The sequence below is a fragment of the Thunnus thynnus genome, chromosome 19 (genome assembly GCF_963924715.1).
Source record: "Thunnus thynnus chromosome 19, fThuThy2.1, whole genome shotgun sequence".
In the NCBI taxonomy this organism is placed as follows: domain Eukaryota; kingdom Metazoa; phylum Chordata; class Actinopteri; order Scombriformes; family Scombridae; genus Thunnus; species Thunnus thynnus.
Genome location: NC_089535.1, coordinates 29,138,140 through 29,201,386, shown reverse-complemented (window position 1 = coordinate 29,201,386; position 63,247 = coordinate 29,138,140). Strand labels below are relative to the sequence as shown.

The window sequence follows — 63,247 nt, the reverse complement described above, 5'->3', positions numbered from 1 at the left end:
ACCTTGCGTAATGTTCCCTAAAAGTTCTCTTTTAGAGAAAGGTGACAAACGCCCCAAATTTTTACAGATCATTGGGGACGTTCCTAAAACGTCCTTTTTGGTTGTGAAAGTGCTGTAGTTCAAAGTTCCCTATATGACTTTCGGGCGAAGTTCCATTTCAGTTATTTTATGGTCACAGTGCAACATTACAAAGAGGACATTTGGGGCATAAACATAAATTCCCATATGGTCACCTGTTGCTCGTATGAGAACATTTTGATGACAACTTCATCAGTTCGCATATGGGTCTAAATTGGTCATATAATAACGTCCCCCATATGACTTTAGGCGGATATTTTGGTTATTTTATATTCACACTGCAATATTACAAAGAGGACATTTGGGACATTCCGTTCAAGACTGCAGTTGACAGTAGGGGAGACCAGGGACAGTTGTAACACTTTTTGCAATTTTCCCTATAAATCAAAAACCAATTAAACCAGAATAGTCCATTTGCTATATTATATACCTCATACATATATACATTCATACACTCATGTTATTGTGACTGTTCATTTCTCTTTTTTAAAATAATGACTACCTTTTTTAGGTAGCAGCCAATAAAATACTTATTAAGTAGGACTCTTACATTTTATTTTATCTGTTAATAACAATAAGGCTGGGCAGAAGTGGAGGCCCCACCAGAGAAGAAAGCAGAGCTGCAGGAGACAAACGAGGGAAGTGAATAGAATGTGTTTGTGATCTAGTTTCCTGTAGTACTGGTGCTGTAGTGCACTGTTTTTGTCAAGAGGCCTCACTGGAGTAAATCCTATGAGACTGGATTGAACACAACAGGAGGATGGACCAGCCCTGGACTGGCTGCAGGCGGTGGTGGTTTTATGTAGCCTACCTTGAAGCTATGTGCTTCTCCTCCGAGCTCCTGAATATGAGTTTTTTACTGTCATCACACTGTAACTGTAATACTGTTTGGTTGATCTAACTCTTAATTCAACAAATCATCTGAGCTCAATTGGGTCATGTACAGTATTTGTATTTGCGTTAGTGACAAGAGGTCTTTATTAATCAAGAGTGTCCCAGCTCTGATGAACCTCCACACTCTTGAGGTCCTGATGGACTACTTGCAAATAACGCAAGCCTGGGTATTGAGAAGAACCCTTAGTGTACATACTCGTGCAAGCCATGCTCTTGTCTTTGCAGGAGTGGACATTGCTCCCCAGTGCTGTAGTGGGTGAAATGGGCAAATCTAACAAGCACACAGGAGAACGAAAGTTCCTTGTTAAAACTTTACTGTGGCTGTGTCAAGTATTTTTTTTTATATAGCCCAATATCACAAATAACAAATTTACCTCAGGTGGCTTTATGATCTCTACATTATAAAACATCCTCTATGCTTAGATTCTTGTCTAAGTCTTGTCCAAGTCCTCCACTCCCCAAGAGGTGATCTTACCCCCACACTATCCAGCTGCAGCATGAACATGTAGAGTGGCCTGACTGAGTTCTCCTACTTTTCTTTTTAACTGCCTTAAACAACAAGCTCTCTGATATGCATTGCACTCTATTTGAGCTCAAGCAAGTACACACACATTTTCTTCAGTAAAAGCTATTGTTCCATCCCAGCCAGTGCACTTGCTATAAAAACCCAATGTGTTCACGTCCCCTTTGAGATTTTGTCCTGATGTAAAAAAAAAAAAAAAAAAAAAAGTAATTAATTTCCACATGAAAACCACTAATACTATTATTTTTTTATTGAAGTTTGTTATAAAAATGCATGATGGCCTAATTTGTTCCGTTGCCTGCTTCCTGCTGCTGCCTCAACTGTTCATCAAAAGTGCTGTGGAGTCCAGTTGTAATGTTTTTGTAGCTCCTCAGTTTTACAGAAGGTGGAGCTATAGCACAAGCTCTTAGAACTTACTACATTCATGGCAGTTAGTTTCGCAATGCATTCATATTCACACTAAAGGAATTTGAAACATTCATTTATCTAAATGTTGAACGTCAACACATGCCTCTGAGGCTAGTGTTTCTCAACATACAAGATTCTTAGAGCACTGTGGGTTTCAGTCCTGGTTCTGTCTGTGTTGAGTTTACATGTTCTCTTCTCTCCGAGTTCATATATGTTCCCATGCGTGTTTCCTCTCCCCCACCAACACTTGTCTACCACCAGGAAGTCACTCTGAAGCAAGGAAGAGAAGGCCAGAATGTAGACGAGAAGACAGAGCAGAATGAAGTTGATTACTTGGGTATATTACAGATCCATATCTATAATATCTTCATCCAAAAGCTTCAGTGTAAATGCTAATCAGAGATGTCTTAAATGCAAAAATTGTACTCAAATGTAAAGGTGAGAGTTACATACTCTCAATGTAGACTGAGAGTTACTGTTGAGCCCTAAGGACTGAGACTACCTGCCACCTCCACAGCTTCATTCTACAGGCTGTAACTCTTATAAATAAAGACCCCTCCAGTATGACATCATCAAGCATAGCAGACACATTGAGACTGAGACCAACCCACACAGTAATAAGAAACAAAAAACAAACAAACAAACTGCCTTGAACCCCACTATTTCCTGTATTGTGCACATTACGTACACTGTACATATTTGCACATTATGTACACTTGATCAGAATCACTGAATGGCAAAACATCTTAACATTTCTGGGGTCGTCTCACCAAATTTGCGACATGCATGCTGCAATTTGAACAACAAAATACATTGTTGGTCCATGTACTCCAGTATAAAGTGTTTTTCTGATCTGATGCCCCTATCAGCAGAATAACATCACTGTGTGTGCCTTCTAAAACTGCTGAAAAATAAATTTGCTTTATCATTTGACAACCCTGTGGTTAGGGTCCAGTTAGGTTAGGACACAAAAACCACTTGGTCAGGTTCAGGGAGACATCACCCCTTCAGACATGTCTTAAGACATATACTATACTATACAATACAAGACAAATAATCTGCTTGGAGTAATCATTTGTGTCAGATATGTTGTTTCACAAAGAGTTAAATTACCTTGTTTAAAATAATATCAACTCATATATGAAAATATTTTTAATTGAAAAGTTTTCCTGCTGGACACAAGATGTTTCCTACTTCACTGTAAAGTCCATTCTCGGAGTTTGTGCATTGGAGGCTTCAAGTTTCCACATCACACTTGTGTAGGTTTCATACTGGACCACAATTGGGTCCAAACTAGTTGTGATGTCACAACTAGTGTGATGTACACACCTTACACTCAGATTTAAGGTAAAGTAAAAATGAGTAAAAAAAAACATTTTTGAGTGGGGAGGGGACCATCGTTGTTTTCTTGGAAGGACAGTCTCGATTTGAATCATGAAATAGTTTTCTCTCCTAATAACTTAAAATTATTTCTCATCAAAACAAATGCAACACTTACAGCCCATGTACAGGCATGCAAGAGTCCTGTAGGACTTGCAAATATATCTGCAATGTGCAAACAGCAAATAACACTCTGTGTGTCTGTTTAATTCCAGTTCTTCTTTATGGTTATTGAGGCTGTTCAGTTTTCTCCTCCATTCCACCAGAGCCCTCAGCCTTTTCTCCCTTTTATGGAAGACTGGACTGTGTTGGAGAAGGCTGATTTGAGTTGTGTTTTTAAAAGACTATCTGGCATGATATTATTTAAGTTGCCTTTATTAGGTAGTCTGTCTTTGTTTTCATTATTCATTCATCACATAGTTTATATTCAGTCATTAAGAGGATTATTTTGGTTTTCTGTTTATTACAGAAGAGAGGTTGTAGCGTTGCTTGTGTATTTGAGTTGTATTCATGTGTATTCTGTCGTGGTTCTATCCAGGTTGGTTTATTATGAAGAATTTTGTGTTTTCTTGGCTTTGTGTTTTTTGCTGTGTTCCTGTGCTTGCTTTGCCCACCTACACACCTGCCCTGTATCAGCCTCGTCAGCCCTGTCATCCTCCCTGTGTTCCTCCAGCCAAATGGCTCCCTGTCTGTTCTCCTGTTTCATCACCTCACTCCCCTCTCCTGATCTTCTCTGCCCATCTCTCTACCTGCACCTCATCTCTTCATTTGTTCAGTTTTTGGGTCCTGGGTTTCTGTTCAGTCTTTGTAGGATTTTTGTTCGGTTTAGTTGTGTTCTGTGTAGCTTGGCCTGCCTACACTTCTGTGTCCTGCTCCTATGTTGTTTCATAAATATATTCCTCTATTGCCCCAAAGGATTACATGGCAGCTTGTTTCACAGCTGCCGGCTGCAGTGTTCTCGCTGTCGCTGGACCAATTTCAAAAATTGGTCCAGTCCAATCACTTAGACACAAAAGTTCATGATTGAGTGATATACAGTATATACTGTATATCACTCAATCATGAACATGTTATGTGGTGGTAGGCTATAACAAAACAATGGACAGATGATGACATTGTGCCACACCTCATTTAATTGACGCTGCTTTAAAATGACGGCTCCAAAGCAAGGATGTCTTATTTTATTAAATGCCTGTTGCCTGAACTCCTCTGTCCTCACAGGAAAGGAATCAAGGATGAACAAACTGACAAATAAGACGAGGGGAGTGTAAACTGAGCTTCAGGGTGGCTGTATAAAGAAGTAAAAGTGAACAAACTAGTGAGCCAGTCCTTCTTGTATGACTGCTTTTCTTTGTGTCTCAGAGGAACAAAGCCATGACTCACTTCAGTGCTCAGCAGTTCAGCAGCTAACTGACACACATTAGGTCCACTGGTCCAGTTTATCATTCCCTCAGTGCTGGTTCTAATACTTGTTCATGGATTTAAACTAGAGATACATGTGAATCATCATTCATCATTAAAATGGGCAAGGATTTTGTTTAGGTCACAGGAATTCCATAGACTTGGTAAACCACAGTAATTCAGATGCAGTGATTTCCCAATGGCCATTTCTTTGTTTTCAAAGAATTCAAACCTGAATGGTAGGTAACGTACTCCAGTCTTTGACAAGGCTATTTAGTAAATACAAAGTGTCACTTTGTGACAAGTAAGTGGAGCCTTGTGGGCTGTTTGGAATGTTAATGTGAAGGATCATAATGAGGAACTGCTCAGTATGAGGGAATAGTTAAGGATGTATTTTGGATCTAATCATCCTAGAATGACCGCTCTGGTTGGGCCTATGTGAGTGAACTCAGATTTTGCATACTAGTCAGTGTCTGTGCACACATGATGGAGACAGATGCATGAAAACAAATTAAATTGAGTCAACAAACCTGAACAGCCATAATTAATGCAATGTGACTGTCATGTGACAGTTGTTTGAGTTTCGCCACACAATCACCCTGTCTGCTCATCCTGTGTAAAAATTCTCATCAACTGGACAGATTTCCATGACATTTTGTATGGACATTTATGGGTCCTAAAGGCTCTTTTTCCCAGTGACACTAGTGACCCCCTGACCTCCCCTTTAGTACCATTGTCAGGTCAAAAATTCCATTTGGCCAACATGTCTATTTTGAAAATTAAAGCCATTTTTGCTGAAGATATTCACGGTCCCCATGTCTTTGGTAACCCCAATTCGTACACAAGTAATCGCACAATGCCATGATATCTACTGAACATATTCAGACTCACCACAGTAAGAATCCTTGCAAGGATCAGGCTTGATATGTTTCTTATTGTTGACAAGTCCCATGAAAAGACCAAAACCAACAATGTTTTCAGTCATTTCTTAAATCACTCATAGTGATAATAATAATCTCAGTTTGGTCTTGGAGACTTCACTTTCATAACAGAAAACCTGTGTTACAAATCAGGCATGGAGTTTAAAAGTCATAGGTAGGCAGAGAGGATCTAACAAAACATCCTAAGGAGCTGTATTATGGGAAATGTAGGATCCATATTTTTAAAGCTTGACTCATAACAGAGATTAAAAATCAGGATATCTTTGCCTCTGTTGTTCATTTTGACCATTCTTTTTAAAATTTGTCTCTTGTGAGTTGCCTAATTTTTTGGCAGACAAAGACCAAATCACTGGACTGACCCTTTAAACACAAGTTATTGAAATGTTGCATTATTTATTTATTTGTTTTTATATTATTTTCCAGGTGTGTCACTCTAAAACTGACTATATTCTCATGTGGAGTGATGCACTTTGCCAGAGCCAGCTTTTCTCTCACTGCCCTGCAGAGCTAGGCACGCTGTTGATAAGACTGACTGTTGACAGTGCCGTTGACCTGATGGATGTGGTAAATTGCAACAGTTTAATCTTGTGAGAAATTCATCATGTGAATAAAATAAATGTCAGATTTTCAACTGATATGAATAAAAAGGAAGCAGACCATGTGGACTCACCCTGGATGTTTTATTTACTGTAAAGTCGGTGACACCACAAACAAGCAAAATAACTTTATTATGTGGATTATGTCTTGTTTGCATACTTGATTTGTTCTGTCAAACTTTTGTCTCCCTGTTATATGATATTTCCCTTTGTGTGATGTTTTCTCTCTCTTTTTTTAAAAACTCAAAAGAAAAGCTGTCTTGACCTGAATATATGTATCTCACTGTTTCAATATATTGCAGAGAAGGACAGGGACATCATTTTAACCAGTGTTTTGGCATTTTTTAGCTCTTTCGCTGCAAATCACATGAACTTGACATCTCTGCTGACCATTTTCAGACATGATGTTTTTTTGATGAATTACTTATTTCAAGCCAGTCAAGTCTTTTATACATTGAATGAATGGTAACCCGGAAGGTGTGAAAACATTAAAAAATGTGTAACACTGAAGCATACATTGGTGAATAAATACATGGGTATATAATCCAGTATTTGTAATTTGTAGTATAGGTTACAACATTCATAACACTGTTTTGAACATCCTGATTATTTGAATATCTTTTGCATTATTTGCTACATCTTTCAGCTTAAAATAACCAAATTGAACCTATTTGTTCTCTTTTTGTAGTGAATAGTAAAAAAATCACAAAGAACCACTGGTGTGTGTTTCTCTTTAAATGTGTGAATTAACATCTTCAGCAGTGGGGAATTCACTTTTAAAAAATACACTCTCATTACTTTTAGTAAGACAGAACAAAAGAGGACAGAACAGGTCCCTTGGTCTATATCAAATCATGAGATTTGCTTGTAATTGTGAGTCTGAGTTTCTCCTGGCTCTTGCTGCTTTCCAGACACGGAAGGTAAGTTAGAAACTTTCTACTATATGTGCTTTTTGGAGTATTTTTTCTTTCTTTAACAAAGTAGTGTTTACAAGTAGTATATATAAGGTTTAAAAAATGCTTTATACTAGTGTCACATCTATTGCAAAGTGCAAATGCTGCTTTCTATAAACTGAACCAATGAACTGGACGTCCATGGTGCAATTCACAGTGACAGGCTGGTCAGAGCAGAGGAGATTATTTTGTATAATTTACTTAGTAGCCTAAATTTCAATATTTATAACTTTATCCTTCATCTGCCTTTTGATGTCATCCATCATATCAAACAGTGTTTTCCTTAGAACATAAAGACTGCACCTTTTACTCTGTTGCTACTTACTCTCTTCTGAACTTTTGCTCAGTAAAAGTTTGACAGCAGAGGGCCTCTCCTCACTGCTAACTGCCAGAACACACTAACTCTGTTATCTGAGTTTTAAACAGACGAGAAGAGCGCCTCAGCACGCCCGCCCACTCATCTCCACAGCAACAGTCACATGATTTCACTTCCAGAGACCCAATGTCAAATTTCCCCAAGAAAACAAGTCTTAAAGGAAATCATCTTCCCTTCAAAATAAAATGCTTATGTTGTGTAACTTCTGTCTCAGGATGAGGAAAAAGTAATGTATTTTGCATGCCTGCCCGTCCTGGATGATGGGGTGTTCAAAAATATATATTTAAATTAAAAAAATAAATTATTAAATGTTTTTGTACAGCGTACGCCACATCCTCCTGTCAAATTATCCTTTATTTTGAAGGCGGCGTTTCCCATGTTCTGCTCTTATGCTGTGTGGCTTAACTTCAGTTGGCTTACATCACACTGACAGTCCCTGTTTCTCACCTGAAACATGTAACCGTGAGTGTAGTGAACAGTGCGCTCACCTCTGAGTCTCCACAGTCTCCTCGGTGACCTCTCGCTGTCTCTAGCCGCAGACATGGCTGCCTCTCTGGGCTGGCTCTCAGCTCTGTTCGCAGGTGTTTTCTCTGCTCATGTGTTGCAGAAACTCTGTTTTCCATACTTTTGGAATGACCTCGTCTTTCTGCTGAATATAATCAGGTACGGCGCGAAGCTGGAGCTGTTCAAGCTGAGATCCAGAGTGTGTACAGTGCTGGACAGGTTCATCCAGCAGGCGCAACGTATACCCGGCAAGCCGTTTGTTATCTACGATGGAAACATCCACACCTACGGGGACATCGAGAAGCGCAGCAACAGACTCGCAAATGTTTTCCTCGACAGACTCAAACTGAGGAAAGGAGACTGCGTTGCCTTGCTCATGAACAATGAGCCCGACTTCCTGTGCGTGTGGTTCGGGTTGGCAAAGGTCGGCTGTTCGGTTGCTTTTCTCAACACAAACATAAAGTCCAGGTCTCTGCTACACTGCTTCAACTGCTGCGGAGCCAAAGCTCTAATTGTCGGCGCAGGTAAAGCTCTCACCTTCCTGTTATCACTGTGCTGAATCCCCACTTCTCCTGTGCACCACTGTGTCTTATGTATTACAAAGGAGGTGAACAAACCACCTACTGTACTTCAACCTGCATGAAAGGGTCAGTTCACCTTAACTGAAAAACAAAACAAAAAAAGGTGGTGAATAGAATTTTGTTGGCGCCGCTCAACACATGTCAACACGGTGTGTTTCCAGAAATAATGTCCCACTCACTCTTAATAATCCATGTCATTTAATAATAATGATTCGTTTTGTGGTTTGGGTTAACTGACCCCTTAAGCAATTTTTTTATATAAACATTGAGTCAAATGGCGTCATGTAATAGGAAGGGGTCACTCAGAATACCAAACACATAGAAAAATAATATAGAAATTTGCAGGGATGTGCAGCTCTTTTTTAAAGCATTGTTTTGGTTTCCAGCCCTCACATTGACTGTAGTGTTGAGTCTTACGGCTCTCATCAGTGTTGCTACACTCAGATATTTTTCTCAGGAGTTGGTGGAGACCAAAACAGAGCTAAAAGGAGCATGAATGCTGGATTTACGTTTGGTAGGTAAACACAAACATGCTGGATGTGTTAGGAGGCAACATACTCTGTTAACGATTATACATGTATAAGCTAATAGAATGTCAGATAGAGCTGCACGTAGCTGTTATTTTGCTCAAAGGTCAATCTGGTTGCAAATTTTTATGATAATAATTGCTAATCCAAGAAAGTGTCAGGAAATAGCAAAGCAATTTTCCAGAATCCAATGAGATGTCTTCACATTGCTTGTTTTGTCAAACCTACAGCCTCAAACCCAAAGTTTTAAAGTCATGTGTGTAAATACAGTACCAGTCAACGGTTTGAACACACCTTCCCATTCCCTTCAATGAGAAAGTGTGTCCAAACTTTTGACTGGTACTGTATAAATAATGTAAATGACAATAAAACAGAGAAAAGCAGCAAACCCTCACAATGGAGAAACTAGAAGCAGTATTTTTTCTTGATAAGCAACTAAAATTATTCATTAATAATCAAAATGATTGTTAATTAGTTTTGTGTTGTTCTGTTATTGTGTCAGTACTAATGCAGGGCTGTGTTTGTTTTGGAATCAGTCAAATATTACTAAAGAGGCACCTTTACATACAGCACAATTGAAGTACTGTCACTTATCCCAGTTGTGTATTTTTTACATATAAATATATATATTTTACACATGCTTAACATTAGATAGAAATGTAGTTAACATGTAGATAACATGTAGTTTAGATACAGCACACACTTGTGATAATGTCCAATAGAGAACCACAATCTCCAAATGTCCTGCCAGGTTGGAGTTCAGTGAGGGATGTGAATGGCTGCTCAATGTGGGCATACACTCTGAAATATGCCGTTATATCTAAAACTGATCTGATTGATGCCATGGTCTGGAGGAAAAATCAAAGGTGTAGGTCACATAAGGACCCTCTAAGCTGGGAGCACCCTGATGAAACGTCATTTAACGTGCAATATTTGCTGTTCCATTTAAATGATAAAACAATATGACATTCTGGAAGAATCCTGTTTCTACAGTTAATAGGATTCACCATGCTGGAGCCATGTGACAGGATGACAGATCATTACTCAACTAAACAAGCATGATGTTGGTCAGGAACACTGTCCTCACTACAACCCCAGTGCAACAGAAGAAGGAGTCATGGAATAGCTGGGACAGCCAGACACTGATAAGAGAAGCTGTGGTGCCATATATAGACACTGTTCCTATAGGATAGGCTTACACAATATTGTACTTGCTGTTGACATGATTCTCCTGTGTCTGAGAGTATAGTGGATCCTGCAAGAAATGGAGAGTCATGTCACTGTGGGAACATTCTCGTACACTCTCCACGCTCTTGTGTCATTTAAGACTATTGGTAGAGCTGAGGTATCCGAGGAAAATCAGATTCTAGAGCTTATGGTTCAGGGTTTATTGAAGTAAATCTAGAGCAGTGGTTCCCAAACATACACCTTCCTTCTTTTCAGCTAAAAATTACACCACACATGTGTTTATAAGAATTTATTTTAACAAACTCGAAAAAATACAACAAACAAAAAAAAACTTGACAAAAATACAAAGAACACTGATGTAAAATATATAACATACAGCAGGTTTTTCCCTGGATCTTTTTGAGATAAAGGTGGCAAAGGTTTTAGAAGGTGCATGGTGCAACATACACAGTTTGTGTGCACACATTTATTAGTCGTGCGCTCAAGTTAAAAAAAAATCATGATTTGACAGACAAAAGTGTCCAGAGGGATTTAAATTTTATACCAAGATGGAACAAAAAGATAAAAAAATAAAGATTGTGACAAATGATGTTTATTTTGTAGGCCTGGGACAATATGCTTATATCCTGATTTGATATTATCATAATACTTGGGTGCCAATTTGATTCAGAATCGATTCTCAATTCAAAACCAATTCTCCATTGAATGAATAGAAAAGGGGGGGGGGCTCTATTTTCAGTCTCTTGCTCCAGTTTATTTGTGTGCCAAACCATTCACTGGTGTCTGTAGCCCATTAAAATACAATATGAAACATAACTGGCAGAGGTAAATATAGAGAGGTAAGGTAAATGTTAAAACATTAACTGCATTAATTAATGGATCAATTAATTTGTAAGCATCTTACAGTCTCCTAGATGTATGAGAATAACAAAATGAGGGGGAGGTGCTCCGCTGTGTTATCAACATCATGTCTCCAGCAGTGGAGAGCAGATTCTCTGCTGCACTGTTAGCTCTGGGGAAAAACATCATAGTCCAACACACTGAGCAGGTGCAGGGTTTCTGAGGTGAAACAGACTGTTCAGGGTTATATTCTTCACCTCAGAGTTGGTTTAAGTTGTTTAATGCTGCATTGTGTGTTGGTCAGCTGGTCTCCTTTGTTACTGCTGGACTTTGCTGCTCTGCTAACATTAGTCTCTGAGTGACGGCGTAGAATGTTCACAATATATCACATTCATCTCACAAGGGTAATTATTTAGTATTTAAATAAAAACATTCTTGCAACCGCTGCCTTTTGTGAAGATGAACTCCAGCGTATGTGTGCTGTAGACTGTCCGGGTGCTGCACTGCTCTTGCAGTTGAGTTCTGCCTTTTTTGTTCCGTCAACGTCACACAACGAAATTTCAACAAAGGCGGTGGCCAGTAATACAAAGGCAGCATGAGTTACATGGGCAGGGAAAACTTTGTTATTTACCTAACCCCAGTTCTCTGAGTAATATGAGTGAAATGTCTCACTATTGGATGCACGCCTCGCTACAGCATTAATCTCATTATGCCAATCCTGATTGGCTGGTGAACATGTTTGTCTACAGCAGGTAGTGCCACCTACCTGAAATAGCTTATGCAGTGGACACTGCCTCATTCAAGATAAGCACCTCTTCTCACTCGCCCCAGCAAGAGGGGTTGTCTGGTGAGACATCTCACTCATATTACTCAGAGAAGCGAGAAAGTTTTCTTTCATAATATTCGTTTCAGTGTCTCACTATGGGATGTGGTAGCTCCCGTATTGCACGGGGCACTCTCACCCAGTGGGAGAGGCGCTGCTTTGTGACAGGTGGGTTTTGTGCTTTGTTTCCCCACATGAGGATTAGCCCGGGAGATAAACAGCCTATCGTCCTCCTGAAACCCCTCGTCTTATCCATATAAGTGCACACACTGGACATCATGTGTGACCACTGCTCTCTAGGCCACAAGGTCAATTGGAGAACATGAACCAACCACCTTAGGCACAAAGACTGGGTTGGGCTTCAGAGTCATCCTTACATCAGCTGGGGCAATCTGGGCATACGAGGGATGCACCGAAAGTGTATGGATGTTGAAAAAGCACGAGGCACGCCCTGTAAACCTTAACTCTTTCTGCCGAGAGGCGAGCTGTGAAACACACCGAGTCCAGAGATAATCCCAGAAAGATTATGCTCTGTGCTGGAGACATCATACTCTTTTCCGTGTTCATAACGAAACCCAAGTCGGATAGGTGTCTTATGAGAATACGCATATGCGCCCTGGCCTCCTGCTCTGATTGCGCTAACAGCAACCAATTGTCCAGATACGTGACCGAGTGGATACCCTGTTGTTTCAGAGGGGCTATTGCCACTTCTATGCACTGTACGAACACCCTCAGGTTTAGAGACAGGCGGAAGGGGAGTGGACAGTACTCGTAACAGACTCCCTGGAAAGCGAATCTTAGATACTTTCTGTGAGGAGGATATATTGGAATGTAGATTGATGGAGGTGAACTAGATGCAGCAGGGATGCATGCGTGAGCATCCTGAATTTGTATTTCCTGAGATATTTGTTCAGAGCCCATAGATCCAGGATAGGGCGAATACCCCCGGGAGACAGTGGGTGTTGCCACTGCACTGTTATTGATATTTCGTTCATTATCTTTGATTTGGCTTTTTTTTATTTGCCATGCCCTCAGCACTTGGCCTGGATGTGTCAGCGGGACACTTTTTAGATGTTAGACAGGGAGACTCATTGTAGCAGTGAGGGAAAATTGAATCCTAATCACGCATTTTCTTGCTTTAGAGCTAATATTATTATTATTATTATTGTGTTATTATGTATTGTTAAATTATTGTCTGTCAGATACGTATCCTAATAGGGTGGAAAGAGTGGAAGAACTCTTACAACAACAGCAGGGTTGCCCTGCTTCATTTTTCAATGCCAATTATCCTCATCATCCTACTGCATTATAATTCCTTCAGGACTTTACTAGTAGTCCTTCCTTGGGGAGCTTTTAGTTTTGTTTTTCCTAACCGGTGATGGAGTAGGATTCATAGATGTGTCATAGCAGTTATAAGTTATAATTATCCCTGAGAGACGGTCCAGCAGTGCTAACATGATTCAGAATAATGATCAACAAAGCAGTGCTGTGTTCTCTCTTTTTATGACTGTGGTGAGCTGATAGGATTTTGTTTACTTTGTGCTGCATTAGAGTGCTCTTCCATGTATCGTTTGAATCAAGGCACTCACATTTAGACAATATTGTACTTATGTTACAATATACATAAGGAGTTGAGTTTTATTGTGAAATACTCGACTTCAGTCATTTGCCATGGAGGTTCATGATATCAATTGGCACAGTGTATAATTTCAGTCATTGAGAAAGATATTTGCATACACTGATTACAATTCCATTCTTAAAATATTCCATGCAGAGTCACCATGAAACACCAGCACTAGTTGCACAATCCTTTAAAAAGTACGTTTTATGGTATTATACCATTTATCATAATATATTGTTAGCTTCCTATTTGCCCTGATGTATTTACACCACATATGTAGGACACAACACATTTTATTTCAGCACAATCTTCAATCACTATCATGAAATGTAACTTGAATCTTGGTCTCTGTCTTCCAGATCTAGTGGAATGTCTCGATGGCATCCTACCCAGCCTGCTGGAGGACAACATTCAGGTGTGGGCTATGAAGAGCCAGAGTGAGCACACACAGGTTAACACTCTGTTGGATAACATAGACGCTGCCTCTGATCAGCCTGTACCAGCAGTGTTACGTGCCACCACCTCCCTCAAATCCCCCACCCTCTACATCTTCACCTCTGGAACAACTGGTGAGTCTGCACACTACAGCTCAGAAAGGACAGTTCATACTAATGACATCATGTGTAGTCTGTTCTTGTAACAACCCTTTCTCAAATGGGATGTTTCGTGTACAGTATGACAGAAGATCATGAAGAAGAGCACCTGAATTGTATAAAGTGAACTAGTACTGTGTCTGGTGGCAATAGTGTTGCTGTGATGTAGGAACAAACATTTTACATTTCACTCTTGCTTTGATTAGTATGGAGCTCCCTGAAGTCAGACACACTTTACATCAAAGAACTGAGCATTTAGCAAATGGCTGTACAGGAAGATTAGGCACAGCTGATGCTCATCAGTGGATGCAAGTGTTTGAATTACCATTATGCTTCATGTGTTGTTTGCACAAAGTATGGAGCACATTCATACAAATTATTATCTTTTCCACACAAGTTATACTCTTTTTAATACAAGATATGACTTTTGTTATTATCTTATCTCATCTAACCTTTTGGGGTTTTGGGGCTTTATAACAAAGAAATAATGAATAATTGTTGGGGTAAATTCTACTGCAGTACACCAAAAATTATAATACAAGAGATGATATCTAACGTGACTCCGAGCTTTAGATGACTTGCGTCATATCTTTGTCTCCTGTATTAAAGAGTATAAGTTCTCAAGCACAATGTGACCGCGCAGAGCAATATATACAAAGTTAGTAACCCAAAATAAAATTGATCATTTTGATCATCGACCTTGGACTTTCAGTCTGGTCCTGAATGTCAGTGAGAGGGCTTCTTCCTTCCCTTTCCACTAGGCCATGTTCCCCACCATTTGCAGGTTTTGTGTTAAATCATTCATTTTCATTTCAGTTAAACTGTTTTGCAGTCAGGATGCAGGTATAAGGCATTATTGGGTTTATTTGTTGATTTTCCTTCAGTTTTAAGTTGTTTTGTTGTGATTTGTTTTTTGCCATTGTTTCATTTGCATTGTAGTCTTTTCTTGCATGGACTCCTGTCTGGAGTATTTGAATTCATCATTTTCTTCAAAGTCTTCCAGTGCCAGAAAACATCCATTGCCCTTTATGTGAGGTGTTGGCTAGGCAATGACAAATAATCAGTCACCATCTGTGTAGATTATTTCTATAATTCAAGATATGTTTTGTATCGGGAATGCTATGGTCTGTTATAAAGCCTCCTATGTGTGTTATGGGTGTGTTGGTAACAGGGTAAACAGACCAGATCAGATGTTCCCCGAGGCCTCCTTCAGCTTCCCGTGGGGACACCTCCTGGTGTAATCCCTCCAGTGTACCTTCTCACACCATAACTGTGTTTGTCTTAATGCCAAGACTGAACTGTGAGCTCTTGCTCTGGTTGTACATGGTTGACAAATGTATTATATACAATGTCAAAACATAACACACGCGGGGATAGGCTTCATGAATAGGCTGTCAGGCCTACAATATTAGTGAAAGTAGCTTGTATTTTAACGAAAGTGTAATTCAGGACATCACATAGCCTGCAAACATGAGTCCTACATTTAACATTAAAGGAATATTTAAACATTCTGGGAAATATTTCAACAGCATCAGTAATCTCATGTCTGCTCACTGAGCACAGAGCTGGAGTCATAATAAGTTAAGTAAGTACTTGATTCCTGTTTTCATAAAAGTATTTTACAGGCTTTCACACAAGTTTTGGTCCTTTTTGGTGTTGAACTTTTAATGTTTTAGTTAGTTTTGGTTACAAAATGGAGCTTGGATTCATTTACCATAGGTAGGGTAGGTAGGGTATAATGAGTGACACTGTTGACTTGCATTATGGGAAGTGTAGGATCCAGTGGCATACTATAGGATAAAAATTAGGATATTTCTTCCTTTGCTGCTTCAATTTGAACCATTTTCAAGTCTGTCTCTTGTGAGTTCCCCAACTTCATGGAAGTGATGTACTAAATCGCTGAAATACCCCTTTAATGTAAAAAGCCCCAGTTCAACACAGTGTAGACTGAACTGTGATCGAGAATTTGCTGGCATTTATTTTTTTAGAAATCCCTCTGAATTTGCTGTGAAATCAGGCTCTTCAGAAAGACACTAAAAGCTTGTTCCTACTGGAAGTCATTCATCTGTCAGAACAGAAATGCTTTGACTTCAGCTAATACGGCTGTCTTCACCATCTCCATCACATGCACATCATGATGACCTGAAGAGAGGCTTTAATATAGAGGGAGAGCTTTTAACACAGAGGACAAACCAGAGAATCAGAGAGATGTCAGGACTGAAAGCATGAAGACTGACTTCCTGTGCATGTACAACACCCTTCTCTTTCATTACTGGAGACAGAAGCCACAAAACTATTATGATATTGGTGCAATGACAATGGAAATGTTTGCAGTGTTGCATGACATTGTATTGCAATGTCAGGGAGGTAGCACATGGCCGGTTAAATCTAACGTTAGCCAGGTTAACATTATAGTCAACTGGCAGGCAGTGCAGTTGAATTGGTCAAAAAGTATCAAATTTTTTTTTTATAACATCATGTGTTTAATTTTCACAGGGCTCCCTAAGGCTGCAGTGATAACTCACCTCCAAAGCTTGAAGGCAGCAGGAGGATTCTGGGCATTTGGGGGGACTGCAGATGATGTGATATACATCCCTCTGCCGCTCTACCACAGCGCAGCTTCACTGATTGGTATCGGAGGAACCATTGAGCTGGGTGGGTAGACCTTAAATGTTCCTACATTTTGTATTAACTATATGTTATAACCATCTCTACTGTCTTGTCAGATGAAATCAACACATTTCAGACATGACGCTCATGTCAAGATTTTAACCCCCTACTGCAATAACATGCATTTTAGTTTGACTCTTGTTCATGTAATGCTCTGGAACAAATCTGAGCAAGCTTGACACAGACTGTCCCTGAGCTCAAAAACCCTCCGGCAGAGCCTGAGATAAACAACATTTCCAGAAACGTTCAACATCACAAACAACTGAATGCTAATACAGCAGGTGGCTGGGGAGGTGGGGGGAGTTACATTCTGAAGCAGGCAGCAGTGCAGCAGCAAGGACAGAACTCAGCATTGTTGTAGGCAGACTGAATAAGTGCAAAATGTTTATATACAGTAGACTGCCTATTGTGAGAGGTAGGTCATGGACATACATGGTTTGGAGGATGTATGGAACATGTTATTATAAACTGACTTCCTTGCCTGCTTGAATGACCATGAGGCTCCATGTAGCTTAAAGGAGCTAGATGTATCATTGTTGCCACATTAGTTTTGAGAGTTAAGATTGTTGTACATGTATGCAGCATTTCAGGTGTATGGGAACTTTGCCGGAAAGAGGGAGACCAGGGCACCCTCCTGGTGCCAGGCCTGGGAGGGGAGCTTGCTAGTGAGCGTCTGGTGTTCAGGCCTTGACCCATGGGACCTGGTCAGGCACAGCCAAGCTGGTAGTTCCAAGTCTGGAAAGTGAAGCCAATGCTGAAGTGCCTTAAACTTGCATTCTCTCTAATAGTCAGCAGGGGGTGATTCCACTGGCTCCAAAAAGAAATGTGTTTGTATAGAGTAGAGTCATTTTCCCATAGAAAATGACTCTACTCCTCACTTGACTTATTACCTCAGTAAACATTTTCCTAATGAGTTTATTGTCTCAATCACTAGTTTCAAGACCTCTTCAATACAGTATGATGTTCATTTTGTAAATTATGGACTGATTTAATTTAAATTTGAAGATAAAGCAGCATATGCTTTAGGGCATGACTATGTTGTGATTGACAAGTTGCTACCATGGTGACAATGTTGGTTCGGTAACGTAAACATGGTGTAACCCCAGATTCAGGGTACAGGCGTAGCCGTTGCTATTTCAGTGTGTTTTCAGTTCATGAAAGTTAATTTTAACCATTCGCTTGCCTAAGAAAGGCAAAGACCCTCAGTCAGATGTTCAGTTTTTTCCAGTAAGTACATTTTTGTTTAAATGGTTTTAAGCCTGTTTTTCACTAGTGAAAATTTGCATCAGCAACCAACCTAGCAGCAAGCGTTAGGGTCAGCTCCGCTGTCTCATCCAAATATGGTCACTTCTCATCACCTCTGACTCCAAAAATCCAAGATAGCGATGGTCAAAATGCCAAACTGAAAGCTTCAAAACCAAGTCCACAAACCAATGGGTGACGTCACAGTGGCTACGTCCATTATTTTTATACAGTCTATGGGCACAGCCCAAAGAAATAACATGGAGTCGCTACCCTGTGTGCCCACCACCTACAGGGATAAAGACTAGGGTGGGGTGCATTGCCAAACGGTCAGCAGGCAGGGTTGGGGACCTGGATGTGCTGATCCCAGGCATTGTAAACATGGAACATCACCTCTCTGGTAGGGAAGGAGCTGGAGCTAGTGTGGGAGGTGGAGCGGTACCAACCACATATAGTTGGGCTCGCCTCTACACACAGCACCAGTTCTGGAACCAAACTCCTGAAGACGGGCTGGACTTTCTCGTTTTCTGTAGTTGCCCAGGGTGAGAGGTGCCAGGAAGGTGTAGGGATACTCACTGGTCCTCGGATGAGCACAGTGGTGTTTGAGTTCTCCCTGTGGAACGAGAGGATCGCCTCCTTGTGACTACATATGGCTGGGAGGAAGACTCTGTTGTTTGTGCATATGTACTGAACAGCAGTTTGGAGTATCTGGCCTTCTTGGAGTCTCTGGGTGGGGCCCTGGAGGGGGCGCTGCCCAGCAAGTCCGTAGTTCTGCTGGGGGACTTCAGTGCTCATGTAGGCAATGATGGAGAAACCTGAAGGGGGGCGAGCGGGAGGAACAGCCTGCCTGATCTGAACCTGAGTGGTGCATTGTTACTGGACCTCTGTGCTAGCCATGGATTGGCCATAACGAACACCATGTTTGAGCATAAAGTTGTTCATAAGTGTACCTGGTACGAAAACATCTTAGGCCAAAGATCGATGATCAACTTGGTAGTTGCGTCATCAGATCTGGTCACATGTTTTGGACATTCAGGTAAAGAGAGGAGCAGAGCTGTCAGTTGAGCATCATCTGGTGGTAAGTTAGATCAGGTGGCGTGGGAGGCTGCTGGACAGACCTGGGAGACCCAAATGAGTAGTGAGGTGGACTGGGAATGTATGGCCTTTCCCGTGAGGTCTTCATCTTCCACCTACGGAGGAATTTCTCCTGCATCCCAGGGGGGGTTGGGGACATCCGAGTGGGCCATGTTTAGGACCTCAGTTGTGAAGGTGGCTACTTAGAGTTGCTGCCAGAAGATCATCGGTGTCTGTCGGGGCGGCAACCTGAGAACCTGCTGGTGGACACCAGCAGTATAGGAGGCCATCAAGCTGAAGAAGGAGGCCTTTCAGGTCTGACTGCCCCAGGGATCTCTTGAAGCAGCAGCTGGGTACTGAAGGGCCAAAGGGGGAGCTCAGGTGATTGCTGAAGCAAAAACCCAGGTATGAGAGGAGTTCATGGAGCCATTGGGGAAAGACTTTCAGTTAGCCTCAAAAAGTTATGGCAAACCATCAGGTGACTCAGGAAGGGGAAGCAGGGCTTAGCCCAGCCTGTTTTCAGCAGGGATGGAGAGCTTTTCTTGTCAGGCAGGGGAAAGAACACTTTGAGAGATACTGTGAACACACAGTATCTCTCCAAGGAACAATGTGGATTCCCTCCTGGCTGTAGACCAGTGTCAGATCAAGTTCGACTCATTCTCAGTGGGTGTTGGGCTCTGCCTGGGTTGTCCCTTGTCACTTATTCTGTTTGTGATTTTCATGGACAGAATCTCAAGGCGGAGCCTGGGGGAGGAGAGCATCTGGTTTGTAATAAATGAACCTCAGGATTGCTTCTCTGCTTTTTGCAGATGATGTGATTCTATTGGTTTCAATACACCGTGACCTCCAGCAGACACTGGGTTGGTTTGCAGCCAAATGTGAAGGAGTCCTCCAAAGTCCTCCAAATCTGAGGCCATGGTGCTCTGCCAGAAAACGGTGGACTGCTCTCTCTGGGCTAGGAGTGAGTTGCTGCCCCAAGTGAAGGAATTCAAGTATCTTGGGGTCTTGTTCATGAGTTAGAGTAAGATGGAGCATGAGGCAGACAGGCGGATCGGTGCAGCATCAGCAGTAATGCGGGCACTGAAGAAGGAGCTGAGCCAGAAAGCAAAGCTTTCAATTTACCAGTTGATTTACGTCCCAACCTTCACCTATAGTCATGAGCTTTGGGTAGTGAAAGGGTAGAGATAGGATGAAGGGCTCGGACGTCCGGGGGGAGCTCAGAGTAGAGCCACTGCTTCCAAACCAGCTGAGTTGGTTTGGGCATGTGGTTAGGATGCCTCCTGGATGCCTCCCTGGAGGTGTTTCAGGCATGTCCAACTGGTAGAAGACCCTGGGGCAGACTCAGAACATGCTGTAGGGACTACATATCTAATATGTAATAAATAAAATAATTATTATAATTATAATTATAATTATAATTAAACATAATTAAATAAAACAGAGAGAAGTCTGAAATGAGAGAATTTGCAACCTGAGAGTGTGCTTGGCCAGTAATCTTGATGATTAATTGATTAAAAAATTGTTATTGAAAATGATTACTGGCGATCAACTAATTAATTGACATTTCAGCCCCAACTTAAATTTTAATTTACATAATGTAAACCTACATAAAACTTGATAAAGCACATTGGAATAAGAAGCACTGCAGCAAGAGAGTTCAATTAGGGCCTAAAACCAACATTTAAAAAAACATTAAAAGATCTGCAATAGCAGTTACAAATAATTCAGGCTTTTTCAGGCTACTAAAACTTTTTTTTACATTGTAACATACCATAAAAATAGGCCTAATCAAAAGAACAGGGCAATACAACAGCAGCATTGCTGTGAATGATAAAGAAGAAAAGTTGTTTTCTAGCTGGTTTTAACTCATCTCAGTGCTTCATTGTTTACAAAGTTTTCTCTGGATTTTGATTTAAAGTAGTAGAGAGCATCAGTTGAGGTAGAGTCAGAAATGCTCAGAACTTTGCAGGTGTTGATGAACTGATGATGTTGATGGAAAAAAGAAGGCTTCATGTAATTGTTCACATATAGTATAGTACAGTGGCTATAGAGAAAGTCAAGGCAAGAAAGGTTTTCTCATCCTTTTCTCTTAGGCAGAATATTTAAGACAAGACTGAGCTCAGATGGTATCCTTAGAATAGAAAAATAAAAGTGTGGGGGGGAAACACAGAAGTTACCGAGCAAAGGAGGTGAGCAGAAATTTAGACTTTCCAAATAGACAAATATGTTTTGCCCATTTAACTTCAAAGGATCTACATAGAATTTGTACATAAAAGAAGTTGGTTTAGGATTGACATTAATATGATGATATGAAAGCCTTTGTCCTCACTACATGAATGTAGCCCACCCACACGCCTTTATCCATTATAAGCTTTGAATCCCATGTTAGATACAGAGGAGCAGTTCTCTTGGTAAACTGGCTTTCAGGGCTGCAGACAATGTCTACTGCACATACTGTAACTGCCAAAATATGTGACCCCTTTGAGGACCCACTGTTTCACTTCAACTAGCAGCTTAATTAGAGGCTTCAAAGCAGGAATAGGACGCTGGACACTATTATGGAGAATTTCATTATTGTTTTAGGTCACTGTTGCTTGCCCCCCTCATGGAAAAGTCCACTGTATGAACCTTCATATTTGAGTTTAGATAACATAATAGTGCAGAAGAAACTGCTTGTTCATCAGTTAGCAAAACAGCTGATTGATTGGTTGAAAACATAAGTAACTGTTGTCATTAATTTGTATGTAAGCTGTTTAAGTATATAAATGTATCTTCTGAACTACAGGTCAAGCTTAAAAGTAATGTTGCACATCTACATAAAATGGTTTTGTAATATCAGCTATATTGTTGAATCCTTGGTTTCTGTATTTGTTCCAACTGTTGGTTGAGAGTTCAGTGTCCTTCACTTGTAGAGATCAATGTCCCGACAGGTTGTCCTGAGAAGCCCTGGAGAGGCCGTTGTCCTGACAGTTTTATATGTTGAAATGTACTAAACTTTGTACACATTTATCACATCCAGACTTCAGACATCCTATTTGATAAGAAAGGGCAAGCACAAATTTAGACCAGCAGATGTAGACATGTCACCAGCAAAAGGCAAGAAATGTGATAGCTGCTGTAGATTTAACACATTTCATTTTTCTTGATAATGGGCGGCACATATTTAACTGGAACTGCAGATCTGAAACTGGAACTGTGGTTCTGCTGAGATTCTGAATAGTTTGATGTTTGACATTATCTGGTTTGCTAAGATGAGACACAGATACTGTACATGGTGTAGTACTTGACCCACCCCAGCCAGAACAACCGACAGTTTTGGAATTAAAAGATAGGTTCTGTTGACATACATACACTGTGTCCTTGTTATTTGCAATGGATTTGCGTAGTAGGCCAAAGAGCACGTCACACTTGATTGAGTTTTTGAAAGACATCAATGAGGCACCATGTGTTCTGTTTGAGGTATCTCTGTTTGCACTGTGAGTGCATCGATTAACAGTTCTACCTGTTTGTGAAGTGACTGCATCTGTTCAGAGAGGTCAGCAAATGGGTTGTGTCTCAGGTGTTGTCATTACAGCTAAACCACGCATTTGGTGTTATTTTCCCTGATTTCCCACATTTTGGATTCCATCTGGAAAAACATTGTATGTTTGATGTTGTTTCTGAGGATATTCTTGGCAAGAGTATACCATATAGTTGATGTAACAATACCTCTTTTGCTCACCTTTAATTGAAAGCATGAAGTTCAGGACACTTCTGAACTGGACTTCCTAGGCAATTGGGAATCCTGCCATGCTCTGCCTCACCTAACAGGCCTGGCCAATCAAACGCTGTAGTTCATAGGTGGATGAGAGTGGAGTCAAGTTCTGCCAATGCTAGTGAAGGAGGTGCAGCCTGAGAGGAACATGTTTACACCAGGTTGTGGTCTTCGAGTCCTCCTTTGGTGCAGTTGTACATTTTACAGCCCTTTATCACAACCAATGGTTACAGCCTTCTGCAGTTGGTGGAAATGTGTCACTGTGCATCAGTGTCTTTGCCTTTGTTTGTAGAACAAGAGATTCATGATGATAGACAGAATCTGCACACATGCAATGTGTGCAGATTCTGGTTCCTAAGATGTTTTCTGACCACATGGGAAGGCAAAACTGTTCCAAATGGCCACACTCAAAGCCAGTGGTCATAGAAAGGGTGAGCGGTCTCTCCTGGAAGACAACCTACTGTCTCACCTCCACACACCTGGCCAAAGGCTGTGTTAAGTGGCCTTGATTTTTGAATTGTCAGTTTTCAGACAGAAATTGTCAGAACCAATATAGATGTTGTTCAACCACTTCGGTTGGAATATACAGACACCTTAGGGCATGAGTATGCTGGTGAACAGCACCTGACCTTGACAGCTATATCAGAACTGCTTCATTTGTGTTTTGAAATAGACAATCCAACAGTCACACCTACCTTACGCAGTGATTGGCCAGGTGTGTGGAGATGGGAAAGAAGGCAGGATTTGAACTCTATCTCTCAAGCTCCTTTTTCACTACTTCTGTCACCTCTGTGACTGACATTACTGGCTGACATTATCCCCTCTTGGCACAGTCCATTATGTCTCTGCGACAGCAGTGTGGTCATTGGTAAAGGATATAAACACTTTTGCCTTTAGACAAGTTTGGACAAAACTTCATATGAACTAGTTTGCTTGAAACATACTGAGAAAAATTAAATGTGCCTTGGTACTTTTGTCTTTTTTGCAAATTTGCATGGTGTCTTGAGTGTTCAAAACCAAATTAAAAAATCAGCTAAAAGCTACTTAGCATTATTAATTTCTAGTTGACATTGTGGGTGTATGTGATGTGCTATTGTGTGTCGCTATGTATTTTGTATTATGTGTCCTGTGTGTTTTTTGCTTTGTACTGTTATATGTTTTAATTGTGACCTGCCGAAGGGACTGCAGATGAAAATTAGCTAACTCTGGTGCAGTACATCAAATGATAACATTTATGTTTAACACTGTACATGGTCCCAATAAATACATCAAATGCAAAATCTCACAAGAACAAGAGATTTAAACAGAACATGTACATGCTTAATGACAAGATTCTCAATAGTACCACCAAACTACATTGAATACATCTCCTCTGTCATCAAAATATTTGACATTTACATCCTATATGGAAATTAAATTCTAGTCTATAGATATGATAATAACCCATTATTGAAAAGAGGGAGAACATGATAATTGTATTCTTGAATGGTGAATTGAATGACATTGTCTTGTGTTCCATCACAGGTGCAACCTGCGTCCTGAAGAAGAAATTCTCAGCCTCACAATTCTGGAATGACTGTCGAAAACACAATGTGACTGTTTTCCAGTATATTGGAGAACTCTGCAGATACCTCTGCAACCAGCCCAAGGTAATCCTTAGTATTAATAACTTAAAAAATAATATTATACCTATGAATGTACTGGAAAAAGTACGTATTTACATATATTTCCAGAACATCTTGGTATAAATTATCCATCAAATAATATTCAGATTGTTGTTATGCCCTTTAGAATACTTTCTAGGAGTTAGTTTGCTATGAAACAAATAAAGTCACTTTAGTTATATACACACATTCCCACAACAGGCCTTGTCTCTCCTACTGCAATCAGTGCCTCCCTGATTTTCCAGAATTATTTCTTTGTGTGATTGTTAAATGTGGATTTGAAGTGAAAGTCTGGAAAGAGGCACTCAGTCTTGAGACTGATACACCAAAACCATTCTTAAAATATCCTCAATATGTTCTTCCATTCTATTCTGCCTATTCTACTCTGATTCATTTGCTCAATTCCATTGCTTGTTGTTAATATCTCAACATCTACATTTAACTTGTTATCTACACACCAGACTATAAAACAGATCCATATAATCAACATGCATGTCCACTTAATGATAGACAGAGCGAGCAAGTTAGAGTAGAGCACAGGAATAAAACATCAATGCCCTTTACAGTAGGCAGAACTTTTTCCTCTGTAGGGTCCTTCTACAGTTACTGCTACTTGTGAATCATTTCAGTAACATCATGCACAACTGTGGCCGAAAGACAAGCACAGTCTTTGTTTTAGTGTTTGCGTCCTGCTGTGGTGGACACATAGACACGCACGCACACACAGTATGAGGGCAGAGCATGTTCTTATTGAGGCTGGACTCAAAGTCCTCTTTGTCCACTTGTTTTGTCATTTCACTGTGTGGGTGAAAGGCTGGCCGTGGCACTGTCCTCACTACTGATTGGCAGTGTCTGGGAAATTAAAGATATGCGCACAGACAGCTCATAAGCAAATGTTCACAATATGTGCACACAAGAATGAATATTATCACTAATTGTATGCTATCAATATGTACCGAAAAAAGGTTTGCTCACAGGTGGTTTTAGTCTTGATTTTAGTCATCGGATGTCTGGATCTTAAGTTATCAGTGAGCAAATGTTCGCAGCAGCTCAGCTCGCAGCCACTCTGGACGTCCTCTGTCCGCCGAACAGTGTGGGAGAAACAGTTTGAATCACCAAGTCTGTTTGTTTTGGAGAGGAGGAGACTTCTGCGGATAATTCGGCTCTTCCTGAATGATGAACATTGAAGGAATATTAACTGGGAGAAGGTGACTGCAATGATGGCAATGATGGTTGTTTAACAATGAAGACAACATCTCCCATGATCCCACACTACTTCACAATGTCATCAAACTTTTGTTTTTTGTTTTGATTGAGAGACCACTAGCTGCAGAAAATTACATTTTGTGCGTGTAAGATTTTACTATATGAAACCCAGTTTCTGATGCTATTTTTGGCATTTGTTCTGCAACAGCCATTCACTGAATTTGCATTCTGTAATTACTTCTGTGTATAGTAGTTGTCATTGTCACTGGTGGAGTCTACCTTTCCTCCATAGGATCCAAACTGTGTACCCAAAAATTGAGTTCACACAATGCCAACAATCAATGAAGACTTCACTGTTAATGTGACATCAAAACAGTCATATGTTACCAAAGACGGAAGACTAACCCACTTACCCATTTAGTTCATATGGTCCAAATTCTTGTTCTCCATACATTTTTCTTAAAGTGAACAATAGTTCAACATTCAGCATTTGAAATGATTCCCTTAGAGAATTCCACAGTTTGACTGAAATACACATCTGCTTCAATGTGCATACCTCATCAGCTGATCCCAACACAAACAACCTCTGCAAATGTCCAGTCAACAATCTATTTTTTGGCTCTATACATAACTATAACAGAGTTTTTAATTCCACTGAATCTTTCAGTTTCATCACCCTTGACCTGGTAAACAGTCTGTTGCTATGCTCTATTGAATCCACCTTATTTATAATCCTTATGGCTCTTTTCTGTAGTGTATATAATGGTTTTATTTGTAATTACATAATTGTTTTGGTGGTCTTGCCATCAGCTCCTAGAAATGTCATCAATTGTTATTTGCATCCATTATTTTTGGAAATTTTTTGCAAAATCTGCAAAATTTGCGATGCACTGGGAACGGCCTTTGAAGTATGATTGACAGGTCAATAGTCTAACTGGCTTGTTTTCGAACTCTATTGATCAATTGTTGTTGTGTTGAGGTGATATCAGCTGCATTGATATACATTTTGTTTCTTGTTTTGTTGAATGTGGTGAAGCTGCTCTTGTATTTTCTATTCAGGGTGTTAAAAACTCATCTGGTTCAAACATCTGTCTCTTACCTTCACCACTGTATGCCGTGTGGTTCAATTTTTGCCATAGCATCCTCAGCCAGGTGGATTTGTGGTTTTGTGGAGTATTGAGGTTGTTCCACAGCTTTCTTGATTTTCTTTCTATCTAATAGAAATGCCCCTGCCACCCTGACTCCAGAACAAGTCAGAATAATGAACACTAGGATGACTTTTAGCTTCTATTTGATGTTTTGTGTAACTTCAGGGGTGGCTGTGGCTCAAGCAGGTCATCCACCAAATAGAAGGTCAGTGGTTTGATCCACGACTCCTCCTGTCCGCATGTGGAATCAATCTTGGGCATGATACTGAACCCCAAATTGCTCCCAATGGCTGCGCCATCAGTGTGTATGAGTGTATATGTGAATGGGCGAATGTTGGCATGTGTTGTAAAGTGCTTTGTGTGGTCGGTACACTCGAAAAGCGCTATATAAATGCAGTCCATTTACCATCTTCACAGTCAACCACATGTATGTCATTATATGTAAAAAAAATAAAGTAATCACTTCTCCTACAACTTTAAGTGAAGTCCCCAGAGCCTAGCTGTAACCAAATATAAAACTATTTCACCCAGGTCAAAAGGGCAGTCTTCCTAACTTCTCAGTCCCACCACTTTTTCATCTCCATATTGAATCAATTTAGCCTTAATTGCAAGACCCAATTAATGGACATACCAAAGCCTCATTTGCATAGCAGTGGTTGTTTTTGCATTGAAACATATAAGATTGAATTGTCAATGAAGAATAGATGGTTTGTAGGACCATTTTTTCTTTTTTTGCTGTTTATTTCAAGCACATCATATTCAGTAGTGTGTGTGTGTGTGTGTGTGTGTGTACTGGGTACTCTTCATGTTGTGGGGACATAAATCTGTTTACACAGTCACATGTGGGAACTCGCCTCCCTTTTGGGGACAAAAAGCAAGTCCCTATAGCTTAAATCATTACATCTTAGGGTGAAGACTTGGTTATGGTTTGGGTAAACCTCAAGGAAATTAATGTAAGTCAATGTAATGTCCTCTGACGCACACAGGGGTGTGTGTGTGTGTGCGTGTGTGTGGTCAAAAGCAACTTTTGTTTACATTGATTCTCTCTTTCATTCTATGAATGTGTTTAAACCAATTAATGGTATTCCTTTGTTTGTGACACATGTCCACACACACACACACACACACACACACACACGCCCACACACACACTACGTATATTTCCTGAGGACTGTAATTTGAAAACTCCTTGCATAACTGACATTTTTCTATATGTATACTCCAGTGTTGACTTAATAATAATATGATTAAGTATTTACATGGAGCACATTTTTGAATGATAACCATTTACATCTGATTGAGAAATTATCAGTTGTCACCTGTCAGATCTTCTCTGCTGATGTCATCGCTTTTCTCTCTGTCCATCAGACAGACATGGATATGGTTCACAAGGTGCGGATGGGAGTTGGGAACGGGCTTCGGCAGGATGTCTGGCGGGAGTTCCAGAGTCACTATGGAAACATTAAAATGTGTGAGGTGTACGGCTCCACTGAGGGAAATCTGTGTTTCATGAACCACATCGGCAAGATCGGCACTGTGGGTCGCTCCAACTTCTTCTACAGGGTGAGTGGTTGACAATTCCAAAGCGTGATACCAAAATGTCCCCGCTCACACACTGGTCACACATTTTTGTAAGAGAAGATGTGAGAAAGGCAGATGAAATCTGATTTAAATTTGAATACACCTTGTTTGTGCATTACCTACTTCTAATGATTCTAATGTAAAGTGGTCAGCCACTCACAGTTACAGGCCTTTACTTCACCAGAAAGACCATAAAATAGGAGGCTTTGAGGTTCTGTGTAACTGTAATGTCCCTGTCCCCTGTTTGTATTTTACCTCCTTCTTTTTAACCATAGTTGCTGTAACACAGCTAATATGATAAAATGTAAATGTAAAGTTCAGCATTGCCAAGATAGTTTGCAGTTGGTCTACAACACAAATTCACATTCACCCAGTGTTCACTAAAGTTGTGACCTGTGTGAAAGCTCACCTTCAAAAGCAAATCCACTTATTGCAGCAATTCCATTAAAAGGAACTACTTTTGTTAAAAAGTTGTGCTCCTGTTGTGATCCTCTGGAGGCTGTGAACAACAAAATATTCTGTCTGGTTCATGGAGCCATGCATTGTCTGGTAAAGAGCGACAAGGAAGACAAAGTCAAGTGATGTAATTCCTGTCCTACAGTACATGAAAACATTCCCAGTGCATGGGATGGGGCCTCAATATGCATGATGTCACTTGGGAATTCCCATTGACACGAGTATGGGATTTCTTTCTTTTTTTCAGTCATATAGAATAGGTTATTAGTCAAAGTCAAGTCAGTTTTATTTATATAGTGCCAACTCACAACAGAAGTTATCTCAGGGCACTTTTCACATAGAGCAGCTCTTTAATTTACAGGGACCCAACATTCCCCTATGAGCAAGCACTTGGCGACAGCGGAAGAAGCCTCGAGCAGAACTGGGCTCTAGGTGGGCAGCCATCTGCCTTGACTTGTTGCCATATAGTGTTTTAACAGTCCATTGGTTGGATGGCCCAGTGTGCTGAAGGCCCGTTGCTCTGAAAATGCACTCTCTCTGGAGTCACTAATATCTTAGTGTATTTTGAAGTTGAGATGCGAAGATACCGTTTACAAAATAATTGCTTTTTAGTGTGCCCATTGGCTAAAAATATAAAAATGGATAAATTGGGCAGTTCCGTGCACACAGGCACACATAAATAAACATAAAAATACACAGGTAGGCGTGGATACATGTCTTTTTTTACCATTTGGTTCCGCAGTGGAGAAACAACTGAAGAAATGTCAGGAACAAAGTTAGTGAAGGCCAAAAGATGAATATCAGCTTGAACAAAGAAAAGTCCTGCCAGTTTCATTCACTACAAACATAACAAGACATGAATATCTCATATTTTGGATAACGTTTTCAGCAAAGTTACTCTAAGTCATAAACTATGAAACGTCGCTTCTGCCTCTTCACTTCCCATAGAGTAAACAAGCAGAAATACGGACAGCGCCACTCTGCCATTGCAAGCCACATTGTGGTCGGAAGGTTTATAATATAATATTTATGATAATAAATAAAACTAATAAATAAAACTAGTGTCTATAGTTATCAAGTGCAGCTCATACTTCCATTACCAGGCGGTCCATGACCATGATCCGTAGGAACCTGTGAGACCAGAAAGCACAAAAACTCCGGGGAAGAAGCCCAGAGAAGTTAGTAACATGCATTGATTATACATGAATGTGTATAATCAGTGCATCATGGGAGGTCCCCTGCCAGTCTAGGCCTATCACAGTATATTTAGGTGCTTGTCCAAGGCAAGCCTGGGCCGTCCCTAACTATTAGTTTTATCAAAATGGAAAGTTTTAAGTCTACTCCCAGACCAAAACTGGAAAATGGTTCCGCAGGAGAAGAGCCTGATAGCTGAAGGCTCTGCCTCCCATTCTACTTTTAGAGACTGTAGGAAGCACAAGTAAGCCTGCATTCTGAGAGCACAGTGGTCAAGTGGGGTAATAGGGTACTATGAGCTCTTTAAGATATTATGGTGCCGGACCATTAAGGGCTTTGTAGGTGAGGAGAAGGATTTTAAATCCTATTCTAGAATTTACAGAGAGCCAGTGCAGCAAAGCTAAAATGGGATGATGATATGATCTCTTGGCGTAGTTTTTGTCAGTACACGTGCAGCTGCATTCTGGACCAGCTGGAGAGTCTTTAGAGACTTGGCAGGATCAGACTGATAATAAGGAATGTGCCTGATTTTTGCAATGTTACGTAGGTGAAAAATGGCAGTCCTTGAAATTTGTTTTATGTGGGAGTTAAAAGACATATCCTGATCAAAGATGACTCCCAAGTTCCTTACAGTGGAGCTGGAAGCCAGGGTAATGCCATCCAGAGTAGCTATGTCATTAGATAATGAGTTTCTGAAGTGTTTAGGGCCAAGCACGGTAACTCCAGTTTTGTCTGAGTTTAGAAGCAGAAAATTGCAGGTCATCCAGGTCTTTATGTCCTTAAGGCATGCTTGGAGTTTAGTTAACTGATTTCATCTGGCTTCATTGATAAATATAATTGGGTATCATCTGCATAACAATGAAAATTTATGGAGTGTTTCTGAATAACATTACCTAAAGGAAGCATATATAAAGTAAATAGAAGTGGTCCAAGCATAGAGCTTTGTGGAACTCCGTGTTCAACTTTTGTTTGCATGGAGGATTCATCAAATGTGTATAAACTGAAATTGATCTGATGAATAGGCTTTAAAGCAGCTTAATGCAGTTACTTTAATGCCAATTAAATGTTCCAGTCTCTGTAATAGGATATGATGGTCAATGGTGTCAAATGCAGCACTAAGATCTAACAAGACAAGTATGGATAGAAGTCCTTTGTCAGAAGAAATTAGGATGTCATTTGTAACTTTCACCTGTGCTGTCTCTGTCCTGTGATGTGCTCTAAATCCTGACTGAAAATCCTCAAATAAGCTATTGTTATGTAGAAAGTCATACAGCTGATTGGCGACTGCTTTCCGAAGTATCTTAGACAGAAAGGGAAGGTTAGATATAGGTCTATAGTTGGCTAAAATGCCTGAATCAAGAGGTTTAATTACAGCTACTTTAAAGGACTGTGGTACATAGGCCATTAATAAAGACTTATTGATCATATCTAGTAAAGAAGTGCTAATTAAGGGTAAGACTTCCTTAAGCAGCCTAGTTGGGATGGGGTCTAAGAGACAGGTTGATGGTTTAGATGAAGAAATCGTTGAAGTTAGTTCAGGAAGGTCAATTGGAGGAAAAACAATCTAAAAATATATCAAGATTTACAGCTGTTTCTAAGGTTCCTGTGTTTGGGGATAAATCGGTGCCTGTTAAGGGCAGGAGGTGATGAAGTTTCTCTCTAATAGTTAGAATTTTATCATTAAAGAAGCTCATAAAGTCGTTACTACTGAGAGCTATAGGAATACATGGATCAATAGAGTTATGACTCTTTGTCAGCCTGGGCCTTCCTTTATGTTTTAAGACTATCTTGCCAGACTAAGCGAGATTCTTCCAGTTTGGTGGAGTAGAGTGTCATTCGCAATGAGCCTGCAGCACTATCAACAAAATGATCAACTTTGGAGGGACTAAAATTATCATAAGAGTCCTCTGTTGTGTTGAGACATGGCACTGAATTCAATGCTGATGGAACTGCCTCTTTAAATTTAGCTACAGCACTATCAGATAGAAATCTAGTGAAGATATTTTTGTATAATAGTGTGTAGTCCAGTAAGGAATTCAAAACTTCGTCTGATAAAATAGGATTTTGTGGAAAAACTATTAAATGATCAGTTTCGATGCCACAAGTCAGAACAAGGTTGAGAGTGTGGTTAAGACAGTGAGTGGGTTTGTTTACAGAGAAGCCAGTTGAGTCTAATAATGAAATAAACGCAGCGCTAAGACTATCATTATTGACGTCCACACGAATATTAAAATCACTCACTATAATTACTTTATCTGCACTAAGGACTATGTTTGATAAAAACTCTGAGAATTCAGATAAAAATTCAGAGTACAGGCCAGGAGAACGGTACACTATAACAAATAGAATTGGCTGTAAAGTTTTCCGGGCTGGTTGTGAAAGACTAAGAACAAGGCTTTCGAATGAGTTATAATTAAGTTTAGGTCTATGGTTGATTATTAGGTTTGATTTGAAGATGACTACAATTCCACCTCCTTGGCCAGTGTCTTGAGGAATGTGAGTATTAATATAACTGGGGGGAGTGGATTCATTGAGGCTAATATATTCTTCATGACACCAGGTTTCAGTAAGACAAAATAAATCAATATGATAATCTGAGATTAGAGTGTTTATTAATACAGCTTTAGATAACTGAAAGATCTAATGTTTAAGAGTCCACATTAAATTCTCCTATTTTGTTGTACTATTGCAGTGGTGGTGTTATTAGATTTTTATGAATAACTCCTCTTCTGTTTACTTTAAAAATAATTGATTTAAGCGGTCAGGGGACAGACACAGTCTCTATGTGGTTTCACATAAGTCCAACAGAAGTTATTCAGGGTCTTGACAGCTCACTGTTCATCTCCCAGCTGCCTTAATTCCTTAGAGAGCAATATACAGCTTATGAATTTACAATGTAGTAACTACAAATGTAGCTGCTAGCCGCAGTGGACACATTTCCACTGAGTGACAATGAACGCTGATTTTCCTGTTTGCTCTGGAAGTGCAAGGCATTGTGGGTGTTGAAGTCTTGACTGTGCTATCTCTAAATTTTAAGTAACACTTCAACATTTTGGGAGATATACTTACTCTCAATTTCATATCAAGTACAGAGGTGGTGCCAGGATGTGGTTAGCCTAGCTTAGCATAAAGACTGGAAGCAGGGGGAAACTGCTATCCTGGTTCTGTCCAAAGTTAAAAAATACATTAAGCACTTCTAAAGCTCACTAATTAACATGTTGTATCTTGTTTGTTTAATCCATCCACAGAAACATTCATGTAAAAATGACAGTTTGTGGTTTTAGGAAGAGTTAAGTGCTGGAACAATTTTTTTTAATAAACAACAGGAGTGTCTGTTAGCAGCTTCCGGAAGTCTTGTGAAGTTACCAGGTTTGGTACTACTGTGCCTCTACAGAGACCAAAACCAAAATCTGTGTTCACTGGCCTTATCTGACAACCTGTCTTTTAGTTAGAGCCACTACACAGAAGTAGTGAGCAGATGGATACACGTCACCAAGAAATAGTTCCGGCATGTAAGTCTTGTTAAAATTACTTGTTTTCTCGTTTTTACATTTCTGTTGTTCTTTGGATTCTTGATTACTTCAGTCCTGATGTTATACATGTCATACATGTTTTTTGCAGCACAGGTCATTTTGTACATGTGCGTAGAGGGAGAACTAGTTCAAGTAACAGAAGTAGTGAGCGGGTGCATACGCAGCAGCTCCTCTTTTTTTAGTGTTTTCTTGTGATATTAGACAGGCATGTCATCATATTTTTATGTATTCCATACAGTTTTGAACTAGAGCTACAACAATTAGTCAATTAATCGATTAGTTGCCAACTATTTTGATAAGCGATTAATTTTTGATTCGTTTTTTTAAAGAAAAAAAGTCCAAATTCTCTGGTTCCATTTTCTCAAATGTGAATATTTTTCTGGTATCTTTAGTCTGCTATGACAGTAATCTAAATATCTGACATTTTATGGACCAAACAACTAATCGATTACTCAAGAAAATTTTCAACAGATTTATCAATATTGAAAATAATCATTAGTGCAGCCCTAGTTGATTTCTTGATGCTGGAGTAATGCTCCTATTCGCCTAGAATGTGGTGTAAATGAAATGTCTATACCACACAGTCAACACTTTAATGGTTCGGCAAAGACTGTGAGTGTGTAGCACACACAAAATGCTCTCAAAAATAAGCATATTGACAGATTAACATGCAATAAAATATGATTTGTTATGATTAGATAATCATAAAGAACCTTAACTTTGAAGCAGGTGTTTTCACGTGCAGGCTACAGTATGTGCACAACTCACCGTAGACATGTACGTGTAGGCTATGTAAATGCATGTATGCATTATGTAAATCTATTTTTAAAGCCCCCCTCCACTCAAAAATATGTTTTGCTTCTTGATCCTTCAGTTGGATGTTTGAGCTTGTCTGTGCAGAATGATATATGTGCAGAATTTGATCTCACATTCATCTGCTGAAGGAGGAAAGTTCCTCTGTGCTCACCTTAAATCTCAGTTTAATACATCTATCTATGAGCATGATTTTTGACATCACAAATAGCTTGGATCAAATCGTGGTCCAGCATTCAACTTATAGTTGTGTGATGTGGAAACTTGAAACCTCCAGTGCACATACACAGAGAATGGACGTTTCAGTGAAGAAGCAGACATCTTTTGGCCAGCAGTTAAACACTGAAATGAACAATATTTACATATACACGAGATTTTGGAATTTTTAATGAGGGAGAGAGAGAAGATGTCATTCCAGGAGTTTAACAAGGTAACTGAACTTAAATAACCTGTGACATACAGATTATTATTCATAGTAGAGCATTTTATTGTATCTTAAAACATGTCTGGAGGGGATCTTTAAACATTTGATGGTAACCCAGGTCTGTGACTTAAGTTTGGAGTTGCATACCTATACAACACACATTAATTTCCTAAGAATTGCTGAAGGCACATCTTTAACTGTCGCAAAGGCGGTGAGCATGAGGAGAATTTGCTTACTAAAGTGCACATGGTTAGTGGTGGGGGAAGGGGTAAACAGCTTAGAGGAGATCTGCCAGGTCATGTATTAGCCAGGATGTGTGTAGGGAGTGTCCTCCATCACAGGGGTCTATAAGGGGTCAATCAGCTGACTGCAGTTAGTGTGTATGGGGTGACATAGTATCATGAACACCTGTGAGATACAAGGTAGTCCAATATAACAGTAAATATCTTTGTTGAAAATCTTCAGTTTTTGTTGTGTCAGAGTTGTTGATACACCTTACGATGTAATGTACTGCGTTGTGTTTCTGTTTTTTATTATATTTTATTATAGATGGTGATGATCATGAAGTACTTATGCATGAAGCCACAAATTAGTATAAACCAAATCCATAATACAATGCATACATCTTCAAATGATACTACACTAAAATCCCAAAATTTAAGAATACCAATTCACATCAGCTCTATAACAAGATTAAACCTAAAACCATCAAAGATAATTTGACAACAAATCCTATTTCGATCATTTGTATATCATCATTGTACAGTACAGAAGATAATGTAACTAACTTATCACTTATACCAAAATCACAGCTCACACAACCTATACTGTGAGTCTTTTTGAATCTGCTGACCTCAGTATTTGGAAGAACACCATGTGCAAGTTAAGTTCTTTGGCTTTTGGATGAGTGTGATTCATAGCTACATTTGTGATCAACATGTATATTTACCAATCAACCATAACATTAAAACCACCTGCCTAATATTGTGTAGGTCACCCTCGTGCCACCAAAACAGCTCTGACCTGTAGATGCATGGACTCCAAAAGACCTCTCAAGGTGTCCTGGTATCTGGCACCAAGGTGTTAGCAGCAGATCATTTAAGTCCTGTAAGTTGCAAGGTGGGACTTCCATGGATCAGGCTCCACAGATGCTCGATCAGATTGAGATCCGGGGAATTTTTAGGCCAAGGCAACACCTTGAACTCTTTGTCATGTTCCTCGAACCATTCCTGAACAATTTTTGCAGTGTGGCAGGGTGTATTATCCTGCTGAAAGAGGCCACTGCCATCAGGGAATACTGTTTCCATGAAGGGGTGTACTTGGTCTGCAACAATGTTAAGGTATAGGTGGTACATTTCAAAGTAACATCCACATGAATGCCAGGACCAAAGGTTTCTTAGCTGAACGCTGCACAGAGCATCACACTGCCTCTGCCAACTTGCTTTCTTCCCATAGTGCATCCTGGTGCCATCTCTTCTCCAGGTAAACGATGCACACGCACCCGGCTGTCCATATGATTTAAAAGAAAAGATTCACCAGACCAGGCCACCTTCTTCCATTGCTCTGTAATTCAGCTCTGACACTCACATACCGATTGTAGGCGTTTTCAGTGGTGGACAGTGGTCAGCATGGACACTCTGACCGGTCTGCGGCTACTCAGCAAGCTGTGATGCACTATGTGTTCCGACATCTGTCTATCATAGCCAGCATTAACTTTTTCAACAATTTGTACTATAGTAGTTCTTCTGAGGGTTCAGACCAGATGGGCTAGCCTTTGCTTCCCACATGCATCAGTGATCCTTCGGCACCCATGACCCTGTCGCAGTTTCACTGGTTGCCCTTCCACTTTTGGTAGGTACTGACCACTGCATACCAGGAGGACCCCACAAGACCTACCGTTTTGGAGATACTCTGACTCAGTCATCTAGCCATCACAATTTGGCTCTTGTCAAAGTCGCTCAGATCCTTACGCCTGTCCATTTTTTTTTTTGCTTCCAACACATCAACTTCAAGAACTGACTGTTCACTTGACAGGTGCCATTTCAATGAGATAATCAATGTTATTCACTTCACCTGTCAGTGGTTTTAATGTTTTGGCTTACTGGTGTGTGTCCTTAACTTAGATTTTAACAGGGTATATTTTCAGACCATTTTTCTTTAAACTGACTTTTAATGGTGTTAACATTACACCACAGAATACATCAGTCCTGTAGATACACAGCACACCAGCCCCCTCTAAAACTGAGTAAAGCCTTTAGCCCAGTGAGAACTGTGTGATTTACTCCAAACAAGTACATTCTTATTATTATCAAAAAAGCAAACATCTTACAATATGATGTGCCATTATACAATACAAATGTCATAGAATATGATTTAATACAATACTAATGTCAATGTCAGGTGTGTCTGTTATTTTATATTAGCATACTTTATATTTTCAGAAATATTTTTTATATTCTGAATATTTTAGCAACACAATACAAACATCTTAGAATATAATTGAATACGGTATAATGTAATACAACACAATATACTGTATTATAGTTACTATGAATTGTAATACAATAGTAAAATGTTTATTATATTTTCAAAATAAACATCTTACACATGATATACTACAAGACAATAAAATATTACAGTCCAACAGTATAATATGATATGATATAATGTAATATAATGTAATATAATGTAATATAATATAATATAGTTGTTGACAAAAATACATCATATTAAAATGATGTGTCAGGGTAACATCATTACGTTGCTGAATCTTGGAGAGAGGTTGAGTAAAGAATGTTGGCTGTATAATCAGAGCTAAAGATTAAACTGTAAGTCTGTTTAGACAGTTAGGAAGGATGAACAGTGCGGTGGCTTTCCTGTGGCTGTGGTAGGTATTAGCCAGACTAATTCTAGTCTGTGGGGCTGCCGTTAATCACAGGAGTTACAAAAGAGTGGCTACATCAATTTAGCTTTAAGCCCTGACCTCAGCTATTCTTAGACCTATCTTGCTGACCCACAAACTGTTATAGAACACAGTTACAAAAGTGAAGTTGTGAAACACAATCATTTCAGAACATATCCCAATTCAGGTAACAGGATTGACAGTTCTAAAATATGAAGTTATCCAAGTGTTCAGGAGTGTTCATGTTTAAACTGAGGAAAATCTGTAAATACTTTCTTTCATTTGTGTGTAATAGAAGTTTTTCTTCTTGTTGATACATAATTTGCCATTACTCTTAAGAAACAAATACATTAAAAAAGTAGTATATATTTCTACTTACTGTAAAATGATCAGCTTCAGCTGGCCCCAAGTAGCCAAAAAAATGAATGCAGTTCTAAATGAGTCGTGTAATTTCAGTGTTGTATTGCTTGTTTAATTTGCATACACTTAAATTGAATATGTTTTAGTTCTAATAGAAGTAATAAACTTTGAGTATGATATCACTCAAAGTAATATTGAGGTTAACTCAAGGTCCACTTCATAGCTTTTTCTGGAGCTTTCAACTGAATCTCACATATTATTCTTCATGACAACTGACCGAACGCCGACATGCATATCATGAAGACCATGATATGCAGCTTGAAGGACGGGTTCACTATTTTTCAAGTCTGTCCAAACAGTCAGGAGCCCAAACGAACGGTGAAACATATTTCTCTTACTGACCATTAGAAGATCCCTTCATAATGCACTTACAATGGAAGTGATGGGGGACAAAATCCACAGTCCTCCTTCTGTTCAAAACTGTATTTAAAAGTTTATCTGAAGCTAATATGAAGCTTCAGCATCCAAATGAGTCAAATCAAGTTGATATCTTACAGTGTAATGTTACAGTCTTTTTAGTGCCAAAGTTCCTCTTTTTGCTACTATACTTCCATCACAGCTCAGCAGGGAAACACTGTCCGAGGAAACACAAAGAGAGAATTCAATGCTAAAAAGACTGTAAATGTGTCAGATATCCACTTGATATGACTAACTCAGACTGCTGAAGCTTCATATTAGCTTCACATCAACTTTTAAATGCATTTTTGAACAAAACAAGACTGACCTGAAAAATTGTGGACCTATTCTGTAAAGCTGAGGAAAAAGCTAGTACCTGGACCCTGAGTTTTGTTTTTTTAAAAGGAAGTAGTATAATTTTGGGCCTGCCATGACCACCGTATGCTTTTTTTGTTTGTTTGTTTGATAAATATAACAATTGCTCTAACATTTTTTCTCAGCAGACATTTTGACATGCCACAGCAGGAAACTGTTTAATAAAGGCTGCATTCAGTCAGTGTTCCCGCTCCAGGGCTCTGGCGCTGTGCATACTGACTCACTGGCATGGTGTCCTGGCATATCTAAATGGAACTGAGCCATCACTAATGTTATTTGTTCCACCTTTGTGGGTGATAGTTCCGTTCATTTAGTTTTATATTGCTATGCCACCGCACACTGTAAAAATATTTTCCTCTAACTTTTTGTGCAGCTCCTGTTCAAGTATGATCTGGTGAAGTATGACATGATGAAAGATGAACCAGTGAAAGACAAATATGGATTCTGTCAGCGAGTGGAAAAGGGTAAGAACTCCTAAAAATTTCCATGAATGAGTTTTCTTTCACATTCATATTGATTTGATACTATCAGTCCTATCTGTGTTCTCAGGTGAGACGGGACTTTTACTGTCTAGGGTGAGTGCCCTCAGCCCTTTCTTTGGCTATGCTGGAAGCAAGCAGCTGACTGAGAACAAGCTGATGAGGAACGTATTTGCGAAGGGAGACGCCTACTTTAACACAGGTGACCTCATGGCTGAAGACCAGGAGGGCTTCATCTCTTTCAGAGACAGAGTAGGAGACACCTTCAGGTACAGTTGGATAAGATGTTTGTTTTTACTGCAGGTGCAAACCATAGACCAGGACCTTTAAAGCCTCCATCCTCATGTTGATGTTCAGATTTATACCAGAAAGCCTGTGTTACAAACTGGAGGAGTGGAGTTTGAAACGTTGGCATTAACCAGGCAGGGAGAGGGTACAGCAAAGAGAAGACATTAAGCTGCATTATGGGAAATGTAGGATCCAGTGTTTTTGGAGCTTGACCCATACCGTGGACATGCAGCTTCTGCTGCTTCGATTTTGACCATTCTTTTTTATCCGTCTTTTTCCCAAATGTATGGATTTGCAATAATAAGTCACTGGAGTACCTCTTTAGAGGAGGCAGGACTTTCTACAGATTTCTGAATAATTACATGCCTATTTCTAAATTGCCATTTTCTGTTAAATATTTTGAAAGAGTTCTTAGTTTCATGACTTTTTATTTTCAAAATAAAAACAGTATTCAAAAGGAATAAAAAGTGGTCTATGCATCTAATCTCTCACACTGTCACTATTAAATTGCCATGAAATTGAGGTCAGTCATAAGGTAGATATGCTTGAAATGAACTAGTTCATACAGAGTGTCATCAGATAGTCTTTCCTCCTCAAAAGCATTCATATCGTTAGACTCAGCTATACACATGGACAGTGACAGAAGTAGTTGTGTAAAGAACAAATGAATGCATGCTTACTTACAATCATTGTGTACAGTGGGTCTGGGTGTCAGTTTTAGAAGTTGTTGGATGCAGCCTCCCAATACTGACGTTGGAAAGGTGTGGGGGAGGGGGGGGGGGGGGGATTTACATTATGTTATTAATTATCTATATAGTAGTTTTCACTATTAGTGATGATGTGTTCAGATTAAGTGCCTGTGCACAAAGGATTCACAGGAAATGATGCAACGTCAACTGGATGTGATGCAGAGGACAAAAGCCAGTGCAGTTTATCTTATAAATCAATCATGAGTTCAGTATTGGTGCAAAAAGCACTTCTTTGTGCCCGTCAGACTAGAGGAGGCAAAGTTCAGATAGAAAAAACTGGAGCACATTGATTCACTTGTAATCTTTAATAGTGACTAACGTTTTGACTCTGATGAAGACATAGTAGAACTTAAAACAAGACAAAGAAAAAAAAACAGGCAGACGTGATGAATAATGAGTAGACACTTGTGAAAATGGGATAAAAGCAGGTATTAATACAGGCTCTGTATTACCGAGTGAGATTCTAGCGGGTTAGAAATTGGTCTGTAACAGGCTATGTTGTGAAGATATATATTTATGTAAAGCTGACTATAATTACAATGTTAATCACTTTAATTGAAATATTCCCTGATTTCAGGTGGAAGGGTGAAAATGTAGCAACAACAGAGGTGGCAGAAACTCTTGGGCTGGTGGATTTTATCCAAGAGGTCAATGTGTATGGAGTGGAAATACCAGGTATGTTTGTATAGTGTGTCACCTTGATGAGCAACAAAATTACAAAACATATATGTTTTCAGAATAATCACCTTCTGGTAATGTGCCACATACTGTATTTTAACTTTATTATTGCAATAGTTTTCCACTAAAAGATGAGCCCTAGCTGGGATCCCATGCTGTTTCTAGTAGCATTCTTCACAATGAACATCCCAGTGAATATCCTGGTGCTGGATAGTGATGACATGAAGTAAAATTAAACCATGTTGTTCACAGGACATGAAGGCAGAGCAGGAATGGCTGCCATGATTGTAAGACAAGGCCTGACGTTTGATGGGAACAAACTGTTTGAGCATGTGGTGAGGGATCTACCAGCGTATGCTCGACCCCTCTTCATAAGGCTTCAGGTAAGAAGCAAAGACATGCTGTATCTGCAGCTTGATTTAGTTCTGATGGATAGTCTTAGAACAGAAGCACTGTGACGCTGATTCCAGGTGCTTGAATATATGATTACACAACTGTAACCTTGTGTGTACAGAGCTAGTTCAAAGGATTAGTTCAATCCAAAACTTGACTGTTGTCATTATCTTATCACTATCGTACCCAGTGCCCTGTGAAAACACAGGTGCAGTTGTGTAACTGTGTAAAAGTGATAACATGTCAGAATTACACATAACTTTCACTCTTCATATGACTAAACTAAAGAGGATGTTCCAAGACACCTGTTACTTTACAGAAGGCTGATATGGAGCTGTTCTTTATTGTATGTTATCATCCAACTAGACTTTGGGCTGGCTGTGGCTCAGATGGGAGAGGAAGTCTTCTATTAATCATAAGGATGATGTCTGATCCCCAAATTGCCCCCAATGAGCAGGCCGTTGCCTTTCATAGCAGCTCCGCCACCATTGGTGTGTGAGTGTGTGTGAATGAGTGGCTTTTAAAACTAGTTTTGGGTGAATTGTTCCTTTAAAACAAATCATTCCCAGAGAGTGCGTGCTGACTGTAGGTGTGATCTCTGGCAGTATAATGTCATATAAAAGAGTCTGGCAGGGTGCAAAGTGTAATGTACAGTAGTAATGCAGTAATAAGAGTAATGTCCTCTTCTCTATTCATTCTAAACTAAAGTGTGTGTATTTGTAAATTGAACTTAGAGAGGATAAATTATATATATTTGTGTACATGTTTGGATGAACTGAAAGCTTTCGATGGTGCATTTATATTGTTAACTACTGGTCTTAAGTGTGAACAGACAGAGATGAGGTGCATGTATACAAGCACATTCCAAGGAGGACAGCATGAGTTACTTCATACTGTGCACCTGCAGCAGCATTTCATACGCTGTGTCAGTATGTGTGCTACACCATCTAGTGTCCTTTAACTGCTAGTCCTTTACCTTACTACAAGGGGGAACTGCACATTTATGGATATACTAATATATATCTATATCTATATATACAGTACTGTTCAAAAGTTTTAGGCACCCTAGATGTTTAGATTCTTATCCATTATGCAATACCATCAGCGAGGTGTCTGATTGGTCCCAACTTTATTCATGACATGACAATGACCCCAAGCATACAGCTAGAGTCATAAAGAACTATTTTCAGCAACAAGAAGAATGGTGAGTCCTGCAACAGATGGTATGGTATGGCCCCCACAGAGCCCTGATCTCAACAACCTGAGATGGCCTAAATAATAAATCCACAGAAGAACATTCTTTCTCCAGGATGGTTACAACAACCTACCTGCAAGTTACCATGAAAAACTGTGTTAAAGTGAACCGAGGAGAACTGCTGCTGTTTTAAAGGCAAAGCTGCTCACAGCAAATATTGATTTCATTTAAGTTTCTGCTGTTTACTCAACTTTGTAAGAAGTTAATTGATAAATTAAAACAATTTATAGAAAGCATGTGAGCATTCTCACTTTACTTTTAGTGCCTAAAACTTTTGCACAGTACTCTGTGTGTGTGTGAGTGTGTGTGTGTGTGTGTGTGTGTGTGTGTGTATATATATATATATATATATATATATATATATATATATATATATATATATATATATATATATATATATATATATATACATTAGATAGATAGATATAGATCAAACTTTTGCATAGTACTGTATATCTATATCTATATAGATATAGATATACAGTCCATACAGTCCAGTTGTTGTAACCATCCTGGAGAAAGAATGTACTTCTGTGGATTTATTATTTAGGCCATCTCAGGTGCTTCTTCATGTAATCCCAGATTGACTCCATGATGTTGAGATCAGGGCTCTGTGGGGGCCATACCATACCATCTGTTGCAGGACTCATCATTCTTCTTGTTGCTGAAAATAGTTCTTTATGACTCTAGCTGTATGCTTGGGGTCATTGTCATGTAATAAATTTGGGACCAATTAAACACCTCGCTGATGGTATTGCATAATGGATAAGAATCTAAACATCTAGGGTGCCTAAAACGTTTGCACAGTACTGTGTATATATATAGGAGTTTGTTTAAAAGTCTAATATGACTATGCCCTGACAATAAAGGCATTTTTATTGTTTTAAAAGAGAGTGCACTGGAGTTTTTTCTTGTATTTTTATGTCTGCATGTATGCCTATCCAGAGAGCACCTCAGACAAACTCAGTTTTGTCAACAATTTTAACTTCTATGAAAGCATGTTTTAATATGGGTGAATGTGGTTTGCAGTGTAAAAGCGCTTTGAGTGGTTGGAAGACCAGAAAGGCGCTACACAAGTACCGTCCATTTACCATTTACCAACTAAAATAACTCTCGAATGTTCAGTTCAGTCTGAAATCAGCTGATACCCTGAAATTACACTGACTGTTGTGGTTTTTGTCCCCTCAGGAGGTCATGGAAATGACAAGCACCTTCAAGCAGCAGAAGTTCCAGCTGGTACAGAGCGGCTTCAACCCCTCAACAATCTCTGATCCTCTGTATGTGTTGGACCACCCACAGAAGAGCTACATTCCTCTAACAGACAGTATCTACCAGAACATCCTCTCTGGAGAACGCAAGCTATAGAACTCACGAGTATGGAGGTGATGACACAGCTCCAAACAATGCACAAAGAGGGATATGAATTAGTAGCTCTGCTTTTTGCAGTATTTTATATTTAATGGAAACGTGTGTGCCTACAATCAAGTTGAGTGATTTACTGAGCTCTGAATGAAAAGCTGATATCCAGTTAGTGAATAAGCTAAATGGTGAATAAGTGAATACATGTGAGCAGTAATGTCCCTAACGTACAGTTATTTTTGTTCAACATAAATAATATAAACCTGAACACATCACCATGGTACAGTAATACCTTAAAGAACCCTTACTTAATGCTTAACTAACCCCTGAAAACAAACCAAATACCTCAAGCTGAGATAAGGTGTTTGCTAAGGTCACCAGAGATCCCTTCATCTGTATGTTTACTTTATAAACTGATCAGAAAATATTTGACAAATCCATTAGTTATTGGTTTACAGTGTTATTAAGGCTGGGATTTTGCTTTACGTTAGGGGTATGAAATGTTTTCAGCAGTAAATCATTTTAAGGAGCTCTTATTCAGTTTATTAATGAACTGTATTATATGAATTATATTTTGTGGATTTCTGCATGGATTAAGACGTTTTTATTGGGTAAAAAATACAAAAAAAACAAACAAACAAAAAAAGCAAAAAAAAAAAAAAATTCAATTACGGTGTAAATGAAGGAGGTTCCCACCAAATTGTGGTTAATTAATGGATACATAAATTAATGAACTGTAATGTATTAAACTAATGTCAGTTTAGAGGAAAAAACTTAAATTTGACCAAAATAACATGAAGGACATCCATTAATTTATAGCCTAAAGGGACCATTACTTTCCATTTAAGGTGCAAACTCAGGGGTTCAGAGCAATGAATGGATTATCATACTGTATATGAAGGGTTTATTGGATGATTTATATGGTTTAAAATAGACAAAATATCATGAAAGTCATCCCTGTAAAAGTCAATTTTAAGGGCTTTTACCCATTCAAAAACCCCTTAAACCGTGCAGATAAAAATACCACAATATATTATAATCCTTGAAATTGTGAAATTAATGATTCCCTTAAAATCCCATATAAATGCCTTGTTTACATCAGCACTAATGGGTAAATAAAAAGAATTTTAAGGTAAAAATTGAACAGATTCAGTTTCATAGTGTATGGAAATGAAGATACACAAATCTGATTTGTAACTTACAAACAAAATAAATGGTTCACAGATATGTTTTTGCAACTTTGCTGACACGCCAAATCACTTGATTCTGTTTGTTGACAAATTTATCCACAAATATTTCATTTTCACTGATTTCACTCTGGCCTATCAGATTTGAATACATCATTTTGAGGAAATCATGACCAATCACAGCACACATGGTATGTGCTTGTTCAATTAATATTGTTTATTTTTGAAACAAAAATAATTTTGAAGAAAGATTGTGAATACAGAAGCCCAAAAGTGCCCATATATTTAGCCATATTTAGTATTTTTCCCATTTATGTTTTTTAATGCTGTGAAAGTTCTGATGATTGATTTGATTTATTTATTAATTTTAATTTTATTTTTTTGCTTTGCTTTTGTTTACCCAAGCTTTTAATGTTTGCTGGTAATGTATTGACAGACATTTATACTGGCTCAAACCAGTGGTTAGAGGTCCATTAACACTAAAGGTCTTAGATGCAGGATGAGGGGAATACTGGGATATGAACCATCAAGATTGGCTCTTCCACCAACTTCAGAGTGTCTGCAGTGTTCTGCTTTGAGATATCAACAGCTTATCTCAGAATATTACCACAGTTACATAACTGTAACTGTGATTTGTAATATTTTTAGCATGTAAACATTAGCAGGGACTGAGATGTACAGTGTTATCCAGAGGTCTGAGCTATATGAGCATTATACTGTATACTGTTTACCGGTTGGTTCTGGAATGTGAACAAGTTGTTAATTGTAATATTCAGAAGGTTCAATTCACTTCTTTTTTTTGTTGGGGATATGAAGATAAAATATATATAATATGAAGATAAAATATATATAAAAAGTATTGCATACAAATGAAAAGATGATGTGATTTATTACAACTTGGGTCTTATTTTGTAGTTTCAGCCTTCATTTCCTATAAGCCGTAATAACAAGCAAACTGCTAAGAATTCACTAAAAAGGGTCAAGAAGCACAAACAATCAGATGATCAGACAGGTTGTAAACAAACCTCCAGATTAGCCAAATTATGTGAAAGAGAAAAAAAAAAGCAAATGGTGAAATTATTATCCAAACATCCATCACAGATTACAGACACTCTTCCTGCTTTAACTTTGACCTGTTGTGCTTACTGTCTAGGCTGTGACCTCATCACTCAGCACAGCAGGGAGCGGGGAGTGATGATAATATCTTCCTCCATAGAGGAACGGAAGTTCAGAGCATACAGGTGGATGCTGGTTGGTGACAAGAGTTTATGAAATGCTTAGACTGGAGTAGATAGCCTGAACTAGAATGGCGGCTTTGCTTCATTTGTGCATGCACACAGTTTTCCTGTGCAATGAGGGATTATTAATTTGGCAATTACTTTGGTGAGTACAGTGTCATAACGAATAGAGATAATAGACAGAACTATGTATATAAGACCCTAGTTGTAATAAAGTTGATTTATCCTGTTAAAGGAACAATCCCAGACTCATGAGTCCACAGTCTCATGAGTACTGTGCATCCAAAAGTTTTGAACATTCTTGGCATATTAACATGTGTTTCTTTTCATGTTTTAGCCTAGTTTTACAAGGACTGTCAGCTCTATCATATACATTCTGTATCCAAGGACAGAGTTCAAATCTGGCAACCTCAGTATGGAAAGAGGACTTTGATCATAGTGGCTCAAACATTAATTGCTCTCATGATAATGTCAACAATAATGTCTCCTTTTAACATTTCAACATTTCTATCTCTGTACTGGATAAACCGAGGTGAATCCATTTCTCTTCTGACTCTGGATAAGACGGCAACAAGTATATTCTCAAAATGTTGGCCTGTTGAATTCATCATTACTGTTAATCATTGATATCAGGTGTTTTGATGAGGAGTGCTGACTAGATTGTTCTTTTTCAATCATGCAGAATGAATGGAAATCACTTCAAAATGCTGGATGAAATACAACCCGATCACAGGTTTGCTCTTCATAAGTGCAATTGAACTTCGCACTTTTTAAAATTTTTGCAGACATAAGGAGTCAGGTGAAGGGATACCAGTTACACCCTGTTCACAATAGGTGTCTTAAGGAGCCAACAAGTTCCCATGGTTCCTTTGTAGACGCTTTGAGGCGCACTGCAGAGCAGCAACCAGTGCACACCATGTCTGGTTGCTTTTGGGTGTGGCATTTAAATGTATCTGATACAGAATGAGCAGTTGCAGAAACAAACCCAGCATGTGAAGAAAGATATGATGTTTAATTCTCACCTACACCTGACTGGACACCTTTAGGAAGTGACTGGTATCAATATCTTTTGATAATGGGTTAATTACAGTATCTCTTTATTTTGGGAAAACAAAAGTTATTTCCTGAGATAATGGGATGAATATCTTGAGATAAGATATTTTTATCATGTCAGCTTGCACAGATAATGTGGTCTTGGCTGATGCAGTATCTTATTTGAGCTGATAATGTCAGATGACATAACTGTATTGGTTCAAATGAACCATGACTGTAAAAATCAGAATCAGAAAGCATCATTGCAGGACTTTCTGCAACCCTCTACAGCTTAAACAAATGTTTCAAAAAACTGCAAATTAGGTCATTAATTTAGTATTTGTGAATTATTGTGACAGCTTTCAAAACTGAATTAATGAATGGGAGTCGAAAACAAAAGAAAACAATTGTAGTATGCCATAATGTAAATACTTTTAAAAACTTGTGTCTTCTTATGACACCTATGGAAGCTGAAAGCAGTTGTGGCTGCAATATTTGTTTGCAATCCGGTTATCTGAAAATCACAAGTAATCACAAGCACAAAAGAAAGAATCTTTGTTTACTTGATATGATCGTTATTACAAGAAAACAACTTTGTCATCACAAGATAATGAGAAACTTAACTTGAGATAATGAGTAAAATAAAATAAAAATACACACCTAGTCTCCAACTGACTTTTTTCATTTTTAGTCACAGAATGGAACCCAGTGGTAATTCAGCCATATAACATCCAATACCTGCAGCCAGCCCCTATGAGCAAACCAGTATGTCTAACTCTGAGCTCTTTAGTATTGGCTTACTAACAGACTGAGAGCTGTGCTAATCTAATGCAGTCTTTGTGAATCAAGGCCACCATCCAGCGAAGAGTCCAGAGTCGTCTTTCTGCAGTGCTCACTGTCAGACCTCTGACATGACCAAGCTGAGCCAGAAACAAAACACTTGAACAATTTTGACTTTCACTGTGACCTAAAGATGCTTGATGTTTGTGTTTGAAGTCTGACTCAGGTACTTCGTCCTCGGCTTCCTACAGTTTCATCACACACACATACATAGGACTTGTTTATTGCAATAATTACGTCATACTATTATACATTGCTAAAAATTATTTCATGTTGTTGTGTCTTCTCTGAAAAGAACATATCTAGTCCTGCGTTCACTCTGACAGCTGAGTGGTTTGACTGAAAAAATCTAAGATAAACAAAGTCATTTTTGTTTTTGATTTTTAAAATTTGATTTATTTCAAATCTTCACATTTCCTTCATTGCACACTGTGTATGTGTTAAAACTGAATACAGCAGTGAGGCAGGAGGACATGTCTACCTCTAAGGAATTAACTGAAATTTCGTGCCACATTTCACTACTAAAAATGCATAATTTAAGTCTGAATTTTGTTAAGAATCAAAGATGGGAAAAAACAGAATTGTAAGAAGACACAAAAGAAAATTTAAACTTAAATGTCAGGATAGTCTTTTTCCCCCAAATTCTGTCTTTATTAACTCTGACTTCCTTAAAATTCTGGATGGATGAGAATCAGAATTCTGACTTTTTTTTCTCAGAATAGATCAATCTCAGAACTCAGTATATTCATGCCCTTGCAATCTCAGATACCTCTCATCAGTCAACACTGAATGTTATGATTATTAACAGTACCCACACTACATATACGCAGACAGACCTGTGTCAGACCAGTCTCTCTGAGCTTTCTACAGGACTGTCAAGAATGTTGTAGAAACTAACTTTTACATGAAGACTGCACTACACAACATGAGCTACATATGTAAAAGTTCAATTGAATTTTACTTCCATTGTGTGTCAATAGAATCATGAAGCAATTGTTTTTATTTTCTCAGTATCATAAGTTCATTGACTCATTCATATCAGTGTTTAATTAAAAGATGCACTAATCATTATTGTTGTATCAGCAAGAGATTAAATGACAATGTGTAATGTGAAAAGTGTTATCACCACCTGCACAGTTCACCTCCAGGCCTTCTTTGAACTCATAGTTTTGTTTCTCACTGCCCTCATCGCTCTCATCACCCTATTTTCCAGCAGGCAGATGTTTTCAGTGCAAAAGGTCGGATAAAGCCACTCTACACTATCAGTCCAGCAGCGAATAGCAGGCAGACACAGTTAGAGACTAGCTGGTGAACATAGTGGAGCACTTATAAGCTAAAGAGACAGATATCTTTCTCAGGAGTTGGTGGAGAACAAAATAGAGCTAAAAAGAGAGTCAATATTACTTACATTCATCAGGTGAACTCAAACATGACTCCAAAATCATGTTCATGTTGCTGTGTCTGCTTGATGTGTAAATAAGCCAGTGTTTGCTAACAAGTTAACAATGTTATAAGGTGATAAAGGTCCAAGACAGATGTTGTGTTCACAGCTTGCTGCGCTGCATTCAAGTGACCGGGCTGGTGCAGGTTTAATTTCTGTTTTTAGTAGCCATTAAAAAATACAATTTCCCACAATTTCCCTCTGCAGGTTAAACATCAGCACCTCAACAGAAGTTGAGATGCCACTTGTTCAGACATGGCTGTAAACATGGCAGAACAGACAGAGCTGAGCAGTGTAGATCACAGTTAAAAAGTTGTAAAGATGACATTAGAAGAGAGTGTTGGAGGAATCCAGCAGTTACAATGACTTGTACTATCAGAGCTGCTGTAGTGTTCTGTATTTAACTTTGTTGAAATCACAAAAGGTTTTGAATTCTATTATCATGTTCTGTAGTGTGTTCATGTCAGGTGATGTCAGGACTTTGGCTCTCTATTAACAGTAGTGAAGAAGAATGGTTTGTTTTTTGTTTTCTCTTGCTCAGCCTATTTTCATGTGAAGTCTCTTTTGTGTTAGCTGTAACGCTCGACTAAATGTCAGCCACTTTGCTCTCAATTGATTCTGGGTGTGTTCATTTTCTGCACCATTTTTTAAAGTGTTTACAGAATTTTAGAATAAGCTAATTTTGTCAGATAACATCACTGATTAACAGATTCAGAGCTGGATAAATACCAGTACATAGATCCAAACTACATACAGCATTACTGTTAGTGTTATGGGTATTTGAGTTTGATGCACTTGTTTTATTGTATCATGTACACTGATGTAACATGGTCTGTTTAGCTTTGCCTTCACTGTAATCAATCAAGTCTCCGGCAGTCAGAACTTTTGTCAGACTTAACCTGACTGAAGGGGATGAGTTCCAGTGCCACTGTGTACAAAAATGCCAGAAGAAATAAATATTGGTACATTCAGTACATTTGCTTTGTTTGTTTAATGTAAAGCGTGTTATGTTTTTAAATACCAATGTGTAGGATTTGAAACTTTCTGACTTCGCGACTCCAAGTGGTAGTATCAAAAGAGACACTTGCTGGCTCCAAAGCATTATCAAATACTCACCAGTGATTCTGACACAGTAAAACTGAGAATAAATTGTGCATTATACATTTTCACCAGCATTGTCGAATTTTTCTACAAAAAAAAAAAAAAATAAATAAATTAAAATAAAGGACAGGTTCACAATGAAAGAGGTTTTGCAGTGTATCTGAAGCTTCTATGAGGCTTCAGCAGTCTGAGTTAGTCATATTAAGTGGATATCTGACACATTTACAGTCTTTTTAGCATCAAATTCCCTCTTTGTGTTTCCTCGGACAGTGTTTCCCTGTTGAGCTGCAGGTGGAAGTATAGTAACAAAAGAGGAACTTTGGCACTAAAAAGACTGTAACATTGAAAGATATCAACTTGATTTGACTCATTTGGATGCTGAAGCTTCATATCAGATAAACTTTTAAATACATTTTTGCACAGAAGGAGGACTGTGGATTTTGTCCCCCATCACTTCCATTGTAAGTGCATTATGAAGGGATCTTCTAATGGTCAGTATGAATAGGAGGAATGATTACAGCAAGAGAAATATGTTCAATGTTCATTTGGGGACCCGACTATTGTTTTAAGACCAACTTAAAACATTGAGAAGCTGTCCTTTAATACTTTAAAAGAGGCTATTATCAGTTTAAAAAACAATGTGTCATGGATGTAAGGAAAGTGTGAAAGATGAAACAAATGCCCTACGATAGTGAAGAGTGATCTAGGCAAAAGGGACAACAATACAGACATAAACCAAAACTTGTTTGTTAAAATCAATCAATCAATCGTTTAATGACCACACAACCGAGGTCGGTGGAATTTGTATATATATATATGTATATAGCGCCTCCTGTGGGGCATCGGTGGGGCAATGTTAAAAATGAGAAATTTCATAACATTTTTCAAAATCTCTGGAAATAGTTTTGCTAAATTACCAAGAACAAGTTTCAGATTTTAGGGTCCCCACTGGAAATTATAAATTAACTACACTACTTGAGTACATGTACTTTTTGTAAGTTTCTCTAGTCACCAGAGTAATTTTGCTACATGTATATAATGCTCATAAGCAAAAGAAGTAATTTGGGATGAGAATCAAGTCAAGTCAAGTCAGTTTTATTGTCCAATATCACAAATCACGCATTTGCCTCAGGGGGATTTACAATCTGTACAGCAATACAACATCATCTGTCCTTAGATTCTCAATTCAAATAAGGAAAAACTTAACAAGGATCCCTCTCCCGACAATAAATGCTGTGTGTACAGAATAGACCAATCTACAGTAAGGAAAAAAAGGATGACAAAGTTATTGATAAATTGATAATTGAGTAACTTCCAGGTGCAGCTAAACAGATAAGGCCTGAGCTACACAAGCCTCCATCACCATGGAGACCTGGAAAGAGGACAGACTACACATGCACACTGGAAACTCACACCACATCATACACACAAGGGAGAGAGAGAGAGACAGGACATCATTCAGACAGAGGAGAGAGAGGCAAGAGGTTCAGGAATCTCCTGAAGGATGAAGATCCAGATGCAAAAACTAAGCTCAGACACTCATGTGCGCATGGGACAACAAACAAACAGAAGGTTAAAGAGATGCAATGGTTATTGTCCCTTATTACTCACTCTCTTTCACTTGGTTGTGCATTAGTTAGGTATCTTTGAATGGCCACTTCCATGGCCAACTTCTGACTTTGGTGCCCTCCTGTGGTATGATTGAAGCAATGCTATCCTCACGTTTTGTTTTCTACACAAAGTCTTTAACTAGACATGAGTTCAATACAAGGATTGAATACAGTCTTTATCAGTTTATCACTGGATTCCATTGAAAAGCAATAGAAATGTAATTAATCCAAAACTACAGTTCATTTTTCAGTTTGAGGGAAACATTGCATCAGGATAACATTGAGTATACTGGAACTGTTCCTAAGAAGCTGCCGGTGGAACACTACAGTTAGACGTGAGATAGTTTAAGATCTGCAGTAATTGTGTAATGTCTAAATGTCAAGTAGTAGTTTCAGTCAGTTATCACTTGATTTTCAGATCATGTAGGAAACCAATCAATGTGTTTTTGTCAACAGAGACTTCTACTTCTGGCCATTTCTCTAAAGGCTGTGTCTGAGAGTGGAACAGGTTCCATGAAGTTCTGTCTCTAACAGTTCATCTGACATGAATTTAGTGAGATGTGTTTGTCTTTGACCTGGTGAGAGTTTGTTTCTGAGGACAGTTGCTCTGGTGCATTCATGAAAATCATGGAAGATCTACTGGACACTGGAGAAGGTGAAACTAGAACAGACAACAATACACAGTACATTAATAATTCTGTACACTGGTGCATTGTTTGGGTTTTCCTCAACAGCGTAGAGCATCTCCATGGCCGGTAGGTTTCCCCAGATTACGTTTTATATGGTATAAAATGCCTCATAAAAGATAGCTTTCTATGTGATCACCAGTAGTGTTAATATTAATATTCAGATATTCCTCTTTAGCAAGTGGAGCAATACCACAATGTACCATGCTCCATGTCAAGTAATAAAGTTACTCAGGTAAAAGTACAGAAGTATGATCAGCTAAATGTTCTTAAGTAATCAAAAGTAAAAGTTCTAATTACAGTATAGAAGATAAAAGATAAAAAGTCTAATAAATGTATAATATAATATAATATAATATAATATAATATAATATAATATAATATAATATAATATGTTAAAGCACAAGGAAATATTAATTCAAGACCAGACTGAAACATGTACTAAAGACCAATCAGATGTGTGACCATTGAGTCTGAATGAGTTGGGGTGGGGTGGTGGGGGTGGGGGGGTTGTTTTTTGTTTGTTTGTTTGTTTGTTTTTGCTTTTTACTGTTTGTTGTTGTGCTGTTGTATGTTTGTTGTTGGGGACTACAGATGCAAATTAGCTTCAAGCTAACTTTATCTGCATCTTTAATGTTTCAAACTGCACACTGTTCCATTCAATAAATAAATAAATCAATATTAAACAATAACAAGAGATATTCCAGCAGAGCCAGAAAAAAAAAATCATGTGACTCCTCCAAAAGAATATTAAATTAAAACATCCCAGTATACTCAATGTTATCCTGATGCAATAAACATCACATCATACTTCAGAAGCATAATCAACATTCATGTGCTCATCTGTGCAAACCAGAATCTATAGTTTCGAATAGAAGTAATGTTAAAATTGAGAAATTTCTTACCATATTTTTCAAAATCTTTGGCAATAAGTTTACTAAATTACTGAGAAGCCTTTCAGATTTTAGGACTCCCATTGGAAATGATAAATTAAGTACATTACTTGAGTACATGCACTTTGTGTAACTTTCTCTAGTGATAATTCTAGCTCTGTCATAATGTGTTGTAAATGTGTAAATGTATAATGTTTATATGCATAACCACTGTAAAGACATATGTCCTGGTAGCTATAACTATCTCTCTCTTTCTCTCTTTTAAACAGCAGGTGGCACCAAAACATTTTGAACCTCACACAGCAGGCAGAGAGAGGATCAGCCTCAGCTGCTCCGACCTCTTGAACACTGAGTGTAAATGAGAGGACAAACATTTCAGTCACACAACCATCATTTTGAAGTCTTCAAATTGTGTTGCTGATATATGTAAAACTAGATCTTTATATCTTTAGATCTGTATATTTATATCTAAAATATACATCCTTTGATCTCATCTTACTTATTATTGTCATACACATTCACGTTTTTACAGCTGGTGGATATAGATGTTTATATTTATTGGAGGAGTGCTTTTGATATGTTTTTTCCATTATTTTATCTCCTGATTGTGAGATCTTGTATCTGTGGAGTTTCCTGTGTATTTGGATTTTGGGAATTACAATTAAATTTCTTGTGTATACCTTCAAAACAAAGCACAGTTGAACTTAATTAGATGATCATCATATGATCTGGAATGTTTTGTCAAACATTTGCCCTGATGAAGGTCCAGCAACCAAACACTGACTTTATTTAGCATGAGACCAACAGTGTGCAACTGTCCTTTCTCCATAAAGGAAATACTTAAAATATATTTTTGTTTAAATAAATATCTCCATTAGTCACTAGTAGCATTACTTCAGAATGTAATCTGAATCAATTGAGAAACAAATCAGTGATGACTGAAGCAATAGCAATTACACGCAATAACAATTTTACTCTTGTCCTTCAGTTACTCACCACATGTAATTTTAAGGAAACCACAAAAGCCCTCATTTTTTTTCTCTTTTTAGAAACAGTGGTTATAGTTGAATGAGAGTCAGTGAGAAGGGAAGCGTGTTAGTGCTCTTAGTTCACAGATGTCCTGGAGGGGGGCGTGAGGGGGACATGGGGGCGGTTGGGGGGGGGGTCTCTAACTTTAAAAGCTTGAAGTGAGTCAGTGAGTCAGTGAGTCAGTGGTTATTTTTGTCAGACTCTTACTAGCATTGAACTAGTGGAAGAGCAATGTATGTACAAATGTGTGTAAAGCAGCCTCAAGACATCCTGCAGCTCCTCCTGACACTGACTGACTTCCACTGGAGTGGAATATGCCTTCAGGAGCCTTTATGACATTTGAGCTGACGTCAATATTGACATCCATAATGTTTACTGTGATTCAAAGTTCATCCACTGATCTCATTTCTCCATGCTCCAGCTGGAAGAATAAATGCTGGTTCTGCTGCCATGTGTGTAAGCTGACAACAAGCAGCAGTGTGTACAGAGTATCCAGAGAAAACTTTCCACTCTGTAGTCACAGTGGCAGTGAACCTTTCTGTGCTGATTTGTTGGTCAATAACGTTCTGTTTGTTAATGGCTTGCACACCCGGCTGAACAGCAGTTACTGCAGCATTTTGGAGGTGGTCACGCAACTCTGCTGCCCTCACTCTCACTGCTCTCCTATCAGTCATTCTGATTTGTTTTTTCATTAAAAGCAATGTTTTTATCAGTTTCAAGAACGTTGTGTATAACATAATACAGTTTATAACTGCTAGAATGTATCAACTCAAATGTCTACTGGGTGTAATTCACTTGAGTTCCATACTAACATCAACAAAACAGTCTTACTGGCTTGTTGTTGCTCGTTTGACTGAATCACAGTCTTCATCAGCTGATGAAGTGTGTTTGGTTGTCATGGATCTGTAGATGTTGAAAGGTTCATTACTATGAAAACTTCCACTCCTCACTTTTAAGTAAAATTAAGGAGAAGAATGATGGAAAGATAAACATCTACATGCTGATGAAGATCCTGTGATACAATGGACGACTCTGCAACATGTGAGTAAGAGGACCTTAAATTGAAATTCCATTCACTACAAATCACATACTAACTATACAGAGATACTACTTTCATCATCAGGGTTGGACTTCAACTATAGAGCCTGAGCAAATACAAGTGAGAGCCTTCTTTGACCCTTCAAACATTTTGTCCAAAAACACTGAGACCTGCACATCTTTTCACTGAACCCTGTCCTACCAAGTTGATCATTTGCTGCAAACGTTTCTTTTATAGCTGATATTTAATTTTTGAGAAAAGAAACACCTGTATGCCTTCAGTTGAAGCTAATGAATGCAGCTTTTTACTGAGCATTTTGAATGGAAGCCATAGAGCTTCCAAATTGTTCATGTACAATTCAAGGCAGTTTTTGTTTCTATTCAATTTGCAAGTTTTATGAGGAAGGAAATCCATTTAACACAATTGTTAGGCATAAAGGATTCACACTAGGCCTCACACAGAAAACACAAACAACTTCCATCTTAAGTGACTAGTCAAACTTCATATCAAACTGTTGTTTTTCCTGTCACAGTGCGGCTCTGTTGCAGTACTGTCCTTCCTCTAATACCACCAGTCAAACTGTTCCAACAGCAGGACTTTTTCACAAGTTTGTCTTTTTACTCTTGGGTGACATTTTTGTGACCGAAAGCCCACAAATGAAGTGGAACAGGTTGCCTTATATGGCAGTTCCGGTGGGATTATGCTAATGATCAAATTTACAAAAAGTGTGTGCAGTTAAGAGAGTTTGCAGAATCTGACTTGGAACACTCTTACAAGCAGAGAAAAGTAAGATGTGAAAATACTTTGCCATCAGCCTCTTGTGTGGATATGGAATGGATATAGAATATATATAGATATAGAATGGATGAAAAAAAGAGTTGGACTGGAATAATATGATTTGGTACAGTGTGTCTTTTTGACTTGTGTTGTTTTTGTTTGTCATTATTGTTTCTATGCTGAATGTTGAATGTCTTTGGCTTTGATTTGATTGATAAAGTATAAAAAAGGGAGTAGGACTAGAAAAGCCTTCATCCTATGACTAATCAACATTGATGGTTATTATTTGTGTTGTTTACTGAGAGTTTGCTTTTATTTTATTTGTTTTATTTCACTGCCTATATGTTTTATTTTGTTATTTTAACATGTTCGAAATACAAAATAATCTAATCTAAAGAAACATTTAATGTAAACAGAACATTTTTTCTGTTTGTTTATAAGAAAGGAGCAGAGAGGAGGTTGACAGAGGGTCAATAGAAGGGCTGTAACTAATTTTTGCCAGAGGGGCCCTACATGGGTTAATCCAGCCTTGTTGAATGAATACTACTGATCAGAGTTGTGATAACTGTGTGTTTTCATCAAAGCATCTCTATCTTGATCCAAACAAGTTGGAATGTAGGAGCCAATGTATCAATTCTGTTCTACTTCTTCAGCTCTCTTTTAAGTGTGTCAGTTATTTTTTGAATTCCTCGCCTCATGGATCTGAGCTTGGCGGTTGCAGTGGTTTCTGGGAATGTGAGCTGGCTCCTTGGGTCAACTATGTGCTAATAGTCTTACACTGTTCTGAGAGGTCGTACTGACACTTGAGGCTGAAGCTTCAATCCTCCTCCCCCCAGAAATAGAAAACCACTCTGACCTACTGTGCTGTCTCTTATATTTTGGTAAATGTAAGTAAAAGTCAACACTATGCTGTAGTGAAATGTGTTTTTCATAGTTGTATGCTTTTATTCCCATGCTGAAAACCATAACTAAAGGGCTAAGAAAAGGAACCATGATGCACATGAACATGAAAATGTATATTTTCATTCTCATTGAAACTTTTAGGCTGCTAGAGGATGAATTCTTGCTGCAGTCAAAGGGAACAGATTTGTTTCACCTGTAAATGTTCTATTTAACCTAATCAGAATCAGACCTTCTGACACCTTATCACACATACAATATACTGCAGTATTCTGCGTTTTGCATCTGCTCAGAAGCTCTGAGTGTGTATAAAAATATTTTCACCTGCATGCTGTTTGTGATGGCAACCCACTTGTTTTGTGTTCGTCAGTGTATCTGCACACAGGTAGATGCAAGACTCACTGGATTACTGGCAGCTGCATTCATTAATCGACAAAACTACAGGAGAAACTCACTGTCTCCACAGGATGATCATAATTCCCACTACACTTAATCCTTCATGTCACGTCTTGAAAATAGTATGGAGAATAATATTCTCAAAAGTAGTGAAAAGGCGTTTCATGACATACATATTAGATTTACAAATGTAAAATGATGATTTGTGAATAAATTCTAGTGATCAAAATTGCAGCTTCCAGTCCACAAATAGCAACCAACTTAAATACATGTCAAAATATTTTATATTGATAAATACAACTCCTCGGTTCACCTGCACACAGTGTTTCAGGTACTTGGCAGGTCAGTTGTTCCTGCATCTTGGAGAAGTTGCCACAGTTCTTCTGTGGATTTCGGCATTTCAGCTGCTTCTGTCTCTTCATGTAATCCCAGACTGACTCCATAATGCTGAGATCAGTGCTCTGTGGGGGTCATACCATCTGTTGCAGGACTCCTTGTTCCTGTTGCTGAAGATGGGTCTTTATGACTCTGGTTGGATATTTGGGGTCGTTGTCATGTTGCAGAATACATTTGGGACCAATCGGATGCCTCTCTGATAGTATTGCATTATGAGTAAGCATTTAAACATCTAAAGTGCCTAAAACTTTTGCACAGTAATGTATAACATGTTTTCATATACAGTAATCATTCAACCTCTTCAGCTGGGTTTGAGCACTCCGCTGTCTCACAGCTCAGCAGTCACCTTGCAGACAGTGAACTGTGTTCAGATGTTGCGGTAGCAGGCAGAGTGAAGTCATCCTCAGTGAAAGTCACAGTACCCTGTTAACTGAAAGGCCACTGATATGGTCAAAACAAACGAAACAGTGATGATACATAAACTCCACAACACTATCATGCAACGTCGGATGCTATAATAACATCCGTCATTCATCCAACTGCAGAGCTGAATTTAAAACACGGGTCAATATTTCATCACAGGCAACCACATCCTTGAAAATGTTGCTGTGAACACCACACTGTCAACAGGAAATGACTGCAACAGTATTTGACAGTGACCTGGCAGAAATACATTTGTTATGAGAGATGAATTATTTATCAAATCGTGGAAAATTACTTTAGGATTAAAACACTTTACACTGTCATCATGGACAATGGGATCTAAGTGAGCCAACGTTATGTGATAAATATGCATTTGTTGTTACTGCAGATTTTTTTAAAAAAAGGTTGAATCAACACTTGTTTTGTGCTTCTAGCAGCAAATGATGCCTGATGATGATCATTTCAGTCAGTTACTCTGTCCATCTAGCCAACACGACCGTCAAAAGCAAGATATCTTGACACCTACCAAATTTCATATAAATATTTATGGTCCTGACAGGAAGAATCCCAGTGACTTTAGTGTCCACATAAGAAGTCTTCACAGGTCCTCTCCATTTCAAGTAAGTGTAGTTAACTTAGTGAATATGTTTTATGAATATAATTTATTTATTTAGTTGTGTTTTTATATTGCAGTATCGGGCTCTCTCAACCATTCAAACTTGTGTTGCCAGACAAGTTTCATATCACTCCAGAGGTCTTCATGGATCCTGTGGGCTCCTATAGAAACCTGGGTCAGGCTGTGTCCAAATGATATTTTGTCTCATCAAGACTGGTGGGGTTCTGTTGTAACGGTGCAGGTCTCAGGTCTGTGTATTCATATGTCCAATACAAAAATGTATTTTTGGAGCATCATGATTTGCTGTTCTCTGTCTGGCTCCGTTCAGGTAGACTGCAGTCTGGATTGGGTCTATTTATCCTCTCCTGTCAGAGGTGGTCTGATTGTCCCCAGGCTCCTATTTGATTGGTTTTCTTTTTTTAAGAATATATTTGTGCATGTTGGCCTCGACATGGGTCTGTTTCAGATTTTGTAGCTGCCAAGACCTCAAGGCCACATAACTTTTCCTCTAATGCATCCATCAAGCCCAAATTTCCCTTTTCATTTCAAAATCTAATTTACTGTGCCACCGTCACCATACACACACACACACACACACAAAGGGGTGAAGTGGGGATAAGGATTTTTGACTCAGACCAGCCTATCAAACCCTATCTGCAGATACACCACCACCCATACAGCCAATCTCACACTTTACAAGAATTAAATGAACTATGATCATTTGAAGAATGATAGATGAAATAGAAGCCCCTGTTCAATATTGCATAATGATAATAACATATTCCTAAAACTATGCAACAATAAAATTGTTATTTACACTGGGTCAGATCAGATTCTATGGTGACTTGTTGTGAGGTGGACATATAATACAATATCACTATAACTCCACTACATTCTCAGATACTACCATATAATAGAGTTGACACACAAACAGCTAATGTGGTATCAATAAAAACTGAACACAAATAAGTAAAGTAACAAGTATTTATTGCAATTCCATTTATATTTTATTATATTTTCTACTGTCTCTGTACTGACAAGTATTAGAATGAGATTACAATTCAAACTGCACAGTGCAGCAACAAATACAGTACCAATATAATTAATTTTAGTAACTTTTCTGCCTTTGATGGATGCTTCTGTAACAAAGTTCTGTAGGTCTGAGCTAATCAGACACACAGACACACACATACTCTGCATACTGATGAAACCAGAGCAGAAAATTGAGTGAAATGACATCCAATTATGTAGCAGCCCACCCGGAAAACCTCATGGTATCCCTGATCACCACTCTACCCTTGCACACACACTCTTCCATGAGAGGACATTACATTAATTTCCTGGAGACTTAACCTGACCATAACCATAACCACTATTTGCCTAACCCTAGCCCTCACCCAAACTTTAGTATAGGGAGTAAGTCTTCACACTAACATTGAATGATTTATGTTTTCCCTTGGTGCAACCTTCAGGACAGAATGTCATCTCAACACAAAACTTCAAAAACAACTGCCTGTATTTCCATTAAATTCACCTTGCTCACTGGCACAGGATGAATGTTGATTTTGGTGACCCCCCTGACCTTTCTTCATCATAATGTCAGCTTTGTAACCAAATCAAACAAAATCTTTTAATGTCATGGACAGATTGCTGTGATATGTTGAACATTCATACTCCCAAAGAATTGTCCCAACAGGACAAACTTGTCATTATGTTCTTGTGACAACAGTTTGATATTGTGGGGTGCAGTGAACTTTACAGCCTCTAGACGCCCCTGATTTATTATCTTATTTATTTATTGTCTTGATCATCATTTGGAACAGCAAAGCAAGTAAAACTCTTTAGACATTGTAAATTTACTCATAAATCAATCGCAGCAAGATGATTATGGTTTATTTCCATGCTGATATGTACCACAGCTCTGTGGTTGAGAAGAAATTCACTGTTTTGTATTGACTTTGGACAGCCTCACTGCTACCAGGTCAGAGTAGTGGTAGTAGTACTTTATTGATGTCACATCACAGAAACATTACAAATACACATTGTCAGGTTGATAATGTGTAAAATATGTAGTTGTGGCTTTCCAACAACCTCCCACTAAATATGTTTAGTGGTGTTTGATAAAATAATTGAACCTGCTTTATATTTCTCACTCTGTGGCCTCATTTTGCTTTCCTGGAAGTATCTGTTTATCACCTAGAATATCACTTCACCACTGAGAGAGCATGATGGGCAGAACCGATAAATCAACATCCATGCTTTCTTCACAGCTCGATACTACGTTTCAGAAATGAGAGACAGATGAAATAACTGTTGACTGTTCTATTTGCTGAACTTTGTTTGAAACATACTGCAGACATTCCCAGGGTACGTGATAATTTAACATGTCTCTGCAGACTGACAAAGAAGGTCATGGAGCTCAGTGCCAGAACCTTCTGACAGGTATGGATGACACTGCAGGGGATCACTGGTAGACCTGTTGACTTAGACTTGCTCACAACAGAAATAACTCAGGGGGTCAAAACGTGTGGCACACTTCTCATCTTACAGTGAACTGAGAGAGGATGAAATGGAGAGAGGGGGGTGAGGAGGAGGGTGGATTCTTTCTCATTATTTGACTAAAGACATGGAAGCTTCAGATAAAAGTTGCTGATAAAATTTCCTTTTTCTATTTTCAACATTTTAAACCTTACAGTGAGTCCACATATACCTGAAAGGATATTTTTTTACATCCTGGGCCTTGTCCTCATTATTTTGACCATTATTGCTATGAGTTATGATAATGTTGTACTCATCACTTTCTTTGTTGAAATATGTGGATGCAGGATCACTGGTAATCACAGTTTTACAGAGTGCAATAGGTCAAGCAGCAACAACAACCAGACAATGAATCCAAAGTTAAACCCAAATAGCTAAACCATGTTTGGAAGTGGTAATAAATGTCCCAAAATGTCTATAATAATGAATGATAAGGTTATAAGGTAATATAATGAATATTGAAGAGGCATTTGTAGGAGGTCTATATTCATGTTTATGTTTGGATGATGTTGATGTATTATGCTGTTGGATGGTGGTGGGTTAACATGCCAGAATGTTTGGTTTGTTGTTTGTTAATGTGTCTGAACAATTCCATGAGGGATGGGTCATGCAAATGATCAAACACGAAAATAAAACTATTCATGCGTTTGTTTGATTGTTTGTTTGTTTGTTCGTTCGTTCGTTCATTCGTTTGTGTGTTCGTTTTTTTCGTTCGTTTGTTCATTCATATAGTTGGCGAAACAACACTTCGGACAGTATAAAAGAAAAGCAAAAGGTAACAACAGGATTACTGCGTAATCTAACAATAGGATTGTAATGGCTTCT

The 63,247-nt window shown here is 38.7% G+C and overlaps 1 protein-coding gene across 1 annotated transcript; it reads left to right on the top strand.

Moving 5' to 3' along the window:
• The first annotated feature begins 7,963 nt into the window (after positions 1–7,963).
• Positions 7,964–51,187, top strand: slc27a6 (solute carrier family 27 member 6). Its single transcript, XM_067573882.1, has 10 exons — positions 7,964–8,578; positions 13,994–14,203; positions 16,724–16,882; positions 24,492–24,616; positions 28,354–28,548; positions 39,453–39,543; positions 39,629–39,827; positions 41,173–41,270; positions 41,526–41,656; positions 44,110–51,187. Exons 1-10 carry the CDS (start codon positions 8,092–8,094, stop codon positions 44,284–44,286), a joined length of 1,872 nt encoding a protein of 623 aa, XP_067429983.1. The 5' UTR covers positions 7,964–8,091; the 3' UTR covers positions 44,287–51,187.
• Positions 51,188–63,247: the final 12,060 nt, after the last annotated feature.

Excerpts from the sequence above, each read along its gene's own strand:
- slc27a6 (XM_067573882.1), top strand. The coding sequence starts at position 8,092 with ATGGCTGCCTCTCTGGGCTGGCTCTCAGCTCTGTTCGCAGGTGTTTTC. Across the intron at positions 8,579-13,993 it reads AGCTCTAATTGTCGGCGCAG|ATCTAGTGGAATGTCTCGAT; the intron begins GTAAAGCTCTCA and ends TCTGTCTTCCAG. Across the intron at positions 28,549-39,452 it reads GCTCCAACTTCTTCTACAGG|CTCCTGTTCAAGTATGATCT; the intron begins GTGAGTGGTTGA and ends CTTTTTGTGCAG.